Raw genomic sequence first — 60948 nt, 5'->3', positions numbered from 1 at the left:
TGAAACTCCTCGAAACCTTTTTCAAGGCTTCACTGCATTAGTGAAGTTTAAGTTGGAAACAATAACAGTGCATCTAATGCTACCGAACTACAGTTTACTATGGACTAAACGATCGCATAGCCTGATCATGTTGCAATAATATTGAACGCTCGTGTGCTTCCCTCGTGAGAGCAAATGCTACGCTGAAAAAGAAAGTCGCTGAGAAAGGAACAAGTATGATATGATTCACATGTGCTGCTTTATTGTGTTTGTCCAAGGCGCAAATACACTCAGTGACACACAAGTATACATCAAAAAGCAGAAAATAGAGCTTTAAAGCCCAACTGGGCCTCAAAACGTTACCTCATGCACATAGGTCATGCTCTGATTCGAAATAAATCTATTACCAGACGTCTTCCTTTCATAATAAGCCCACGTATATTAAAGCGACTTTGCATCTATCACTTAACGCAAGCCTTGAACGTACATCGTGATTCTATGCACATTTGTCTTTTTCGGAGTGCGAAGATTTCTGCCTTCACTGGTGTTTATTCGCAAGTGTTTAGCAGCAGACAAGATAATGAATAATAGTTGCTGATACCGTCTAAGAAAGCTAAACCACTGGCATCATGCCTTACGAAAACCGTAAACGAGCGGTTAGAAGCGAGGCAGTGCTCATTAAAGCAGTTAAGCTTAGGTCTGTCACCTATCTACAATTCAGGCGCTTTTTAATAGGTCGTTTTTCTGATGGCCCTTTTCAGCACAATATTCTAGTTCTATACACAGAATGGAGTCTTATTGCATAGGGAGGAAATGCAGATGCCATAAGCAGCCTCCATACTCATCTTGCCCTTGGTCCTGGTTTTAGTCATCACATGCCTTTGTTATTGTTAATACTTCAGAGTAACCATATTTTTTATAGCCTAATAATAAAGGCAAGAGTTTTTGATACGGCAGGTAAAGTTAGTTGGCATTGCAGAAAATTACCAGCGATATATTTAACTGTGATTTTTCATTTGTGCTGGTGTTTGGCGCATTTAGTGCGAACATACAGTAATATGGATTTATCTATCCCACTGTAAGCTTTACGATGTTTTTAATAGACAACAATTTTGATTGCACCTTGTATAGACGAAACTGATGGTCATCGTTCCCTGCTATTTTGTCATCGTCGAGCTCTGAAGAACGATACAATGCTTTCACTGAATGCGAGTAAACGCGATTCGGTGCAACCACTGTTAAAGACGGCTTCTGTGATCATAAATGTGTATGTTGAGTTATGTTTACTAGATCTTCTTTGCTGCGCGTTAAATAAAATCTCACGATATACCCAACGGCACGGAATGAAGCTAACAGGTTCGCATTACGATTCCCTTCTACTGCGTGGGACTCGTTCGGTCGGCCGTGCCGTGCATGCAAGAGGCAAGGCCAGCGGCCTTCGGAGAGACGGAAAGGGATGTCTGTAGCTTTAGCCCGTTTAGGCGGTCACTGGCCTTCGCAGGGTTGGAGCGGGCCATCTGCAACTTCGCCTAGTGTTTCGTTATTCGCTTTAAAAGTGCGAACCACATTGTCTGGAAGCCTTCTTGCATCTTCATTTTCTTCCTATGCTCATCTGGTGCCCCTTATGTAAGTGCTCTAGAAGGCACCATCTCCCATTTTTAACATGTATAACGCACTGCATCACTCCCTAACTCCGATCAGATGTAGAACTATTTCAATGATTCTGTAAAGAAAGTTTGATCAGAGCGCGAAAGGTTGGCGCAATATAAAACCATCTGTCCGTGTGTCAAATAATTATTCATAGGCAGGTCTCTAACTTCTGCTGACGTTTGTATTACATGCAAGTAGAGCGCTGTGGGATATTTGTAGTCATTGTAATGCATGCGGTGCCTTCCTAGTGGTCTCACTTGCAAGCGTGGGACGCAGCTATGAAAATGCAGCCACTGCAAAGCTCTTGTCGGATGGCCATCATTCCCGAGAAAACTGCACTTTAGGAACAGCAGTATGCTGTAGCTGGGTTTCGTATAGCATAGACTTAAAGCCAGCGAACAAATAAGCTTAGCGCTTTCAATTTTTTCATCGCGGACTTATCACGCGCTCAAAGCAACGTCATATATGCTTATAGAACTGAATGAATGACGGGCCTTACTCAATAAAATTGTAGCGATAGTATCGAACAAACATTAGTTATATGTTTGTGCGCTCCAAAAATGTCTAGAAGCTAGGGAGCTAGAAAATGTCTAGGGTAGGGTAGCGTTTGCCATCGAGTTCAATGATTCAGCTGTTACCCGCGGGTCTGATCATCATGCGAACCTCTGGGTAAGAGTAATGATACAGACGGATCGTGCTACCTCGCACGCTCCACTCAATGCCATCGGCGTAGCTGTCGTGTGGGCCATTCAGGTTCAGGCCGTTCAGGTGCGCTCCATAGCAACGACTAAACCACCAGCCTCCGTGGTACGTGGCTGCACAGTTTGTGGGACCTACTGGATCGTTGTCGCGGTCGAAGGTGGAAAAGCTGTGGCCGTTAGCTTCCCCCATGGCGTCCCAACCTGCAAACGACCACATTGCGGGCAGGATGGAATTGCAGATTAGCACATTATCTTATCTTTTGGAAAGCGCATAATATCAAAGTCTATTTGTCACAGTTGAATTTGGATAGGATTGAAGTTTTATTTTTTATTCAGTTAGACTCAGAAAGTTTCCAAAACTCTCTGCCCGATACCTTTAGTACAAAATCCATATTCTAACCACTCTAACCTGACGCTGGAAAGATTAGGCAGACAACATATTTCGTCTGGCCTTTTGTATTTCCAGTGTCCCTATTTGTTTCGGCAATATGCAACCGAGTGCAAAATGGCACAAAGGTCAACATACAGCTTGCGTCTTCCACATATCATTGCAAACTGCTTCACCCAGTCTTCACGCAGTATTCCATCATCTTATTTGTCGGAGAGAATTCATCTTGTCTTTACAATTTGTGTCCTCCGAAATAGATGGAGGCCAAGATTTCGCCATTCAATTAGAAAAAACCCGTTTTCACAGTGGTGCATACAAAGACATTTCAAGAATGACCGTTGCATCCATTCTTCTATTTTATCTGCAATCAAAACCCCTCATCTCTGTAAATTTTGAGCGTTTTTAGTCAAGCTTAATAATGAAGTGAAATATTGCGAAACCAAAGTTGACGTTTCTAATTCGAATATGGCCTAATTTTGCTGCTCTTCGACTATGCCGAAAACAGTTTACGTGTAAGGTTGACTGCACCTTCTGGTCCCAAATGCTTCCCCAAATGAAGCTTGAAGAGGGCCTCCTCGTTGTCCACCTTGATGCTCTCGTAGTCGACCGACACGTTGTCTTCTGTGCTGTTGCTCAGCACAATCCGAAGAGTCATCTCTTCATTGCCAGACGTCAGAGCGTGCAGAGCATGGTTGCCTATGATGAAAAAAAAAACGGTTACAGCTAAGATCGATCACTAGCTGTATATTTTTATGTTCTTCTCATCGAAAGCTTTTTAACGACGATGACATTGTAGCGTAAAGTTCAAATTTTAATCCCAGTTAACTAATTAAAGGTAACTATTACGGCCTTTATTTAGCGTACTGCAATTGTATTCTATATATAAGTTATCCAAAGTATATAACTTGATGATGTGGCATAAAATTATTTTTTTTTACAAATAACACACTGGCTGTAAGGTATTTCATGGCCTTGTATTTTAAGACCCTGATCAATTGGGCCGTTGAAAATCAACAGACCCGACTTAAATGCGCTAAAACTGAAGCCTAGAGCATCCCCTTCGTCTCCGCAATACTTGACTTGAGTTTGCAATTCTTCCAGACTCTCAGCTAGCAGCACAATATCATCTGCATACATCAAACTCTTCATAAACTATTCTAAGATTGCGAGCATGACTTGATGTTGTAGCAATAATTTTGTTTTGTCTCATCATGTGTTGTTGTAATTCTTAATAGCCACAAAACCAGCCATGAACAGAGCCAAAGGGTGACATTCTGACAACGGTAACGCTATTTACTTATTTTCACCATAATCATTTCCTGCCTTTAGTGACGGCATGTTACCTTTAAGTTGCGTTCAGAGACACCTCTCAATAGCAATCGCAGTTTAACTCGCTGTGAGGCAACCAGTGAGGAAAAAGAAGTTGCGGGGCCCTACCGTTGAGAAGACGGAATTACGCGCCAGAGACGTTGATAGAAACGGAATCGCTTATTATCCTCCTGCGAAACGTTTTGCTCTAGCATATGTAGTGCAATAAATATCGATTACTAAACACTGCCTCCTAGTCTTTCTCTCGCCCCATTCACTGGGGCAGCAGAGAAAAACCAAAAGGGAACAAACCGATACCGCACACCACCTAAAAATGCGTCACCGAGGCATTCCGACTCATTTAAGTGCTTTCTTTGCCGCTCCCTCAACCACCACGGCTTTGATTGATTGATTGATTGATTGATTGATTGATTGATTGATTGATTGATTGATTGATTGATTGATTGATTGATTGATTGATTGATTGATTGATTGATTGAAACAACGTTTATTCCACATTTTTAATGCGCCAAAGGCGCTACGGTGGCAGTACATGCGCAATCGAAAAGCTAGCTCGACTCGTCGCTGTCTTCTGCAGGACGTGCATCCCGTTCTCTTTGCCACTGCCATTCAAAAGCCAATAACAGGCCCTTCTCAGTGAAGTCTTGAGTGCCCAATAAAATTCAGCGCACGATGGAAGAAAGATAGTCCAATGGCACCACGAGAACTATAGTTGCGTATGACGCGGCATTCAGAAGCAGCATCTGTACTGGGAGCTTTTTCTTGTCCCTCCTTTTTCTGGTGCTTCTATGGACAAGTTTAGCACATGCGCTTGATTTCGACAAATATTCTAAGGTCAGTTGCTTGAAAATACTTTTTAATGTGTGCATTAATAGTCTCTGGAACCGGAAAGCCTCCGCAGAAGGTGTCTACAAGGAGATAGAATTACCCAAGAACTACCCCATCGACCCCCGAAGCTTTATTTGACCAAACTTTTGAAAGAAAATTCGGGGCAATGTATGGCCAACTCAGTGGTGGCCAAATGTAGATTACCCACCCCCAAACTTTGACCTCGTCAGAATTTAACTAAAACTTGTACCTAACCTAATTTCGGTATGGCCAATCCAGTGGCAAACTGCAAATTTTGGATCCCTTGGATGCTCAACATTGGATCCCCTGGATGCCCAAAATTTGACCTCGTCAGAATTTCACCACAAATGCTGTCTAACCTAACTCGAAAATAACCAGTTCAATGGTGACCTCCGCATCAGGATAGGTCACCTCAGACCTCACGTATGCCTGAAATTTTAGGTCACCAGAACATAATAAAAAAATCTGCCTAAAATAATTAGACATTAGTCTATAGAACGTTCAGAAGGAGCCTCTAAATTTAGGCGGACCACACCCAAAGTGTGTACACCCCCGCAACACCAGAATAGAAATTTTAGTTTGTCAGCGTTTTGCCAAATTGGTGCCTAACATAAATTTAGTGTGGTCAACTCAGTGGTACTTCCATATTAAGGTGGGCCACCCCCCTTCATTTGCCCACCTAACCCAGAAATTCGACTTCGTAGAAATTTGACAACATTTTGTGTTCAACCTGATTTCTCTGTGGCCAACTCAGTGTTGACTTCCAAATTTAAGTGACCCACCCTCGAAGTTTGGCATGCTTGAGCCTTCTCTGCACGTGGAAGGCTATCTGCACTCTTGGATTTTGTTGATGCTGATGCATTTCTTTATAGCACTACCCTCTATCCATGCAATATTTCTGCTTGAGGAAGCAAGTGTAGCCGCGCAATTTAAGTCGGTAGCTGCTGTTTTTTCAGAACCTGGCTCGATGTGTGTAGAGATTTTAGGTTCATGAGAAATCCGGTTTATGTAGCGGTGCTGTTTTATATCTCTCAAGTTAGTTCCAATGTTGAATCCACAAAGCTGGATAGGCATTCAGAGCTGTGAGCACAGAGAAGCAGCGCTTTGCACAAGCTCCCACCTGTATCCTGTTATGGTACTAGTTGAAGGGTGTAATAAATGATTTCGGAATATTTTGCGCGATGTTATTCCCAGAGGAAGCTATCAAGCCCTATTTCCTACTTCATTCTGTTTATCATTTTTATTATAAGACAGTAACGCCAAGCATTATACACCAGTCGATGTAGTCGTTAGTGTAAAGTGGCATCCATTTAAACCAGAATACCTGAAACAGAAGCTAAAATACAAATACGCTATAAGCGAAAACAGGAACACAACTAGACCGTTTGCGTGTGGTGCTCAAGCATGTGCTGTGTGGGCTATCGGCGAGCACAAGCCGTCGGTAAGCTGCTCCGTAGCAGGTCGGTTTTGTGTTGCCACGTGCTGCATGATGCCGCATAAAAACCGTAAAAAATGGGCTGGGACATAATGACATTCCTTAATATGCGGCGGTTTGAACCAAGATCGTCCTTCATACTTCACGCCCTTGCAAGGACAACAGTCTCATTGGCCTTACCAAGTTTACCGATTTAACGCTATCCAGTCCCGTTTTCTGTTTCCTGAATCGCACCGCGTCCTCAGTGTACCACAATAAATTTTAATAAGTGTGATCCTCTATCGTCCGAGATAGCGCATTGATATAGGATTAAAAGCAATTCGTTGTGGCGAGTTTTGACGCACCAGCCTATACAGTATAGTTTCGTAAAACTGCTTCTGCTGCCTAAATGCGTAACGCACAAACAATAAATAAACTTGGCAACATGGTTGCCAAGCGTGATGGCTTTTCGCTATGTTTTCTGGCCATTTCCGTCTACGAGACCCCTGCAAAAAGCTGCAACATCCGTAGCCGGCATTTCAGCCTCGTAAACAGCATTTCTTGCCCATTTAGCGCGTAAGTGCGCATTTCTTGCATCACCCAAGTGCCGAAATTTTCAAGAAGCAAAATAAACCACGTATGCATAGTTGCAGTGAGACACAACGCGCGACACGGTCCCACACATTGCCACGTCTATCAACCGACCTAGCAGCGCAAAATAAGCGACTGCTGTTACTGCATTTTATCATGGGACGGCTCTGTAAATGTCAAGACAAGCCAAATTGCATTATAGAAGCACAGCCGACGCCCGCTGCTAGGCGGCGAGCGCCACGTGTCTTCTGCTGCACCACATTCCGTGTTCTTCTGCGTTCAGAACTTAGTTTACTTGCGTATAAAGCAGTATTGAAGCCTCCACCTGCTCGTCATGTGTTTAACGAAAACAGGCATGTCCTACCAAGGTAGTGCGTTTTAAAGCGGACTGAGGTAGAAAAGTTTCAGTCAGCGTGCCGCTGTTCCATGGGAGCGCCAGGCGAATTGTCGAAGATAATGGACACGTGAACACGTGTTGCCCCTGGCGAGTGTGGACTCTTCCAGGCTGAGCAGCTCTCTGGGCTCCTGCACTGCGTGCATTTGGAGCTCCCCTGTTGCTCCCACCATGGTCCAGATGAAGAATGTGCGCGAAAGTCTAAACTCGCCGATCGTCGCCCTTTCTGTTTGTTTATTTTTTTTTGCCTGATTTGTTCGGGCTTTCTGACCTTGTAATTTTGTTTTTATTTATTTTGCTCCTCTTTGCTGTCTTCTTCTTCGTGGCTTCTTCGTGGTACCGCTCCCAAAGTGCCGTATATTATGACTGGCATGCTCGAATTTTCCACCTTTCATTTTTGCATTGGCCCATCCCTCTTTTATATAAGCATTTTGTGCTCAATTTTGACGGTCTCCTTCTCTCTTCTCATTTGTACTCTTTTCCTCAACTGTTTTCCTTTTTTTTCTGCTCTGCTGTTTTTTATTCAATTGTTTCTTTCTCTACTAGCTTACCAACAAGCTTCCTTTATTTCATGTCTGTGTACTGTACACATTGCACTCCGTCTTCTCGTATGTATGTACTTCATTTTTTCTTCTCAGTCATTCCTTGTAATTCTATTCCTGCTCTTATTCGAGTTCGCTATTTGTTCCTTAATTTTCTGTTTTGCAGCTCTGCCTGACACCCTCCGCATGCCTACGTTCTTCTCTTTGGGCTCTCTTGTGGACTCGAACTGGAATATATGTGTTTGTTCTCCTTGAACAATGTCTTTGGACTTAGCTATGGTTTACTTTAACCCTTTCCTTCTGTTATTTTCCTTTCAGTTGGCTTTAAGACCGGTAAAACGTTTCTGATGCGGGCTCCCTTCAGCTTTCTTTTTCTTGTTTTTTTGTTGTTGTTTTCTGAGTGGTCAAATTAAATATGTCGCAGCGAAAACGGCAAGATTAAATAAATTGCAGGAAAATTATCGGCTCACGTATTTTGACTTGTACGTGGCATATACGATTTGTGGCATCTTCTTAAGCCTTTAAGCCTTTTCAGCCTCCCATTCAGCTGAGAACCCAGCTGTCCTGCCGGGGACGGAAGGCGAAATTCGATAAGTTTTGACGTCACAGGTGGAGCGATGGAATCGAAAATTAGATATACTACACTGAAAAAAAAATATTGTCAGGGTGAGTTGAGCAGGAATGAAAAGAATTGAATACGATCTAAATAACGGTGGTGGCTTAAAAGCGGTAAAGAGGAACCTAGGAATAGGCATAAATCAGATTAATGAACTCAGAAAGAAGGCGGCAAATGTCGTTGCAGAATCAATGAGGGAGTCAGAGTATTTAGGCGAAGTGATCACGACAGTAACGACAGCGGCATTAGTGCATACCAATCACGACTTTTGAGGTTAGACAAGAGAGAAGTGAAGAAAGCATCCGAAGCAATAAGAAGTGTAAAAACAACTCATTGCGATCAGGTAACAGCTATTTCTTCAACGAGGCTTGAGAGGTCGTGTCAGAAAAGTGGCCACCCTATAAAATAAAGCATCGCGACTTAGACATATCACAATCTTGGTAGAACGTTAAAATTATGTCCATCAATAAGAAATTGCAACTCGAGGACTTGAAACATTACATTTTCATCATATCATTTTTTTTCCCTTAAGGACCCATAGGCGGTTCAATACATAAGAAGGGAGCAAAAAAACGAAATCACAAACAAGAGGAACATTTGGAGTATAGCAGTGAAGGCAAACATATAATTGTTAAAAGAGCATTATAAAACGAAAGAGTGAACAATCATAGATGCATTGAGGCCATCGCGCCATATGAAGAAGAGGAAAATGGGAACACTGTTTCGCATATAAAGAGCTGTTAGCTTAATACCCGATAGGAACAATGTATTTACTAAGGTGTTCGCTAATTGAACCAAAGCAGCCCTCGACTTCGTTCAACCATAGGATCGACAGACACATATTCAAGACATATCCACGCCATCAAACAGATGATAGAAAACTGCTCAGAGCGTCTCTAGCGTGTATCTATATATAGCATCGGTAGAATACGCGAAACATTTGACTCATTGCAAATCTGGTCAGTCATGCAGGCTTTTACAAATCAATTTGTTGATGGCCATATGTAAAATTTACTGGAAGACATATGCAAAGGCCGCACGGCAAGCAAATCACCCGCAGAGAGGATAAAGAAATCCTCCTAAAGAAGGAGATTAGGCAAAGAAACATGTTTGTTTTATCCTTCATGTGTCCATTTTCTGTCTCTGCTTCCTTATCCTCAGTTGACGAGCGGAAGTATCCACAAATCTATATTGGAAACAGCTACCCTAAGCGGCCTTTGAACTTTTTTTATTCTTTGAACTCTGTAAAATATTCATACCTCTTCTAATACTTTCTATTTTAGGGGTAGGCATAGTCAGCAATCCATAACAAAACTCCTCACTTTCTCTCTCATCCTATAACACAAGAAACGGGATTGCACATATTAATCGCCCAAATTCGTGTTTCCCAAAAGGTATCCGCGAAGGAATTTTCGGTGCCAACGCACGAAAAAAAAATAAAGGTCGTGCGATAGCGCTTTCTTGGCTAGAAACAGTTTTGCAGGGTGAAAAGAGCGCCGGTTAAAAAAGGACAGTTTCTCGAAGCAAAGAGAAATAGCGTGCGCTAAATTGAGGAAGGGCGAACGGCCACGGTGTTTGTTGATGCCGGTATTGGTGAAGCTGTAGCTCTGGCTGCCCTGCTGAACGGAGCTGTGTTCGACGAGCGAGCGACGCGACGATGAGAGGCGACATGCATAACGGCGCCGAAGGCGCAATGCCTCTTTCTTACTTTATTGCCTCATCTTTGTCGCCAGCAAAAGTGTCACGCTTTTGCGGCGGCTCTGATGGGTCGAGACGGGATGACGTCATGGAGGTTTCGACCAATCACAGAGCACCACCACAGTATGCGCGAATGCGTGCCTTATATGGCCATATGCCAATCAATTATCAATTACTAATTAATGACTCTATTCATTTACTTTAAAATACTAAATACTGATCAATTACTAATTAGCAATTAAAGACTAATGATATACTTCTTAATTACTATGTACTAAACATTGATTATTTACTAAGTACTCATTCTTGATTATATAATTATTAATTACTAATACTTACAGTTAATTACCTCATTACTAATTATATCGTGCATCGGGCAAAATCAACCAGACAACAGTAAACGTGCGAAGATACAAGGAGCACGATCTCGTCGCTGCCAAGCAGAATTCACTGAATGAATGCACTCGCAGAATGTGAAAGAGTAATCGCTCGCTTTACTAGTAGCAGCATGCATCGCTACATGTGCAACAGTCGCGTAACAGAATGCAGCACTCAGGCTCTCGCCTTTCATCACTTTAGAGTGCAAAGTCTCCTAGAAATTATTTTGCCTGTCCTCCGCAGGCCGTGGTGCACTGGCGCAATAAGTGCATTTTAAGAAGCTAGTTTAGCCTTCCCTAAATGACGATTCCGCGACCTGGACCTGTAACAGCGGCAGACGTCTGCACTAGTCTCCCTCCCCCCCCCCCCCCCCCCTCCTCCTGTCTCTTCGGTTTCTTTGGCCCGTAAGAGGTCCCGACATATTCATGGCTGATAAGCCCTGCTCTAAGTTTAGAGTATATAATAATAACCTTCCAATAGAAGGATCCCCATCTTCTGACCTAGAAGAAAACCCAGGATCTTCAAGTAGAGTCATGTGTATTGTTGCCACTTCAAAGCCTTCCACGGCTCATCTGACGGTATCCTTCTGTTCATTTCTGCTAAACCTTTCCTGCAGAAAATCGGCATACTGTACGGCATGCCGCTTGCCCCCGCCTCTCCATCCCACCTTCCCAGAAGAATTCACTGTTTACGCAAAAGAAACAACTTTGGTGTTGCCGGTCAATAGTGGTAATTCCTTCTTGCCTACAAATTAAACTATACCGTCGCGTCCCCATAGACACCACGGAGGGCCGGAGAGCCACATGCTTTAATTAGCGCGTGGACCAAGTCCTGGGTATAGGATTCGTTCTCTTCTAGCATCCCGGTTTTGGTTCTAGTCGTGGTCTTCTCAGGCGAGTTCTCCTGTCAAGCTGCCTCGTTCGCTCAAAAATGGATCATAAATGAATGCTGGCAAACTTACCAATCCAGTACTCTGCTGATGGGTCGCCAAACCCGTTAGCGTACTCTGTCCAATTTCGGCGGAAGTAGAACACTTTGTTTCTAAACTGCCCTCTCTTTTGGATCACCTGCAGGCAAAAGAAACACCTAAGCATCTCTAAACATACCGCATGTGTGGAGTAAACCATGCAACTCATGAGGCCGTTCTATGCCTATAAGGCAAAACGAATGTCCTTTGGCTTTCTGTTGCAATTGAATATTTTTTTCTTTTTTTAGCCCGCAGAGCTAATGTTTGGTTTAAAACCGCAGTAACGCCTGCGACGAGATTGTTTAAACACGCCAAGCAACCAGGAATTTCCCAGTTTTAAACACAAATCCCAGGCTACTTCAGCTTTTCACTTAATGAGCTTCAGCTTTTCACTTAATGAAAGTCACTTACTGTACCGCAGAGTGGTGAAAAGAGAATACTTTAGGAAAAGGGCCTCACCGTCCAACCGCCACCGTCGGTGTCCATATCGCAGTACACGCTCTGTCCTGACGGCCCTGATGCTTTGTGGAACACGGTGTAGACGCCACTCCTGCGCTGCCCAGCGTACAACAGGTTCGTACAGTGCCTGGGCCGAACGCTGCCTGAAATGAATTTCAAGAAATAGAGCTTGCACAGAGAGCTTGAAACATTAAAATAGATGTCACCTCAAAAATAAAATTGTTGAATCTGCCACGCTGAAATAAATAACAGCTGCGACCCCCCTCCCATCTCTGGGTCTAGAGGTTTCTACCCAGTAACGCTTGTTTGCGTAGGCACTCTGTTTTTGTAATCTCGGTACAATGTTTTCCCACTTCAATAACTGCTTTTTGTTCCTGCTTTCTGTCATTTGCTGTTCTGTGAAATTGCTATAACTGTAGCTTCTTACCCTTCTCCCTGTCTCTAAGCCCCGCGTAGGTCAACCTCCAAAGAGCTAAGCAACCCCTGAAAGTGTCTTTTTAATGTAACACGTTTGATCTTTTTACCACAAATAATTGCGCAAGCATTAGTTTGGCTTCCTTCCTGTTTTGCCTATTTCCTTAGCTTTCCTCTTGATACCGCTTTCTTAAACTCTGCGATACCTTTTAGCGAGCGTCTTGTTACTGCGTCAAACGAAGCAGAGCCGAACACGTCCATTCAATAAAATGAAGTCTTTGTCTAAGCAAGTAACTTATACTCACAAAGAAGTTCTCGTTGTATTGTGTTGCGTTGTGTTATGTTGTAACTCGTTTACTTTCATTTGTAGACTTTTGGCGACTAGAGGTGAGACGCAGACCTCAACGTACATTTTGTAACAGAGACGCTCAGTAAAGATGGCATAATGCTTACCTTTAATTTCTGCAAGTAGTTTGTTAAGCTCCCGCACACGTTCCTCCGCCTGTTCAATGGGTAGTCTAGACACAGTAGCTGACTGTACAACAATAGCGGCAACGGCTGCCACCACGTAGATGCAGAGAAGCCAGCGTTCCATAGTGAGTGCTGGTATTGTTTGGTCTTGGTATTGCTAGGTACGTCTTGATATTGCTTGAGGTCTGTAAGCAATCGGAGTACATATACCCGTCACCAAAATTTTAATATCATTTTGCTTTATAATATTGGTCGCACTACCAATGACAAATGCCTCCCTTACTAATTCAAAAGCGGTAGTTGTACCGGTACCAGGAATCGTTCGGGCCCTAGAGATGGTCATAAAAGTTAAGCGGTGGCAAGAAAAATAGACTGACGTCATCAGGTGGGCCTTACTTGCACGCAGCAAGCCTAACATTCATGATGCCTCAGTGCATACCTCAAGAGCCGTTCGCGTCCGAGGTCACCACAAATTGAGAAAATCCTGCATGCCGTTCGTGTATAGGTACTCTCAACAGGCCAAAAAGCATGTGACCCAAGATCTCCTGCATCCGTATCGCTCTTGTGTATAAATATGTTGTCGTACAACAAACCGAGTGACGTAACAGAATATTTTGTCGCGTGTAACCTGTACCCGTTGTACAACTGTGCGGCCGTCTTGAGACTGAAATTTGTACCAGCGACATATGCACCTCCAAATGCATGCTTCGGAAGGGAGGTTTCGGGGTATATACCGCTTCTTGAAGTCACATGCAGCATTCCAGTATATGCGGCATATACACTCACATAAAAAGGCACACATTAGCAGAAAGAACATTAATACATATGGGAAACATCACTTGAGTTAATTTTACGTGTGGCAATGTACTGCTTTATAGTCATACCCGTCATACACGTTTGTTTAATTGTCTGCCAAGTTTATTCTTCAAGAGCTTACTGCAAAGAGCTTACGACACTAAAACGTTGAGACGACTCAACGTTGAAGAGCAGCTTGCTGACGAACCAATTATAAACACTTATGTGGGTTTTGACGAAGTTTTCCACAGCTACGGCGATAGCTACATTTGCAGTCCTTGTAATGGGAATGCTTTTAGCGCCTCATGAGCGCTGTAACTAGATTGTGCCACCAAAGCGTGTGCGCAGTAGTAAAGATCAAAAGTCGAATTCAAAGGTAAAAAGGTCAAAGTCAAACAACTGTCAAGGTCAAAGGTCAAAAGGAAGGATATATTAACAGATTGGCTGTCTCCACAGCAACGGAAGACATGTCACAGTGCTCAGCGGACTACATGAGACTGTCACAGGTAAGACTCAGTAATCATGGATCAAGACAACTACACTGTTGTCACAAAGTTTGTCTCAAAAGAAACCTATGAAATAACAGCTACAACAGAACTACACCTAAATGCTCTCTCAATGTCGCTGTTAACGGGTCCGATGTGTCTCCTTGAGCTTTTTTGTGACGCGTTTCATACAAAACCAATTTTAACTTTTAGTGATCGAACACTCGTATCACGCTATATCTCTATACTTTTTAGTGACATGCGGCGTTTGAGATGTTACAATGTGACATATCTTTACAGAGACAAATTGTCGGCGCACCAAGAGCCAGGCAGAAGCTAGTGACCTTGATAGAACTTTGAAAAAGAATGAAACACGTCGACCGCAATTTTCTAAAAATTTGCTTTTGGAGGCATTACAGGTTGAAGCAAGAAACACTGGTCGAGTGTTCGGGAAACTGACACTGCCCACAGCGGGATACATATCTAATCATTTCGAGCATCCGCGGCCAACAGACCCGCTCCTGTATGATAGAAGGTTAGAAGTGTCCAGAAGGTGGGTCACCATATAAAAAGCACTAAACATAGGGAGGAAGTCCTTCGGGGACTGGCAGCGGGACCCGAAGGCCGATGGCTGAGCAGGGTTTGTTCTGTGATATAGGATCCTGCATGTAAAACACGCTCACAGTAGTAGGAACCTGAGCATTATTCAGAGATATCTTCCGAGCTAAGAGGAGGCTTTCGCTACACAACAAGAGAGGCCAACGGTCAGCTTACCTAAACTCACTTGTGCACGTCAGACTTCGCTACTTCAAGCGACGAGACGCATTCTCAGCAGCGTACCAGGGCCTCGAGTGGAATGGGGGGCATCCTTAAAGCTTTTATAGTGTCGCTTGCTATCTGATAAAGTATCAAATTATCAGTAATGCACCGGCACTTGAACACCCTCAAATGGAAAACACTTCATTTCGCTATCTCAGCTAGGGGTATGTGAAATGTGAGGTTGGTGTCTCTTACTGTGAAGCCATTGCTTACTCGCGACACAGTGTCGCGATAGGACAACAAAACTAGACGCATATGTTGCCATTGAAATCTAACACTGCTTCGAAACGATGTACAAACAAAGGGGGTACACGCAATGACGCAATAGCCTGGAGGCATAGAGTTTCTTACTCGTACCTAGAGGGAAAACTGAGGGCGCTGCACTGCAGTCACCATGTGTGCGCTAAGAACCATGTGCCGGTATGCTACTTGGGACAGTCGCATTTTTTTTTCGGCAACTCAGAGTGTCATTACTAAACTGTCTCCTCTGCTTTAACATCATCTCGAGGCGCGAAAGTAGAGTGCGAAAGCCATAGTAGCGCAGGCGCAAAAGCAGACAACAGCAAGAAAAGGGTCTGTGTTCCTAAATGCCACTAAAAAACTTCCTAAAGTGATAGATCGACAATATACGCAGTTTGAAATAATTTTTTCTCTCTAATGTGCGCCTATTAGATGCAAAGTAGTGGTTTCCGTTGCTGCTCAATATTTATCTGACAGGAGAGAGAGCTATCGCTTATTTTGGACAATTTCACGTCATGATGATGTCCTGTCCGATCATGACCGATGACTTCACCTATTACTTCCTGAACAGCTTTCAGGCCTGCGCCCAAAATTTTGACGTCAAGTCCGGCAGGCTGACACTTGCAGAAGCCACATCGCCAGCGACATGATTTAAGCCCCTGCTGCTCTTTCTTTCACGCTCCCTGCGTCGCGCGGGCCGGTTGGTTGCTGCGGCGTGGTCGCGCCTGTCGTCTCTCGTCGTTTTGCTGCAATTTTGCTTAAGTGTGTGATGTTGCGTGGATACTAAAATGCCGAATAAGTGTTGTGTGTCGGGGTTCACCAGCAATTACGATGCGAGCAGGAAGATACAAGTGTTTTCTTTCCCAAAAAACGACGACAGTTTCAAGAAGTGATTACGCGCCATTACAAGGAAGGACTTCGTGCCCACTTCGTCCACTAACGTAAGTAATTTTTATGGTACTGTTATATGCTCCTGGTAGCTTTTACTTAATCAGCACTATTATTATGATACTTCCGATGCCAAGATAGACTTATTGTGGCCGCATTTCTTTATTGCAAACAGGGCTACCATAAATATTTTATTAAGTGGATTTCTAGATGTTTACAAAACATTTGTACGTTCGTGCAGGTTTGCGCCGATTATTTCGATGCTTCATGCATCGAGACGACGACATCGTACACGAATCCAAGAACAGGATGTTCTTACAGTTCGATTGCCAGTACCGCGGATGCGTCGTGTATCGGTGCCTACCGTATTTCTCAACTGCCCTTCGTACCTTTCCGCACCACACAACAGCAAGAGAGAAGCACCTAACGCTAAAAGGAGCCGACTAGAATCTTCCCAACTTGCCCGTGCGGAGAAAAGATCACTGGCGTCATATGAAGCGGAGCAGGAGAGAGGCCAATTTTCGTCACTCAAAGAACTAAAGGCGCGCCTACAAGTGGTCTCAATGTCAGTGCAGTAGACTGTGATTCATAAAGAAAAATTCACGATGATTTTAACATCACCAACGATCGTGAAAATTGGTTGAAGGCGTCATTGACAGTGTTGGAAAACCTCCAAGGATCCGCGATCGAGAAAGGTGGTCGCGCTGTTGTACCAGACTTGGTTCGTAAAGTAAGCTCATTGTTGGAAATTTTGAACAACCTGTGCATGCTGTCTGGCGAGCGTTGTAGTTCTCGCCGCCTGTCGCTTGCACTAAACTTTTTCTAGACAAGTTAGAAGCAAGCACTAATGAAAACAAGAAAGGGCTGTGAAATGTTTAAAGGAACAGCTAACACTACTCTCTGCAGAGCGTATTCAGTGCATCACACAGTTAATCGTGTTTGCATGAATTCTCCACACAATATCGCCGCATGCCTACAAGTATTTGAGAAGAACAAGTACACTAGCCTTGCTCCATTCGAGCACTATTAGGAAAGTGTACTCAGCTTTACAAATGTGCCCAGAAATTGATTCTTGTGATGCAACTTTTCTTCAGTACGTTTCCCAGATATTTAAACATCTGCAACCACATGAAACGACTGTGACGTTGATGCTTGACGAATTCATATCAAGCCTTGTTTTGATTATAAGGGGGGCAGCATATGTGGTGCTGCAGTGACCTGCAGCGAGGCAGCCACATCTGTACACGTGTTTATGATGCAAAGTCTGCTGAGCTCATTCAAGGAGGTAGCACACAATCTTCCGGTAAAAATCATACAGGGTGACCAACTTCATGCTATACTGAAGAAGGTGATCGCACGCTTGGAAGAGAACGGGTACAGGGTCACAGCCGTTGTTTGTGACAGTAAGTTTCTAAACAGAAAAGCAATGAAGATGTTTCTGCCAACGTCAGTGCTTCGCCATTTTTATCCACATCCGGCAGATCCAGATCGGCCATTATTTTGTGTGGTAGCTGCTGTACATCTTTTGAAGTGTATCAGAAACAATTGGCTGGATCATGAAAATGCGGGGGCTTGCTTTTTCTACCCACGCTTTGAGCTTTCAACCCATGATGTTCGTCCTGAATGCAAAATAACTGCCTCATTTAATATTTTGGGAGATTTGCATAAAGAGGAGTCATCTGTACCGATAAAGTCTGGGTATGGCTTGACATCCAAATAACTTATTCCGAGCAATTTCGAATGGCAATATGTGAAGCTGGTACTGTAGATTTTTAATCCGCACTTAATTAGCCACAGCCCTGGCAGCTCACAGTGGTGAAGCTGATTTTTAACATGCGGCAGCAGCAGCAGATTTCATAAAAATCAATCTTCGCTGGTAGAGTATTGCCAACGTAAAAGCGCGAATTAAAGGCTTCCATCATCGTAATGATTGCGAAGAACACTAGTCTTGCAGTACAGATGACCCAAAAGTAGTTTTTCTGAATGGTTTCATTACCTGGCTTGATGTCTGGGAATTTTATGCGCATGACACTGCGTCCTTACCATGGACACATTCAGTGTCCTAAGGCTATCTGCTCAATCCTTACTAGCATTGGCAAAGTACAGCTTAAGTGAACTTCATTTTAAGTACGCCCTACTAGGGAAAGTTCAAACGGATCCTTTCGAGAGTAGCTTTAGAAAGTACTGGTAAATGGCTGGTGGGCAGTACCACATATCTGTTTGAAAGCTTTGTGAGATAGAGGGCAGGATTCGTCTTCAAAATGTCCTGCCAAAGATGAGCACTGATGACTCCAGAAACATCGAAGACAGAAACAGTATCAGAGATGTAGGAAAATCCTTTAGTGTTCAAGTGGGGGGCACTGACCTTGATGCACATAGAGAACGAATGACAGTCATTGGTTATGTTGGCGTGTATTGTGCGCATGCTAAAATGAAAGTTTTGAAGTGTGAAACTTCCCGTGGACACATGGTTTTTGCCGGAAGTTAGACGGAAATGGAAGTAGACACCCATTCCTTAATCGCACAACTTGACCAAGGTGGACTCAAATTTCCCTCTGCCCTAGTGATTACAATAGTCATGTACACAGAGGTTGCAGTTACTAAGCTTGTGAAAACAGTGCCTGCACACAATTTCTCCATGGGCCCAACTAAAGGACTGTCGTCCGGCAACTGACGCTCTACTCTTACCGAGGCTTGAGGACATAGATGCATGTGAAAATAGGCATGCCTGCGAGCTCCTTGTGACACTTTTTGTAAACTGTGCAGCAAACATATTGCTTAACAACTTATGGGAACAAAGGAATGATCAACTTGATATTATAAAAAAACAGAAGACAAAAAACAGAGAAGTCCAAGTCTTTCTTGAAAAGTAATTTTCCATAACTTGTACACCGCACATTTAATTATTTTAAATTGCACTTCAGGTATTTTATTGCAGTTTCCTCATGTGATTTCTTTGGCGAACTTCTGCCTGTTGTAGTGCAATGAGCCTTCTTTTGTTTGCCTCATGCATGTTTTCTAGCCCAGAGTTTAACAGACGGTTCTTTGTTTTTAATCTAAAATTTTATAGTATTTTGGCAATTAAGTACAATGCTGTTTTTTCTTACTGAGCTCAACCTCAGACAGTGCCTACTGTGGTAGATGAATGACTTGTCACACCTTTTGTCTGAATGTGCTCTTCTTGTGCAGTGTCTATTATTGTATTATTGTTGCATTTTCTATTACGTATTATTGTATTAGAATCTATATTATTTTGCAGTGCAGTTTGTGCAGTGGATTCCTTGCGCATTCTTCTACCTGCAACAGTGAAATGAGTGGTTCTTTCTGTCACCTATTTATTATAACCTAGTCCACAGCTTAGTCACAAGTGTGTTTAATGTAGAGTGGTTTCTTCGCTTGTCTTTGACTCTACAAAGTAATATACTGTGTTTTATGCCATTGAAGTGCGGCCATCTACTCTGAAAAATGTATGAAATAATATTTTCGTCTAACCTAGAGTAAAGATGCGAGTATGGTTTCGTTTTCTTCCTCTTGGCATTGCAATGGGCTATGTTCTGCTTCCTCTCATTCATCTGAGACTCGTACCGTGCCACAGGGCCTACTTTAATATACAGATGACTGTTTTTGGCATTGTAACTGTGTGTACCTCTTATCGCAGCAACAACTTGTTTCCGCTGTCAGTTGTTTACGATTTTATAGCACGCAGTATAAAAAGCAACATTCGTCTACATTACTGCACAATATCGTTTTCTGTCGGTCATGTATTTTGGCCGCGAACGATGTGTAGTCGTAAATATCTGTGAATATCCATACGGACAGAGTCTGCATTGATAAATAAATATGTATAATTCTGCTTCGAATCCTAATTATTTGTCTTTACCCTGATAAATCGCGCGGACCTGGCGGTCGACGAGCCTGTCTGTGGCATAAGTTACCGCAAGGCGAGCGCGCGGCAATCGCTCGCGCCCCTCGGCCGGTGCGCAGTGACGTCATTGAAATCGCGTCACGTGACGCGCAGGCCTGAAAGCTGTTCAGGAGGTAATGGTTCACCAGGCGGTTCACGCATATACGACGCTAAACCCGCCCGGCGCTCGATCAAGGCGTTTCTGTGCGCCCTTAATTTGCGCTTCCTCACACACAACGCCAGCTAACCTTTGAGAAAGAAAATCGTGCTATAGCGGGAATCAAACTCCTAACCTTTCGATCACCAACCGAGAGTGTTACAGACTAAGCGACGCCGGGTTCTTTCTTCTGCATGATATTTATTTCACTCTTTTAAACGTGGAAAAGAGCTGTATACATTATTTACAAAGTAATCAACCTGTGACGACGTATCTTAGTTCTCTTTGTCTAACGTTATGTCAACGCGGTTGCTATGGAAACCGCGGCCGCTGACGTCATGGCGCATTCTATCAAATCCATGCCGTCATAGGAGAAGGCGGGCGCGCGATGGGAAAAAAATCTACCAAGGTCGTGTGCATCGAATTCGCTTAAAGTCCCTCCGACTTGTGTCAGAATGTCCCGTAAATGAGAACTCCACGCGGGAGGAGCGACGTGTTACATCCAGTCCCACACTTGAATCGGCACTGCAACGAACGCATGCCAATTAAAGCCAAGTTGAAACCGCTATAGGCTCATGAATGTGCGCCCGTGCGTGCGTGTGTGCGTCCGTCGGCAAAAAGTGTTACCTATATGAAAACCTTTATAAGCCTCTAATGTCAGACTTTTATTATTATTAATATTATTATTATTATTATTCCTTAGTATTTATATTTCAGTGTGTGTGTGTACTTACCCTGATATTTTATTGCCTTTACTTTTCGCCGCCGATTTTGCCGGGCCTAGTCCTGCAAGCCTCCTCTTGGCTTTGACATGCCCGAGTCTTTATGTATCCCAATGTGTTGTGGCAATAAATTATTATTAATATTATTAGTAGTAGTAGTAGTAGTAGTATTAGTATTATTATCTTTTCCCGGAAATCCAGGCAGCAAAATTAGAGCAAGAGGGCATTTTTGTGAGTTTATATGTAATTTTGGCGCGTAAATTGCTACTTTTCTCAAAAGGCTGCTGCGCATTACGGCCAGAAATGTAGATTTTCGAAGAACAACTGAAATTCGTTGCGGTATGAAACAGCACTGGCCAACAGGACTTGGTGCACGCCTTAAGCGACCCTCCTAATAAAATGTGGAAAGAGTGCCAACCTTACTGTATAATGGACTTTCTTTTAAATTCAGGCCTTTAGTATATGCATACTAGTGAAGGCGTAGGCACAGAGCGGTTCACACCACCAGCTTGATCTTTATAATATCGTCTAAGAGTTAAAAGCCAACTCGCGACTGCTGCATTACTCAATTCAAAGAACCCGACAGCCTCCGTCCGGCCGGTCTCCGCTGCCCATTAGGCTGGTGTATGAACGTACGTTGTACCACCTGCGTTTTTAAAAAGTGCGCTATTAACAAGCCAAGCGTTATGTATCAATACGTTACTTGTATCTCTTGTATATTTGTCGCCTGTAACCACTCGACGCTAAAGTTGCCAAGTTTCTTCCAGGTGATTCTATGCGGGTTTAGTGGAAAGGTCCCGCGCTTTATTACCAGTAAGTTTAGCGTTGGCTTCGTAGTCGGTAAGAATGCGAGGCACGACAGTTTCCTCATTTCCTGAGTTAGTAGTACGTATGTGTATGTCGCGAGCGTGGAGAAAGCACGTAGTCGCACGCTCATCAGCCTGGTGCAATCAAGGTGACGCCAGGAAATGCGCAACTTACGGCGCTCGCTTTATCGTGAAAGTGTTCCTCGCGGTACGAAGAAAGACACGAAATGCTAAGTGATAGCGGAAATACTGCCCCTCGTCATGAGTCATCATGCTGGTGGCAGCGTTAGTATAGACAGCCGCTCAGGTGACACTTTGGTTCAGCAGTTGCATCCGCTATTTGCGCGCCCCTTATACTCTACTGGGTGTTCCAACGAACACGTCAGCCATTTTTATAATTTAGTAGTTCTAGATTATCTAGCATATAATCTGCGCCCCAGCAGACTTTTTTACTACAAAATTGCTTCTAATTACAGAGCCTTGAACCATAATTCACAAATATTTTCTTTAATTAGCCCTTAGTGGCTAGTGCCAATCGGGAGTTCGAAGCTGTGTACAAGATGTGTACAAGACTGTGTGCAAGACGATATGCCATATCAGGTTCTCGAAAGCAAACAAATCCGGAACCGCTTATGCGATGTTGCTCTGAAAAAGAGCGACCACTCTGTTGGTAATGGCTCCCTCCTTCTGTCCTCCAAGCGACGAAGCAAGCGAGAGTTATTCACGTGGCGGAATAGCGCCTGCGGGTTCTTTTCGGCGTCAACATGGCATCCAATAATGTGCCGTTTCGACCAAGGTTCTGCGCGCATAATGCACTCCGTGTCGGTTTTGCATACCGAAGCATGCACCGAAGTTCTTTTCGTCGCATGGATCTGCAAATAAAGTTGTTTTTGTTGTTGATGTCGTTGTTTTTGTTGTTAAAAACGGATATAAGATCGCGTTGTCCGTGGCTTCCGACTCCGCATGGCACTAGCCACCCAAATACGTCAACTGAAACTGCAATTAGCGAGGTCTAACTTTTATATAGCTGTGCAATAAAGAGCTTTTACAGTGAATTACAAATTACAGTGAATTGCAAATGGGTGCTTGTTACTAAAGTGTTTTTATTATTGTAACTTCGGACTCCTCATATTTAGTCTTTTTTTTTTTCTTTCAAAGCTTGCCGCTAAAACAGTCAGTGTTGGTGAGATATTTTGGGGAATCCCCCAAGGTGGAGTAGATTTGTAATAAGGGAGTATCTACCCATTGACATCCACCCAAGCGCAGAAACACGGCTACAAAGGAAAAAAGTCGGTATGCTATAACGGGTTCTGCTTTCAGACCTCGCATGTTTCCTTCAAGTAGTATAGCAAAAACGTCAAAAGTAACAATATCTCCCCGCCACACGCGACCCAGGGCCACTTGGTATGTGTTAGGACTGAAGAAAGGCGGTATCCGCTCATCACAGTATGCCGCGCTGGTAGGCTGGACTGCATGCGCTTTTCTGCTTCAAGGTTTCGAGTTAGCACGTGAAAAATCTCCATACTCTGTATTCCATCAATATACCGGAAATGTCGTTATAGAGAATCCAAACACTGCCATCGAAGGATGCAGTTTTGTTAGGGGTACTTGGACTCACGACAATCGGCTGGAACAGTCTGCCTACAGGCGGGTACATGCAGCATTAGCGATGCCACTGAGAGCGCGCAGAATCTTCTACCTCATCTTGACAAGTTCATCATGACCTTTACAGTGCGTATATCCGCAATTTTAAGCACTCAGTTATATCATTATTGAGGAGGATAACTACCAGTACTATTAAAGAAGCGAATTATTGATTTACTTTATTCAAAAGCGCAAATGATATGCTTAGGCTTTTTCCCTAGTGAGCAGCTATAGTCACAGTACTCCTGCGGAGAAGGCACTCGTCTAACTAAATCTGTCCTTATTATTCCAAACAGAGCTAAGTACATCGTCCTATATATCTATAGAGCTTTCGAACAAAAATGCAGCTGTGAAAAAGATGTTATTTTTTTGTACACTCAATTGTTTATGCTAATTCTTTGACGGATTATGATTCATGATGTTTAATGCTGTTCATTTTAGATCTCCGGAGGATCAGCTATATTATCCACACTCACACACACACACAAACTGATATATATATTGAGCACTGTATGCTTGTTTAGAAAATTCCCACTTCCAGTTTCGATACTTCCACTTTTCCGTGCCTCAAAATGAAAGCGCTGACCTCTCCAACTTTACCAGTGCAAATTTCCGAAAATTCATTCACCCAATTTGCCCGAAAATAAACTCCGAGCAAACTCTTCTATATATTATTCTGGAATTATTTTTTCACTAAGAACATGTCGTTAGCCCGAAGATACACTAGCGATGACGTAAACTGGGAAGATAAGTTCCATCAAAATAAGTGCCGCAAGCTTATGCTTAGTTTGATCAAATTTGTAAGGTCGGCCCAGGAAGGTACCCGTTTACCGTCGAGTGCAGGTCTTACTATGACGTCGTTCTCGCATTCTGTGGGTTCAAGGCCTCGGAAAGTAAATTTCTGCGCTCACATCCTCCAGAGTAGTCCCCTTAGTCGTGGTATTCTGTGTTTTTTCGGCTAATTTCCCTTGGACGATTTATGAAAAACCATCTCCGGTTCGGTTTTTTATATAAAGTTGCCTGTCTCTAAAAATATGAAGCTCTACATCATTATATTAGAGTTCTTATAATTGTTTTGTAATTGAAGTATCATAATTTTTTGTTCTCCTAATTAGTTGATTTTACTTTTCTAGTAATTACAGGTTCACTTTTCTCCATGTTGTACGCCACGTGTGATCAACATGAAATTTCAGTTTTGCGGCTTTAGCTTTCAATTCTACTTTGTAGTAAAAAACACTAGTTCACTTTCTATTCTTAGTGAACTTTCGGGACCCCCCTTTTACATCGCGTGGAAAACAGGTGGATGCGATGAGTGCGTGCATTTGACCTACCAATTCTGCTGTAAAATTTACACAAAAGCCTTTTCATTGTGACAGCTTCATACAGGATATGTCTCTTGTCCTACCTTAAAGATTAGTTTACCCATTTTGATTCAAACTTATCGTGATGCGTTATCTGCCCGTCATCGTTACAATGAGGCATCACTGCTACCTACGTTTCCTTCCTCAAGGACGTCTACCGACCCAATGGTCTTCCTCGGTCACTATCAATTCTTGTCATAAAATTTCGCACTTGCCTAGGGTAGCGAGCCTTGGGCTTCGTGGTAGATCAGTAACTACCCCCACTTAGCACGTACTGAGCTCTGCAGGCTTCTGCTTCAAATCACAGTAGGGTTGCCAACGTCCCGGATTTTGAAGGACTGGCCCTCATTCTTATATGTAAACGCGTGTCTCTACTTGTCCTTGTCGAGACAGCGATGTGTCCCGGACTGAAGACAAAACAGTTCCACAGCTCATAACGTGAGGCGACGAAAATGACTCACGCTTCCGGTTCGCTCACAGCTCTAACAGCAAGCGCGCTGAGGCCGCTACATGTGCGCGCTCCAGAAGCATAGGGCAGGGTGTATGGCGCAAATACGGTAGGTGTACCTGAAACACAGCGCCATCCCAGGAACCCGCAGCAATAATACAGCAATATGGCTCTAGCGTTATCGTTTCTCCATCTTTCATTTTCACGGTGACAAACAATTGTAATGGTAAAGCGTGGGCTTCCACTGTTTCTCAAGGCAGAGCTATGGGTGAAGCAGAAATTCTGCATGAAGTGCAAGATCTTTTATGAATAGGATCGCCTTCTGGAAGCTGGCAAGATCGTTACTGGAAGCTCTCAGAAGTCAGTTGAAGTAGAGTTCTAAGAGATCGCAACAGTAAAGACGACGGGTTGTGAGCAAGAAAATAAAAATTAACTGTTTAACAAAGCTACATCCTCGCCCCCGTTATCTCCGCCCTCCCTCTATTTCCGACTCCCTGCATTGAAGAGTTGGCAGCTTTAAGTCCTATCGCTCGTCAGTATATGTACTTTATTTTGTTCACTTCCGGGGGCCGAGATCGTTAGAGGCAGCCAACAGCTATGTCCCAAGCCCATTGCATGTACCTTTCCATGCCAGGCGCTTCGCGTCACTGCCTTTTCCCGCAACTAATCTATACGCAGATTAGCCCACCCTCGCCACAAAGCAGGCTTTCAAGCAGCGAAGAGACAGGCAACGGGGAAAGGCTCTTTATTTGTTCACAAGGTTCATTCCAAAGGTACTGCAGATTGCTAGCAATACAGAGTGATAATGTTACACCTCGACGCTCCACATGAATAAGCGCCGAGTATGCGAATTCGATGCAGGGTGAAGGCGGTGGGAAAAGAATCTCTCAGTCCCAACAGTCACGAGTGGGGGTGAATGGCACCTGGCGTTCATATAATTGATGTTGATGCCGTTGGTTATATGACTGAGCCGGAATGGATTCAATGTGATGTGAGGGTAGATTCAGTGCGGTACAAGCTCTTGTATTTAATGTAACAAATTACTTGCAATGACACGTTGTCCCGCACCCATAGTGTAAAACTATCCTCTTTAAGGGATACTGATGAAGATGGAGTAACTGATCACGTGTTTGAAAACGGTTATTCCTTGCAATGGGATTGTAATATGTTCCGCTCCTCAACAGTGTTGCTTCACGTTATGTGCCCTGCTTAGGAGTGCTGTAACGGCCTAATATCAGACGTATATAATCTAAGGGACATCATATAGCAATATGTATTACTACTAGATCTGCGTGACAAACGTTGACAATAAGTAATCTTCTAGTTACTAAAGCCTCAATCAGTTTAGGAATTTGCATAGTCTATTAGGATACCAAAGCGCCTAAAGAAGATTAATTCGCCTCTGTATCTGAGAACCAGCTGGACGGATCATCATGTGGACGCTGGGATAGGAGTAGTGGTACAGGCGACCCGGGGCTCCTTGCTCACTCCACTCGATGCCATCTGCGAAGCTGCTGTGCTGACCGTTGAGGTTAAGGCCGTTCAGGTTGGACACGTGGCACCTGTTGTACCACCAGGCTCCGCGGTACGTGATGGCACAGTTTTCAGGTGCTGGTGCGTTGTCGTTGTCTCGGTCGAAAGTGCTGAAGCCGATTTGATTTCCGTCACTCAGCGAATCCCAGCCTGCCATGAAATAGTGTATTGAAGTTGAGAGACATGTACACGGGTAAATGGCGCAAGAAGGGTTGTTGTATTACAGTATAGGAACTTTGCACAAAGACGCCATGTGCAGTATTCATTTACCGCGTATACACACTATCTTTGCAATTCCCATGCAGAGTGACCGGTTTTATTGCAAACCCCAAATGCAGTGACATTATTGGACGCATCAAAACTTGTTTATCCTGCAACGCCCTAGAAGTGAAATCTCTGGTAAAGGTTACGGACAATAGGGATTTTGAAACAAATGGATGATCCCAGGCGAAACGTCCCAGGCCCAAGAGCGACCACCGTCATTTCTTTTTTAATGAAATTGGCCGTATTAGCTACTGTCCAAAAGGCCTTTATATAAAAGCATTTTTCTAGAGAGAAACAAAGTCATGGCTTACGCAAGCGCTAGTTTAAATCTTCGCGAAGATGCATTTTCTAAATCATTCTTGAAACAATTTACTACGACAGACATCGTTTTGAAACAGTTCGCTTCCATTGTTTTTATATGAGCCTCTGATTTCAACACAAAAATGTTTCTCATCTTCTTGAGTCTTTAAAGTTAAAAAAAAAACCAAATGTGGCATTTTAAGAACTCTTAAAGGGAAATCTTTGCTATCCTAGCAGCATCGCTATCGCCGTTTCCGCAATGACATTAGAAGAATGCGGCTAACCGCGTGACTCACCCGCTTGGCAGGTGCCCCTAACCATGTGACGCAGCTGGCTCGCCGCGTGCGGCAGGTCCACCTAAGCACGTGACTCGGGACTGGTTCGCTTGCGCGCGTTAGCTTCGTAGTGTGGTTGCGCCTAGCCACGTGAGAGGTTGAAGTTTTTGTTGGCGATAGCTAGTGTCAGCGTTGCGGGTTGTGCCGGCAATTGCTATACCGTAACGCCAATTAAATATTAATTAGAATCCGCCTGTCAGGCACATACAAACAATCGCATGTAATCGTTACCCATCATGACTGCTGCCATCATCTGGAGTCTAGATTTTGCAAGAAAACTAAAAAAAGCCATGAGGTTTCTGTTCTACAAGGCCGGTCTTCGCACGGGTAGGCACGTCCTGAAGGGATCTTTAGGGGACTCTTGTTTTCTCGAGAGAAGCGAAAAACATACTCCTTTCCGCACTGTACCATGGACAGCGTGCACGCATAGGTACAAGCAAGTCCATGCGAATGTAACATAATAAAGTGGCTTGTGACTTTAGTCCTCGAAAAATAAATATTATATTGCTATATTCCTTACCTATTGTGATAGAACAACTAAACATGGACATTAGAGTAAGCTTTCCTTCTTCGAAAAGTAGTCAGGCCAGAGATTTTTAGCACAATTTCCAATGCATCCGTTGTTTTTTGTTTTGTTTTTTTTTTTCAGAATTGGCCGCTGTGGTCGCTTTTGGGGTCTGGGACGTTTTACATGGAATGACCCACATGGTTCCTTTATGGGAAAACATCAATAACTGGAAGATTTAAAAAGAAGAAAACGTTTACACCAGAGTTACACTTAGAAAATTTTCATGATTTCGAAAATGCTAACACATTTAAAGGTTACACGCAGGGTAGATAAAGAAGAATTCTCAAAACTGTTGCCTTACTTCCTAGTGCAGCCTTACGATTAAACAAAGTTCAGGCTATTTTGCCGTTACCTTGTGTAAGTAAATTTGTCTGTAGTCATGTGTTCTGCATCTCTAGCAGGTTACAATTTCAGCATAATTTATAGATATTGATACGTGGCAAGAAGGTTAGTTCGAGAATGCAACGGCTGACGACTTGAGTGAATGTTCGGGTAGGCGCCAACCTTCTCGTAGTACCAGCTACCGTTGCTACAGCTTCGTCTTCCTTCCGTGTCACTACTGTCGATTGTCGTCTTCTTTAACGTCCAGCGACGCAGGCCATATATCTAACAATATACTGAAAAGGTAGTTTCTTCAAATCTGTTACTAATTCATGTAGCGCTGCTAGCTGACCAGAAAAGAAAATTATTCACATTTTTGCTATCTGTATCATAGATGAAAGACTAAACTTTAGAGGGTTAAAGATAACACAATTTGTATTGTAAGACATACTGTAACTACTCGCTTTGCAATGCGTAAAAATAGCCTACCACTGGGTTTTCTGGGCAAAAACCTGTCCTACGTGAAGCATACTGCAGACTTCCTTCCAAGGCATTTCTTACGCTTTTTTTTTTTCAAAGGGAGTGCAAGGACATATTTAAAAAAAACATGGCTGGTTAAAACTACATGAGAGAATCGTTATATCTTTGCGCTCGAGTATAAGGGGGCTCTTTCCGGGGGTTGAGCAGTAATATCATTTATCGCAATCTTCACAAGGAGCTCGATTAAGGCAACCAAAGGCATCCTCTCTTACTCTGTTCTGTATTATTATATATTACTTTTGTTTTCCGGATCAACCGTTTGCGCGACTCAAACTTTCGTGTTGCTTTACATGTTTAATGATATGCGACGTAAACTGTTATGTAGAGTACACTATAGAAAAGCAAAGGTAAGTAATCAGGAAAAAAAAATAAGAAAATGCAGAGAGCAATAATATTGCTATTTCGAGAGGTCATGAAAAATGTTGTGTAGAGTCCAACTATAGTACAAAGCATCGTGACATGATCGATAAAAAAATAACAACACTGCATAAAGTAATGATATTGATGTTGTGCAGAGGTAGCAACCGTCCAGCTCGTGCTTAGTTATTAAACGCATCAAACTAAATATGCACGGAACAAATTCCTCGCAAGCAGTGAAACTCGCCGCTCCCTATTTGTATCTTCTAGGCTTCGTGTAAGAGGCAGAGTGACTTATAAATATTTACTTTTACAATATGTATATCTTTGCTACCTCGCACGACGCCAGTATTCAAAATGTTTTCCTGTGCCACTCAGCGCACGTACCGGCTGGGCCTAGGTGCTTCCCAAGCTGCAACTTGAAGTTCTCCTCTTCGCTGCCGACCCGGAAGCTCTCGTAGTCGACAAAGACGGGGTCTCCCGTGGCGTTCCTCAGGACAACCCTCAGCTCCATGTTCTCCGGATCTGCTGTTAGGGCGTGTAGAGCCCTGTTACCTACGCGCGGTTAGAGAGATGATTTAGCGTACAGGATAATTCATGTAATCTAAAAAGCTGAATCACAAGTATTGCAATTTGAAAACGTAAGCACAATAAAGGCTCGTCCAACAGTCATGACCTGTTTTTTCCACAAACAGAAGCTGCCACTAAATCAACTTTATTGGTGAAACAAAGGGCTCAAATTTCGCTTCATAAGAAACTGGAACACCCACGCTAGAACTCTCCCTTTCAAACCCAATACCACAATGTCATTTTCCCAGCATCTTCATGTAACCATTACCTATATACATTGATATTAGGCACCTAAATATCTCCCAGAATGTCTCGCAATTGCGGTTTCCTCCCTTCTACAATGACCTCAGTGAGTCTCCTTAAATCTTCCTCAGTAAATATAAAATTGTTTTTACTTTTTTTGCCTGCCACGCCAAAGAGCTCGCCTGCGTTTCTGTGGCCCTACCTAGACCAATATCTTCCCGGGTAGCCTTTCTATGTATGTTAGTGATTGCAAGACCTTACTTTGTTGACAATCAATCGATCTTTCCACAAGACGCTTCCCAGCTCTTTTGTGATCTGGTTCTATTGAACGACTCAAGCATTTCTCACGATGTTCTCATTCAAACGCAGAACTATGCAGAAGCGCGCGCATGCGCGACTTGACAACGGCCTGGAGGCTCACTGAACCAAACTGAACCTCTTTCCAATGTATCCGTAAGCACGCGCAGCCAGAAACCGCGGCTTATTGGGCAAATAAATAGTGCTGGTTTCTTCTCAAGGCGATGGGTGTGCCATTGTGTCTGTACCCTAGAATTCTCGATTTGTTGCTAGCTGGCATAGGCTTTACGTAATAATAGAAATTGTGCAGCGCTGTTGCCTGAGTTAGACGCCTTTTACAAATCATCGCATTACTCCCACATCACAAGAGCGTCAATTCATTCTACGACAAAAAATTTTTCCTTGTCACATCGCTTCAGACCAAGCGTTCCTTTGCCTACTTGATCCCGGGAGCTGATATATGTGTCACTGGTTGCTGGAAACATTGGGACGATGTCTCATCATTTGTTGCGCAGCAGTAGAGCCGCATACCAGAGCCATGCGCTCGTGTAACCGCCGATAACAGAAATTTGTTTCCGCTCACATAAACGATGTTCCTGTAGGCAGTTAAACTGGCCGATCTGGTATGTACCAGCCAAGGTCAAAACCCAACTGCCCTCTTAGTTTATTCCGCTTTAAAATCTGCGAAGCAATGCATTCTGCAATCTTGCACGGCATCAAGACTGGCGATATTTCATCCTTGGGGTGTCGCCAATCACAATCACTACTAGTCTTGTTTATGGTACTTGCGCATAGCACTCCATTCAAAATTATTCAGGAATGCGCGTAAACGCTGAGTTTGTGCCTTTAAAATGACTGAAAGCTAATAATCATTTAGAACAGGCAGACAATTAACGTATTGCGAGGCGCTCATTTACGAGCGGAAATGGAAATTAATGTGCAGAAAAAGAATCACGCCCCAAACAACAGTTAGGGGAAGAAAACAGAAGTGCTCCCTCATAATGAACTCAGAAAACGCCAGCAGGTATTTTTAAATACCGGTATATTTTGAATTTGCATAAAACATAAACTATGAACACATTTAATATATTATCCGTTCTTGTTTCCTGCTGTATGCATAAGGTTTCCTTACATTCCTAATTTTGTACGCTCGTTCGGGACCAAGCACGTGATATTATTTAGACGAATGCCCTTGCAACAGCTACGAGCACCACGTTTGTTTAAATCATATGTAAAATCAATTTCTTCATCTAAAATGTATATGCTCTCTAGTGACTCACAGGACACCGCACAACTCTGCTTACAGTGGCCCAGAACCAGTGCGTGCGAAAGTGCAGGAAATTGTCTTCAACGATTCCGCGCGCCCGCCTCGGTAGCTAAGCACACTGATCCATTCAGGTGGATCAGAAAACACCCGGTACCTTTCTCTAAGGAGCAGCACACTCTCGATAAAGTTCTCGCGTACAGAACGCGTGTTGACATCTGCATGTTGCACTTGCATCCTTGTTTTCCACAGGCTGTGGAGGCCCAAGACCATGACTAAATCCAAAGGAATACCCTCACTCTCGACTGGATGGAACCGTATGCCATACGGATCTAACGGAAGGTCTTTCTTTAGTGTTCTCTGGAGAACATCCCAGTGAAAGACTGGGCCCCAGCAATCCAGAAAGACGTGCTCGATTGTCTCTGGTTTTTTGCAAAGGAGACAGTCTGTTGTCCAGGGAACGAATAAGCCTCTTTCATGTAACCAGGTTTTAACAGGTAATGTGTTGGAATGTAGCTTAAAGAAGAACGTTTTAACTGAAGGCCTAACTGGCATCTTTTTCACACGCTTTAAGACATCCTGTCCGGGGCCTCCACGGTGTGGTGCACGGTAAATCGGCAACGCTATCGTCACATCCAGAAGATCTTTGTACAGCTTCTTCTTACACACTTTGCTCAAGTATTCCATTGAAAAACGCGCATGCAACATTCTGAAGGACAAGACAACTTCGCGCATGTACCCTTTTAAAGCGCCACTCATATTCTCACCAGAACAGACAACGTATTCTGGAAGCATTTTACACAGTCGTACTTGCATTACCGTCCTCAAGAATTTGTCGTTTTGATCACGAAGTAAAAAAAAACGCGAGACAACCTGTCGCAAAAAGAGATGCACAAGGCCCAAGCCCCCGCCTTAACAGGAAGAAAGAGGTTGGTTCTGCAGCACTTTTCCCATGTTGATGCCCACATGAAAACGGCAAAGACACGATGAATTTTTTTAATGCTAACACGCGTCGCCGAAAGCGTACCATATCTTTGCCACAAGGAAAACATTGTACACATAAGCGCGTAAGAACATTGACAACGGCTTGCCCTGCCATGAATCAGCTTTCTCTCTCGCCCTCTCTGCTTGGCCAGCCCAGAAAGGGGTGGGATCTTGGTACTATTCAAGCGGCACGCCTAAATACTGGGTCGGTAATTTTGACCATTGCAAACGAGAAAAGTATTCAGGCGTAACATCCCAGTCTCCATGCCAGAAACCGGCACTTTTTTCCCAATTTACTTCAAAGCCTGTCTGTCAGCAGAATTTTTCAACAAGGACAGTAACTTCTTGAATGCTTTCTCTGCTTGAACAGAATACAGCGATATCATCTGCATATGCCAGCATTTTGACCTGTGCTGACTTTAGCATAAAACCAGTTATAAGTTCATTGTTTATGATAGACCGGCAGAGAGGCTCGAGGTAGGCGGCAAACAGCAGGGGTGACAAGGGGCAGCCTTGCCTCACTGACGACAGCCCACGAATGCTGTCAGTGAGCTCTCCATTCACAATTATCCGTGTCGTGCAGTTCGCATACGCCATTCGAACACCTTCCTCAATCACTCGCCCTATGTTTGAGTGTGCCAATACTTCGAACAAGGCATCGTGCGAAACGCGATCGAATGCTTTGGCGAGATCCGGCTGTATCATTGCCACCCGAGATCCAATCGCGTCACAACACTCCAAAACAGTTCGTACCACGTGCACATTAGTTGCGATGCTTCGACCTTTAATGCAGCACGTCTGGTGTGGCCCAACCAGACTCGGTATTACACTTTGAAGCCTTTTCGCAGGCACTTTCATGTATATTTTGTAATCCACGTTGGTGAGGCTTATCGGCCGATAAGAACCCACCAACAGGTGTTTTCCTGGCTCATCATACTTCGGAATCAAAACAATGTGCGAGGTAGAAAACGAAGTTGGAACCTGCTTACGCTCGTATGACTCGTCTAGCACTTTAAGCCAAATCTGGGCTGTGTAATCTTTAAATTCTTTGTAGAAAGCAGCGCCAAGCCCGTCAGGTCCTGGCGACTTTCCCATTGGAAGCTCGTCTATCGCACTTTCTATTTCTGTCAAACTTATGGGTCGTTCTAGACGCGTTTTAACATCATCATCGAGTTTTGGCATTTGGCGCAAAAATTCTGCCTGAAAGCCATTTTTGACTTCGCGTTTACGGCCAAGCAATTCATTGTAGTGTTCTATAAAGGCATTTTTGATAGTAGCAGGGTCACTAGTTACAGCACCTCGGTTGTCAATTTGCCGTATTTCCTTTTGATACGCGTTCCGTTTCTCATCTGACAGCGCTCGCTTAGTTGGCGTCTCCCACGCCCAAAATTTTTCAGACCTTGCTCTTATCACTGCTGCCTTATACTTTTCAGTGTCAGTGTTTTCAAGTTGTCGTTTCAAGGCTTTTATTTCTTGTGCATATCTTCCCGGCTGGATGCTATCCATGCTAAGCAAAAACTCAAGCTCCTCGTGCATTTCTTTCTCTTTTCTTTTTTCGTCATATCGAATTGCGCTTGCAGTTTTGATAGCTAAAAGCTTTACTCTCTGCTTTAGCTCCTCCCACTCAACTATATAGCTTTCGGCCTGCGTCGAAAGTAATTTATCGAGTTCTTTCGTTGTCTCTCTTACAAAACTGTCGTCCTCTAAAAGCTTCACGTTAAATTTCCACAGGTGCCAGTTAAATCGTGACCTCCGCTGTTTCCTGCCAAATGTTCCAATTACTAATCAATGGTCACTGAAGCTTACGGGCTTAACATCATACTCTGTGCACAATGAAGCCAGTTCAACAGAGACAAATTCGATCTAATCTGGCGTGGCTATCCCTTTGAAAATGCGTGTATTTACGGAGTGCGTCGTAAGAGAACAAATAGCCAACGTCTTCGAGATTACATTCATTAATTAAAGAGTGAAGCAGCTGAGCACTCTTATCCCTCATTGGCAAATTTTTTGCGCGGTCCTGAGCGAAACAAACACAGTTGAAGTATCCTATCAATATTACTACCTTGTCGCACCTAAGATGCATTTCGAGACTTTCGAAAAATGTTCTGCGCTCGCTCACCACGTTCGGAGCATAAACACAGACAACACGATAACTATAATTCAAAAACGAAAGTCAACAACAAGAAGGCGACCGCATTGGGAAGCCACAACGGAAGCAACGTTGATGCCTAAACTTTTACGAATAAATAAAACGCAGCCGCCCGACGCGTCGATGGAATGGCAGACGCATACGTCATACAAAGAAGGAAAGGACGACGCCATACGATCAGTTAGCTCTTCGCTTTCAATCTTAGTTTCTTGGATAGCGATTAGGTCAAGATCATATTCAAGAATTAGGCGTCGCAGCTGGCTTTGTCGTCTTCTTGCTCCCAAACCCCGGACATTTAAAGATGCTAGACGAAGTGTGACATCGAGATTAACCGCCATGTTTAGTAACAAAAGCCCCGCTAATAACAGTTCGTAGAGGGTAACAAAACACTAAACTCACAGTGCATAAAGCCTCCATGCAGCGTTCCCCAATCCAGTCTTTCGCAGGCGCCGTACAGATCACAGCCAGCACCGTCTTTACTGAAAGGATCAGTGTGCTCGATGAACTGGCTGTCCTCAAGAAATTTTAAACCTTTCGTGACAGCCGAAGTCTGGTTGTTGCGAGTTTTACCATTATTGTGGATCTTTTTTTGAATTGATGTGAACTCAAAACAGGCAATAAAGAAAAAAAAAGCCTCGGTAGCTAAGCAGTTAAGATGCTCGGCTACTGAACCGGAGTGCCAGAGTTCAAACCCGATCATGGCGTTCGTGTTTCAATGGAGGTGAAACGCAATTGTGCCCGTGTGCTGCGGGATGTCACCAAAAGTTGAAAATTTCCCGAAGCCCTCCACTACGCCATCTTTCTTCCTCTCTTTCTGCCTTCATTCTTACATTTCGCCTTTTACTTTCGTTGCGGTTTAGGTGTCCAAAGAGAGGTGTGATAGGTAATGAGACATCCCTTTTCTATAAATCAATTCCCGCCTTTTCGTACCAATCCAGTATTCCTTGGTGGGATCCCCGAAACCTGCCGTGTACTCCGTCCAGTTTCGGTAGAAGTAGTAGGCGTTGTTGCCGAACTGTCCACGCCTCTGAATCACCTGCGTTAAACACGATTAGGATGCGGTTACTACATTTTTTAATATAATAGATAGATGGATTTATAGAAAGGAAAGGCAGAGAGCTTGGCCAGAATAATTCAAATCTGGCCTGCTACTCTGCACTGGGGAAGGAGAAGGAGAGTAGAAAGAAGATCATGATGGGTGACGATCTGGGAGAAGGCCTATGAAATATGTATGCAGGCACAGTAGCTCGCTATACAAGTACGAAACAAGTCCGCTGACGCACAAAAAACGGCAAAGAGCAAGCACTGCCTGGACACCCTTCCTCTTGCCCTACCAAGCACAGCAGCAGTACCTCCGACAGAGGCCTCTTGTCCAAACATTTCCAAGGAGCGGCTGGCACACTTCTTTCGCGCGCATACACTTAAGCACACCAATAATATATGGTCCAGTCTCTGGGATGCCACAAGTTGAACATTGCGGTGAGTCCATCTGTCCAATTAAATATAGGTACTAAACATGTTCTGTGTCTGCACAAAACTTAAACTTAGAGTCAATAACACAAGCGCTCCTTTTTTCGGCGACGCATATATCGAGCAAATACAATCGGCAAAGATAAACGTTATCACTTGTACAACCGAGAACCGCCGTTTTACATACCGTTTATTCCATGGCATTTTTGCTGCTTTCAATTGAATCCCGGCCAAGGCGGCTACTTTTCGATGGCGGCAAAAAGTAAGACGCCCGTGTGCTGTGCGATGTCAGCGCACGTTAAAGAACCCCAGGTCGCCGACATTTCCGGAGCCCTCCACTACTGCGTCTCCCTTAGCTTGAGTCATTTCGGGAAGTTAAGCCACACCAACAAAACCAACCAAACATTTATTTACTTTAGCGTTTACAGCACCAGCGGATAGAACGATATCTCGATGAACCATGCAACCCAAGTCGACAACTTCAAACACACACTCTCCAACGAAATGCGCCTGCACTAAAGCACTGAAATGGGGCGCTCCTACAAATTACGCATGTATGAAAGAAGAGAAAAAATAGACAGAGAGAGAGAGAGAAGAACCATGATGCATTTGTACGCAAACACTCGCTGAAAAACTGCGCGGGCACCAGAAAAATAAAAATTTCACATTGGAGACGCCATACCGGCCGCTGCAAGCACCTGGGTCAGGCGATTTTCCTGGCTCGCAACAACACCATTCAGATCTGAGCGTTTTCGTCAAAATTTAAAAAGTAGTAATATTGAGTAAATATTCAAGCAGGCCGAGCATAAATACATTAGCCGGCCCATTATATACATCTTAACATTATATGTAAGGGGATATCGTGCTTGCTAGGCAAGTATGCGACGTTGCAGGGCATGCAGTCCTAAGTCATGTCCTTAGTACTCTCACCAACCTTCTCTTTCCTTTCCATGGCGACCTCTATTTTTCTTAGTAAAGAGACATCAACAAACCTCGACGAAAAAAAGAATATTTTATTTATTTATTATTGTATTTATCTATTTTGTTTATTTACTTATTTATTTTTACATTCTAAAAACTCGGCAACGCTATTGCTAGACTGGGGTACAATTACTAAAACAAAAACCTAGTATGAGCGATACCATTTGTTTACTGGATCACAAACTCCTGAGAACAACAAATGAAACTTAATAAAATTGTTATAGAGGAATGAAAGCTATTCCTGTTATCGTGCTACGAAGATTCCACAAAGAGATGCAAATATTGGTTACACAAATCGCTCAATATCGCTCACGTCGAACATAAAAAAAAATCCGAAGTAAAATTTTAATAAGCCAAAATACTAATTTTTATATTGACAAAGTGAGTTTTTTATGTTATTACGTATATTTGGACAGTCTTAGTCAATAGAATTGCATAAGTTGCCACTCCCTTGTTTCAGAACAACATTCACTTTTACAAAGACAGCGCGTAACATTCAAGAATGGTTAAAAACATTTAGGGTCACTGACCACTTGTCAAAAATAGTTAGTTGACGTTTCGAAACTCCTAGGGGTTCCTTGTTCCCAATGAACAACGGGCCGATTTTCATCGGTTCTTTAGTGTGAACAAGGAACCCGTAGGGATTCCGAAACGTCAACTATTTTTGACAAGTGGTCAGTGACCCCAGATTTTTTCAACCATACTACTACCTGACCAGACGGTGTTCCGTCAAATCTTGAATTACAATATTCAAGAATGATAGACAAGGGCAGAGTTGCCAGGTACTCGACAAGCACTCATTCTGATTAACTCACCGTCCACCCTCCACCGTCCGTGTCCATGTCGCAGTAGACAACCTGCCCCTCAAGGTCGTCAGCCCGGACGAAAATGTTGTATGGGCCGCTTTTTGTCTGACCCGCGTGCAGATGGTCTGTGCAGTGCCGGGGCCGTATGCTATCTGCAAAAGCCCATTAATCATAGGCAGTGTTCTTAATACTGGCACTTAAGAAACTCCTGCTCAAAATATATCCAGAGCCTTTCTATCCGGAAGGTTGGCAGGCTGTTGAGCACCCAGTCACCGCAGTGATGTGTAGAGCGTTTCATGATTGTATGCAGCTGCCTTTTTTTTTTTTTTGAGGAACACTTCACATTTTACCTAAATGCAACATTAAAAACCACCAACCTGCATGTTATGGTCTATTAATACCACCTAATTCTAATTCATAAAATATTAGCCCCTAAGGAAGTGTTATACTGGCATAACCGGTAAGAGTAGACTTTCTCATAAATTTGCAAGAACAATTATCTCGATAATATTACAAGCACTCAGCTGTGCCCTCGTATTGCTAATGCCATATTTCTGAAAGAACTATAGTTGTATATTCCCTTTCTATAATTTATTGCCTAATTTTTCTCAGCTAGTAGGCTAAATTTCTTGCAGCCTAACGGTGTCCTAAAAGGCCCGAAGATATAGTCAATCACTAGGACAGGGAGATGGAGCCAATATGATATATGTTGAATACGCTTTACAATAATACGAGGCATATTTGAAAAGTAAATGCAGATTGATTGTATTTAAATATTAGCGAATCCGAACAAAATTGCACGCATGCACCGGCATCCATTTTTTTTTCTAGCTCATCTTCCAGTTTCACTTCAGATAGTTTCAAAGTACCTCGGGCTGTATACTAGCATATTAACATGTTGGTTCTGCAGCAGTATACCAAGGTAAATTATTTAAATAATAATTGTGAAACAGAGAAACGTTGAGCAGGAATCACTCGGACCATACGATGGTCTGTTTTCACACACTATGAGAAAACGCGTCGAGAGTACATCCTCCCGCTAGTCTCTGAAAAGCAATGATAGAAAATGGTATGTGATTATGGTATACATTGCGTCCAAAGGAACCACGTTACATGACTTAAAAGATTGCTGTGTTGTTTTGATTTTCATGACGCATTAGGAACCAAGGCTATCATATGCAACTGCAAAAAGATCTTTGGTGAATCTTTGATTACGAACGTATGTTGCACGCATGCACCGGTATTCATTTTTTTTTTCGGAGCACTGAACTCATTGTTCTCATTCAGGATAATTCCAGCGAAAGTCAATGCACCCAGCAGTTGCAAAGAATATGTGATTAGATTTATTGTCATGATTGATTATTGCTTAGAATCCGTGCTTAGTTTATATGCCTGCCTAGAGTAATGAGTCAAGGGAAGGCTTGACAATTGTGTCGAGGCTCGCAAATACGCATGATGAAGAGAGTATTGGCAGGCCCATGCCGTATTTGGACCGCAGAAGTCAACAAATGAACGAACTGCGATTCGATCGAGGATTAACGATTAATTATATGGGTCATAAATTTGCACTTATTGGACGTACCACTATATACACAATTGCTTCAGAGAGGCTGCGATTTCACAAGTTCTGTGCCAGATGGTTAATAAAAATGCTTGACAACCAACACAAACTGTGAAGAATGTCACGTGTGAGAGCGCGTGTGAACCGATATCAAAATGAAGGAGATGAATGTCGTGCACTTAGAATAATGTCTTAATGGACAAAGGCTCGAGAATCGAAACATACGAGGAGCTCGAGACACATTTTGACAACTGGTTCAATTCAAAGGTGGCACAATCTCATACACAGGGATTAGAGGAGCTAGTGTAGCATTGTGAAGAGTGCTTACGCGTAAATGGCGATCATGAAGAACAGTTAAACAAGGCTGTAGATGAACAAATCTGTTCTTTAAAAACTCTGTTCACGAATATATATTTTCTAGTTCCCTAGGAGAACCAGCGCAATCACGGATTTTGGCACAGTCTGTACGAGGCGTCGCTCTCTCTTTCTCTTCGTGAACTTGAAGCGCGAAAGGGAATGTGGCCACGCGCGCGTCATGCGACTGATCTAGTCAGGAGGCGGTGCGGCTGCCCAGATGCAGCCAGTCAGAGAGCGGCGCGTATCATAGTTGCGGCCGTCATCGTGTAGGGTCATCCACTTCAAGATAACACGGTCACAGACGTTAAGGCGAAATTATGTCCGGTCTGTCCATACAATGAAGCTAGGTGGCAAATCCTTCGAAGCACCACCCCTGGGTCCTTCTATGCTTGCATCGCTTTCTTCGAACCTCGCCTGCGTCGGACGTAATGTTGCGTTTAGAGCAGTGACCGTGTTATACCTGGAAGTGGATCCCTCTGTACATGCACTTATTAGTTGTCACTCCCGTGTCCAGCCTGAGCAGCCGCGTGTCGATCGCGCGCCCTCAACATCGGCCTCGCTCCCCCTCACGTCCGTCACCCCTCAGCCTCCACAGACAGTAGACGTGTACCCGCCATATTGTCAAGCAGCTTGTGCTTATTTCCGCGCCTTAACTGGCGCCCGCCTTCAAGAGCACTTTTCTGCTCGTCGCTGTAAAAAAGCATAGAAATTTACAGCGGGGGTTGGCCACTCTAGCGCAATAACCTAAAGAGCCCTTACTTTTCAATTTCGCCTGTGTTTATAATCTCGATCATAGTTACGTGACCCTTGTGTCGGCATGTAGAATCCTCTTATCAGCGGTAATCCCGTGGACATGTAATTTTCCACGTTTAGACCCCTGTATTGAGCCCCCTGTATTTTTTCCTGTAGAATGCTAGTACCAATACGTCCGCCAGCGGTATGATTCAACATTCACAGCTTTTTTCAGTGTGGCGATGTTAAATACACTCAAGTGTTGCCATCTCGTTTAGTCTATGGCTTGAGGTTGTAATCCCAGCATCTTTCTTTTATAACTACAGCGTAGGAGCCTATCCCATCCAGTTTCAAAACGCCAATATAATATCGCGCCTGTCCGTTTACGCAACTGCTTCATTTATTTCAATAGTGTCTTGTTTTGATACATCTATTGTGGAAATATCGCGATAGTAAACATGGTTCCCGGAGATTGAATATGCTGACTCGCTTCATCGATAGTCGTCCGCCTGTTCTTGGAGAATATGCTTCTGTGTAAGCAGTAACGTGCTCAGCTGTCAGCATGCTGGCAGCTCGACTCTTAAGCATATTGTGCCGCTCGCAAGCATGCTAAAGCGATAAACAGATGTCTCTGCACATAACCTGCACTTATAAGTGAGTGTGAACAGGGTGTGCGTGTTCTTCCTGCTTCGGCATGCTTCAAGAGGGGTGGCCGTCTTGAATGTGTATCAGTGATATCATCTACTGTACTGCCAGCAAAACAATTAAGGCCCTCAACCTTATCTCGGGGTCAGATATAGCATGTCCAGTATGGAATGATACATGGAATGGCTATATTTTATATCGATATACTAAGGCTGCTTTCTTTATATCCATCGTAATACGGTGTGCAAATTACGGTCCCTTCTAAGATTGCGTACATATACCAAATGAAGATAACTGCATGGTCGTATTACCCGTGAAAGATGGGTGGTCGACATAACTCGAAACCACTCAGGATGCATACCATCGTTTATCACTCGTACTAGCAATTAGTTCGGCAGCAGAAAGCTAAAAATGTTTTCTCGCTATTTAGATCACGGGTCAGAATCCACCATTCCCGTGTCTTGAATACTACTGTCAGCGCGAAGTTTGAACCCTTAGTTCGTACCGCACCTGTTTGTGAGTCCGGCTATAAATGGCCTTCCCTCCATTCAATCTCCTAAATAATTATTGCAAAACAGCTCCCAAGGATCAATGCTCCAAATATTTCTAAAACTTGAAAATCTCCAGCAACGTTTCGTACCACACACATAGTTCTACGTATTTTTCACTATCGTGAAGCTGGAAAGGAAAGCGCCACAACTGACCGGTTTATTACTAAAAAAAAAAAAAAGAAACTTCAGCGTACACGCCGCTCTCGGGGGGCATCCAGGCGTAAAGCAAAAAATACAGCCAAGGATAAACTCCGCTTACATCGATTAAGACGTGCGAAAGCACTGTTTACTATGGTTTGGCATGATTTGGTTTGGGAGCTAAGAATTTAGAAAGTGGCACAGAGTCTGGCAACTTGTTAAAAGTCTTTAGTTGGTTAGGGTTTTGTGGAAAAGGAAGGCTTAGTATCTGCCGCACTTCTCGGTGGGCACTCACACTAATAATGAACGGAATACAATTGGATATGCATATGTTGTCAGTTGAAATACCTATCGCTAACTCACCTCCAACTTGACCAGCTGACATGTCCTAAATTGGAATCAAAACGGTATGACACTACCCTGAATGTTACACAAATAGCGGTTGCATCGTCAGTTTGGCATGGTTTGGCTTGGCAGCTAAGAATTTAGAGAGTGCACAGAGTCTGGAAATATGCTTAAGGTCTTCAGGTATTTCGAGTTTTGTGGAAATCAAAGGCTTAGTATCTGCCACACTTCTCGGTGGGCACTTACACTAACAATGAAGGGCATACAATTAGAGATACATATGTTGTCGGTTCAAATCCCTATCGCCAACTCACCTCCAACTTAAGTAGCTGATATGTCCTAAATTGAAATCAAAATGGTATGACCCTACCCTGAATGTTACACAAATAGCGGTTGCATCGTCATTTTGATACGGAATTACGTTATGTCTATTTTTTTCTACATTGTGCACACACTTTCGGCTGACACCACACATGAACCAGGTAAGGCTTCTGCCTTAAAATGTGAGCTTACTCTTGATGTCCGAGAGGATGGTCATGAGTTGCTTGACCCGTTCTTCGGCCTGCACAATGGAGGGCATCACTGCTGCACCAACCGTCGCACTCATCGCGCACATGACGAAGCAGAGGACGAGAACCTTACTCCAAGTCATTGTCTCAGAACGCCGGTACGTCTTTCGGAAGTAAGAACAACCCCTGCACATGAAAGAAACAGCTTAATATTAAAGCGACACCCGCAGTACTAATGATTCCTGACGTAATTAGTTTATGAGTGCAGATTATTAACGTATGAAGACGACGTAGTCTTCTTGCTCTGCAAAAAAAATAGCCCAAAAGAGCAAAAGACAATTACTGCGTGTCAATCACAAAATCAGAACGTTGACATGTGCGCCACTCCACGACACGTTGACGCATGAGTCCAGAACCGTCGAAAACTAAAAGATTATGTGAAAACTATACATTCTGGCTTAACCACAACGCGACTCGCCGAAGAGTGATTCCGTAGGAACTTCGTAGCTTTCCGCCACTAAATGCGAAAAAAATATTTAAAAAGTAAGACTCCTAATAATCTCGCGCTTATTGTTGCCGATAATGGTTGTGCACTATATTTTAGCACTCTAACTAAAACACTGTAAACATAGGCAACTCAAACGTGCTTAAGACTGTTACCATACATTTAGGGTTTTGCATAAACATGGCTACTACTAGGCTTTGTCAAGCGCACTGTGTTTGCCTATTGGGGGTGTAATTACGGTACAGTAGGTCATAGGTCATACGCTAAATTGGAGTATAGAGGCAAGTAACTAAGACTGAATTCGCGGAGTTATCCGCAAGAAACGACTTTGTGCTTTCCCTCGATGTACTGGGCATCGTATCGCTGACAATCACAATTTGTGAACAGCTCAGCTCCAGCCTGACAAGCGTATTTATCTTGTGGATACAACATCGCTGTTCTCACGCCTGAGATACTTGGACCAGGGTCGTAGCTTCCTCAACGTTCTTTGAATTTAGCAGGACAGAGCGCAGTCAAACTTCGTGTTTTTTTCTCTTCGTGCAACGAAGGGAAATCACTACCTTGCCAATAAGATTTGGAGAGCTAAGCAACAGGTTTGAGCGCGAACCTGTCGCTAGTTCGAGAAACTTTATTCTCGCATTTTATTCGTACGTTTAAGAAGTTTACCCTATGAGCTTTTCCAACGATACAACTGGACGGCAGTGTATATTTCAATGTGCGCCCGGTATTCGAATGGCTTTGATAGCTCCTCCTCAACTAAATGACAAGCGAACTGCATAACGAACGATAGCGGGAACAGTTTCAACGTTAAGACGGCTTAAAAACGCGGTAAAGAATAGACAACGCTGTCTAACCGAACATATTATTTCGAACAAAACTACCAAGCCAAGCGTTCGTAGTAACTTGCATTTGCCCGGACAAAGAACAAACACGGAAGAACAAACCTGCAATCATCTTCTGGAAACTGCAGTACTTAAGTTGCTACGTATTTTCCTTCGCTGACACATTTTGTACTAATTAAACTGCCTCCTATGTTTTTTTTTTTCTCAGCCAAATATGCGTTGCGCCATAATAGCAGTCGCTTCAATAATTGTGAACTGTGGCCACTACGCACCTGATGGTTGTCCACGTGATTCCAAGCCGTTGTAAGGTTGGTATAGATGATTTCCCGCGAGAACCTTGGCCGCGAAGGCTCAATACTTCTCACGTAGAGCGACGGCTGAGCACTGGCCGCCGACTGCTAACTTTCGCGCCACTAAACGCATTTCAGCCGGAGGGAGAGGAAATGGAAAGAAGGAAGATGACCATGCCGCTTGTGACGACCTTTGATGAACAAGGACGTTGCCCGATTGCGGGGTATACCACACATTACACTTCGACGCCGAAACGCACGCGTTGTTTCTGCGGTGGCACCGGTTGCACCAGAGAGGGCAATAGGAGCATCATTACACGCTTTGATCTGGCGCCGAATGCCGCAAGTCTACAGAAAAGGGAAGGGGAGACGATGATGCTGACTGAAAAACGGCGTAAAAAGGAAAATTGTAAGGAAAACACAAGGGGCTGAGGGGTGCCGCTTATGTCATTGCTGTTGTGCCCTAGCTGTTTAGCACTCACCCACGAGGGCGATTGGTCACACAAAGAAGGATTCAACGCTTGATATTGCCGGGCAGCTTTAGGCAGATGAAAAAAATCAAGAATGGCTACACCTTAAGCAACAATTTAATTATGATGTTTATATGTCGGCTCTAATGTGTTTGTCTTATTTATTCGCGTATTATTTTTTTATATTTCAGCAACCGTATAACCTCTACGGTGCACAGACAAGGCATTTCATGGCAGATGTTCATTGTTAGATCAAGTGATAGTTGTTGTGAGATAAGGACGGTTCTTGTGAGGAGAGTTAAATAAAAAATCAGGTTGGATGTTTTTAAAACTCAAAATTTATCAGCGAAGAGTAACTAACGACTATCGAAAAAATTATTGACGCCCCTTCTGTTTCGTTCTGTTTTCAGCTGTAAAAATAGTGCATTGCGAAAGATTGTCTAGCGCTAGTTGAATCCGTAAAGATTTTTCTCCTCTCTTGTCAGCAATACGCACTTCAGGGAACCCCAGCCTTGAGGTCCCTCTCCCAACGTTAGGGCTCCCCTTGTGACTACCAGTTTTGGTACCGTTAGGTCCAAGCACCACAACGATTCGCGTTCCGCCAGATTTGAGGGGTACTTAATGATTACATAATTTCAACCGGTAGGTTGCTCTGTTTCAAAACGTTAGGGAAATTTCTTTCTCTTCAAAACTGTTGTGCCTGTCATTTTACTTCAAATAATTATTCCTCCTTTTGCAGCTTTACACTTCCTTACATTTCCGCTTTGCGCCAATCTTTGATCGCCTGCGGCAATTTTCTGCTGCATACAGTCACATCTTAGCCAATTTCCTGTTGTGGGTTTCAAGAGGTGAACAACAAGAATAACCGCTCTTTGCTCAAGGGCAAAGTCATCACAGTGAAAGATGAACATAGCAAGTTCGTTGGAGAGACAGAGTTAGCACTTGATTACATCAGTATAAAGACGGCATTGACAGGAATGCGAAAGGTGGTGAAGAGCAGGATATTTATCAATTGTTACGACCATTATTTCATCTAACGTCAGCAATGAATCCCCGGCTGCTAGGCTGCGTCGCTTTCTGGAAGTGCGCTTCCTCGTGAAGCAGTTTGACCTGGCCGCTGTTTTCAACGAAAACAGCTTTCTAGAACAGTTTCTAAGGACAAAGATACAGCGCTTTCAAGAGAAGGCGGTGTGCGGCTGGTAAGATAAGTGCATGAACTGACTAGAAGTCAAGAGTGTACACGCGAAAGTGAATCTGGCCACATCACCTCGCACCTCGGCACGCCCCGGTCAATGCCATTGCATTTTCTCCGCGCCAGTAGAAATAATAACTTGTTTCCAGATCTAAAATTTACCCGCGTATATTACGAAAGATTTGCTACGCTGAAGGGCAGCCATCCCAATGCGAGTCCTGCAAAAAGACCACCTGCCTGTTCATATATAGGACATTTATATACTACTGAGACGGGATAACAGTCCAGTGTGTTTTTAAACTGCGAGGGTTGCTTTTTCTCCGGAAAAGTTTTTGACAGAAGGTGGGAGGGGGTGCCGGTTTTTCCTCAATCTTTTTCTGTCCCCGTTATAATATTGGTGTATAAACTTCACTCAGAACTCCAATTAAAATTTGTTCAAAGGACTATGCTAACGAACGTTTATGAATAAGCGATCACCATCTGCACTAGCTCTTCAAGAGGCGGAGAAAAAATTGAGCTAAGAAAGTAAAAACGAAGAAAGCAATCGACGACGCACTTGAGCGGAGGCAGAGGAAGAGGTCACCAATGGTGTCAATGTCGAAATGAGTAGGCGCTCAAGCGCAAATGCCCTGACAGATCCTGGAAACTTTATCCAACTTCTTAGCGTCACATTTCAACGTCTCGGCTGGAAAAACCCGAAGCTAAGCAATCTCGCCAGTCATTTGACACCACTCGCAAACCCGTTAGTTAAGCGCAACCACGTTCATAAGATCGTTGAAGCGACAGAACGCATCCGTCACCGCTGATTTATCGAGCAAGAGAAACTCGGAAAGACATCGACCAAGGCATCGTGTCGGGTTCCGAGCAAAGACGCTGGCAGACAAGTTCGTCGACGCTATCCAAAGTATCTCAAAAAGAAAAAGGGGCAAACCGGAATGTGTTTAGCTTCTAATATTCATTAACCGGTGTTAATATCACATTTTAACAGACAGCGACGCGAGTTGCAGTGTAAGAGCTCGCCTGAGTCACAACATATTTTCTCTCAGAACTCCAGGTCATGCCCTGGGGCAATAAATATCGTTACAAAAAAAAAGAACTCCAGGTCAGTTAAGATTGCCGACTATAGCTAATAAACCTAAAGATGCGGTTACATCGCAAATCGTCTAATATGCAACGTGCACTCTTGAACATTTAATAGGGTGACTTTTATTGCAAAGAAATTGTTTTTCTACCTGTTTCTAAAATTTTTCAACTCGCTTTCATGCTTATGTGGCGTCCAATTTCATTTTGTTTTTCTCTTATAACTTCCCTCAGCAAGTTGCGAATGCTATTTCATTTAGACATGTTACGGATTAAAAATTTACATCACTTGTAATCAGTGCTAATTTATCAGTTTATATATATATTACGTTTGTTTTTCATTTGCATTACTAGCAAATACAAAACAGTGCCCCGCCGGGGTGGTGCAGTGGTAAGACGCCCGACTACTGTGCCGGAGTTCCCGGGTTCGAACCCGACCGCGGCGGCTGCGTTTCGATGGAGGCGAAACGAAGAGGCGTCGTGTGCTGTGCGATGTCAGCGCACGTAAAAGATCCCCAGGTGGTCGAAATTACTCCGTAGCCCTCCACTACGCCTCCTCTTTCTCTCTTTCCACTTTCATTCCCACCCTCCTCCCTTCCCTTACGGCACGGTTCGGGTGTCCACAGAGCAAGTGTGACAGTTACTGCGCCTTTCCCTTCCTGTGAACCAATTTAACCAATTTAACTTTTCGACGCAAACGTAAAAAGGCAGTGTTCCCAGCCAATCTCGAATGCCCAAGTTAAACACGGCGTTTATGCTCTCATCTCAGTGCTCCGCTTACTCAGTAACCGCGAAACCTTACAGGACTATCACCCATATTACTACACAGCACAGCCCCCTCGTAAGGCTATCTATACTGCTCTTCCTTATAGTAAGCGATATTCAACTAGTTTCTTTATCATTCGTCCCATAACTTTGCCTTTGACGTCAAGTAGTCGAGTTTAATTAGTGTTGAGCTGCACCTTCTAATACCCGACTGATTTCAAGTTTCCGTGTTACATTAAATTCATCATGCCCGATCACTGAAAATCCGGCTCCGGCAGCCGGCGTATGGCCTTCTGAGCGAAAAATCACGAGCACTGCTCTGACAGGCGATATACCTTGCAGCTGACATGTCCACGCACAGACTGGACGTAGGGTTGCCTGAATTTACGTTTGGCAGGAGCTGCCAACTCGGGCCTCTATTTTCATATGGGAGGATGACATCATTACCAGTCCGGTGAGTTGTTCTAACTTTTATTTCTGTAGTCCTTGCGTGGATGACCATGAAGCCTGAAAAACGCACGGCATTCACTGAACCGTCGGTGTAAACGTACAAACGATTTACATGGTGCTCATATAAATATTCAAGAGTGACTTGTTTTAGTTCTGTCGGCGATATCTTGACCTTCTTCCTGATGCCTGCTATTGAAAGAAGCACGCGGGGTTGATGCAGGCTCCACAGTGGAGAGGACTATCTAGAGGCGGGTGCAAACTAGAACAACAGAATTTCTCGATATGCATTAAAACAGAATGGTAGAGGACCACGTCTAAGAGGAGCGATAAGTACGCAGGTGAGGCAGCCATTGCCAGGAGCTTTTCTGCAACTGCTCTTGAAGAGCGAACGCCTTCTGCGAGCGGTAGCAGCGGCTTCACCTTCGGACGAGCCATTTTCTCTACAACGGCAAGCTCAACTTTTATCCGCAGGTAATCTTACATCGATATGTCAAGGGGCCCATTGCAGATTGAAAGCGAAGGAACGTTTGCATAGCAGGACGTATACGTCATAAGTTTCGGCGCTACAAAACCAAATAGCCCCGTTACCATATGCAACATTCAAATGGCCCAGAATATGCACTTGTGGTATTGCAGGGGCTTTAGAATAAATTGCCGTATAAATAAAACGACCTTCGCACGTGGCAAGAGGTTGTCGCATTTAGACAAAATTCTATCCCAGTAAGATCTTCCGACATAAGATTTTGGGAGGATTACGGTGTCTTTTTTTCTACGGTATCACGAAAACAATTAGCCTGGCTTAGCTTTAGTTAAGCCCGGTAGGTTGCGAAAGCAATAATAGCAGGGCTAATATTACTTCGACAAATAGTTTTCACTGTTTAAAGCGTCCATTACATTCCATTCGGATTCGTCACCGGTTGAGGACGATTCAAGAGAAGCGCGACACGCTCATCTAGCTGATCTTGAGCGCGCCGTCGAAAGAGACGCTGTTCCCGTTCTTCACCTGTCTCTGTAGCCCGCTGTCGTTTCCTGGCTTCATCGAGGCGGCGTGACTTTCTGTTTATCAGGATGCATAGCGAGTGCCTCATCTGAGCAATCGTGAGCATTTATATACCCATCATTTTCCTCCTCCTCCTCCTCCTCTCAACTGCGAGAGAAGAGGTGACAGCAGTGCCTCCACTCTGTAGCAGCGCGGCTCCAGGTGCATCGCGCCCTGCCTACCGACCGCCGCCACCCGACGACTCGACTTAGTAGCCCATCTCTCGCAGCTGGTATGACGTCACAGCGACGTCATCATCTCATCCGCGGCGCGCCGTGCCTAGGACCGCCACCACCCGATGACTCGACTTGATAGCCCATCTCTCGCAGCTGGTATGACGTCACAGCCATCTGGGGTCATTAGAGGTCAAACGTGCTTACCGACCACGGCTACGCGAAGGGCTGAAAATGGGAGTAGTATTGCTTTCGCAATAAAAACGACCTACTGCCTTTTGTGGCAGCCTCGTCAATGTTGTATAGACAAGATCAGTAGAGTGCTCTTCGTTTGGCAGGATTACAGACTGACATGCTCCCACTTGAGTGACGTCCCACGCTAATTCCAGCGCAGCAGTAGAGTGCATGTCTCCAGCAACGACGTTTTTTTATGTACTTACTCGAACGCCTTTAATTTCTTTAGCTAGAAAAAGCTCAAGGTGCACAGAGACGGCTAATATATTAATCTACAGCACGGTGCTGGTTGTGTGCACGGAAAGAGAGGGATTGTGTGCACCGGCAATGGACATCCGTCTTCACCATGGACTTATTTGATGATAATCGTGCACTTGGCATTTTGGCTGAGCTAGGTCCCGTCTACTGATGTCCTCGCTGAAGTACCGAATGCTGTATTTTCTGTCAGTGTCACTTGGAACGCTGCAGCGCTTCTTCAAGGAGACCGAAGAGGACGCCGATAGGCAGGATGGATGCCCAGGTGGGTCCATGATCCATGGCACAGTTTTCGCTAGGCTCTTGTTTTGGAATATTATTCACTCACGTATGGCGTTGAAGCCACATTTGTAGAACTCACAGCTACGGTAAAAGTGAGAACATGGGAAGTGCGTCGCGAGAATTCATCCAGCCTACAGTAATATAAATATGAGTAAATAATCAGGATATGGGCATTTGATAGCACGCAGGCTCATAAAGTAACTGAAGCGCAGGTGACAAAAACATTACCGTGCAATAGCAGCTGAAGCTTGGAATGAAATCCCGAAGGCATATATGTAGATTCTGTCCATAGCGCAGTCAATTCAAAACGCATAACAACCGCCTTATACGGTTGCAAGAATATTTCAATTCCTCACAAGGCATAGCCATAAGAAAATGGGCGTCGCAGTTGTTTAGTTAGACATTATCTGTCCGTTGTGAACTAATTTCAAACGCACCTTCGCCTTTGCGCCTTATACCAAATGCGTCCGCGAAGTCTCCAAATTTACTTACGATATGTAACTAGAATTATAAAGTACTGGCAGACTCTCGGGATCCGCTTTTATGATGCGACAGTGTTAATGGTATTCATCTGAGGTTCCCCTGCCCATCGTCGTTAACGTGCTTGCTCCTTTCCACTTACTCTATCATTCATTGCACGCCCTGCCGCGGTGCCTCAGTGGTTACAGCGCTCGATTACTGAACACGCGTACTTACGTTCAGTAGCCCAGTGTCTGCCGCGGCGGTCACCTTTCGATGGAGGCAAAACGCGAAGGCGCCCGTGTGTTGTGCGATGTCAGTGCACAATAAAGAACCCCGCGGAGTCGAAACTTCCGGAGCCCTCCACTGTGGCGGCTCTCATAGTGTGAATTGTTTTGAGGCGTTAAACACCACAAATTGTACCACATCAGTATTCGCCTAAATTTCGCCTCTATTATCTCAAATATCTCCATTAGTGTAGAGCTGTTTTGTACCCCAATATATGAACAACCTCCAGGTACAAAGCCCCGCCTTAACGACGGATCTGAGAAGGCCTGAGTAGCGCGTCTTAGTCTGGATCGAAGGGTACAAGAGGTTTCGATCCCCAACGCACCCTCCTACTCAAAGGTGCAGTGCAACTCAAAGTAGCATCTCGTGCCAGCTCGGTCATATCATTGTGATCTCAAGACTTCGAGAAACCCACCAACCTTACAAATCGGTCATGTTCTCTGCCAGCTACTACCTCTCAGAGGCATTATCAGAATTTTATCTCACAATGCGGACGTCGATAACACGCGAGTTTCTGGGTAGCCTAGCTTACGCTGCAAATATTAATGGGGCACTGTGGAACATACTAAAAATAGTTTATTTACGAACGTGCTGTTCGATGCAGTAAAGTATTGCCAACTGGTTCTGAAAAGATCACTAATTGCCTCAATTCATTAGATTTTAATTCATTATCTCTATTCATTATGTACATTTAAGTTATCTCAAATCCTGAAGTAATACGGTTGATTTCCGAAGCCCCGTAAAAGGCGACGCTATATAAATTTTAGAACGAAGAAAAAGTCATTCTATGCAACTCTGCCGCACGAGGAAATCGGGAGTTGTTATGCGCCCAACTCCGAAACTTCAAGCATCAGTCGCGTAAGAAGCACGGCGCAAATGTGACGCTCAGTGATGTGTGGTTGGACTTGGTTATGGCGTGTGATTCGAGCAGTCAGCGCTTTTGTACAATGTCATACAAACCTATTGCTTCGCCACCGTGTCAAAGAAAGGAAGAGGATAGTAATCGCGAGATGCATGGTTCCTATGATGAGACAAATGAAATAAAACGACGCGCGCCTCAGTTTACACTGAAGTGACAGCGTACAGTCATGGAAACATTTCTTCAGTGAGCGGCAAGTCTGCACCTAACTGCCCTTTCCATTCAATTTCTGTTTTCTCAAGAAACCAAGCGCCTGGTTTTCTTGCGGTGCTGAGCTTTAGAGAGCAACTTTGCTTGTTTACTTTCCTTTCAAAACGCACAATTGCGCGGGGGAACACACGCTCTCCTTGTGGAATTCTGGACAGTTAGCGAACTGCTGCTTAAAACCTCTGACCTGAAGCTCCGGCTTCCACCTGGCCTACCCCGACGCGAAGAAACTTTTCTGTGCCTCCTGTGGGTTGGTGTAGCATTCCCAAACTCGTATTCTTTTATGATAGGCATGGCAATCAGTCCTACATGTTCAAACTGTGGGTGCGACGAGTCTATAGGCCACATTCTTTGTGAGTGCCCCATATAGAGTGGGGAAAGAAAGTGTCTATACCGTGCGCTGGAGCATCTAGATGGACGCCTATTGACTGAAATTCAGATTTTAGGTCCCTGGCCACGGCGATCGTCTGCGGTGAAGGCCTCCCAGGCACTGCTCCGCTTTATGAAAAGCACAGGCTTAATTGAAAGGCTATGAGTTTGCTCTTGTGTTACGGGATATGACTGTGACGGGATGTGACGTAACATGTCTCTGATGTGGCTGTACTAACTTCACCCATCCCTCTCTCACAACTTTTATATCCACTCACCCCTTTCCCCCAATGCAGGGTAGCAAACCGGTTTCTTTTACGGGTTAACCTCCCTGCCTTTCCTTCTCATCTTCCTCCTCCTCCTCCTTTCAAACCCTGACATGGCACTTTCATTTCAACGACTTTTCATTGTGTTAATGCAAGTTAATTACAGGGTTAAAATATAATACCCTTCCAACAGGGTTGTTTTTAACAGCAGATTATGTCGGCTACAGCCCAGAGGATGTTTTGAAAAGATGATCATTTCGTTTCAGTCAACTCTAATTAGACACTTTTGAAAGTGTTTGCTAGAACAGTTATCCGGTATCATCCCCCTCAACCTTAATACACCTAGGGCCACTGCAAAGCAGAGGGGTCTAGCCAGTACCTGCTTCCTATTTTTCTTTGTAGGCTTCTGCTGCGGGTGCTGTGGAGCGCTCGTCTCTTGCCTTCTACTGGCGCCTCTTTTCGGTGATACGCAGAAATGCAATGATGCTGCTAATTTGCCCCAGCTTTATCTTTTCTTCCGGTGGGGTTTTGGAGTGTATGGTAAGCAGAGCTCAGCTTACCTACTTTGTGCCCCTCGTGTGACAGACGCCGTAAGGATAGCTCAGCACTAATTTCGGCCACCTGGTGCTGTTCACATCCGCTGGCATCGCACGGCACGCGGAAGAATATGGCGTCTCGCTGCCTTCACAATAATGCCGTCACGGAATACTTTTGATCTCGCGAACTTACGCTGTAAAATCGGGCAACATATTCAATAATCTGCCTTGGCCAATCAACTGTCATCTCTACTAAAGCACACATTATATGAACCTACCTCCGCCCGTCACCTCTCGCTGAAATCTTCCCTAAATCATGAGCACAGTTATACTAGACCGATGATCAGCTCGTAACACCAATTGATTTGCAATTACACGTCCGCAAAGTTGTTAGTGTTCTGCATTTATTCCTCAAAGATGTGCAGAAAAAGTACCAACTTCGATACACTCGCTTCACTTCTGGCAATCGGGGCTACATTACGCCGTATTGTTTATTACAGATGGTCAATATATCCCCTTACGCCAGGCTGTAAGGTTGAGGTTGAAAGGCCAAAGAATTTGAAATATGCCGGAAGGCCAGTGTACAGGTCTGAAAAGGTCAAAGTCAGTACAAGAAAAAAAAAAGGCAGAAAGCACGAAAGCGACAGAATGCAGGTAGATATCCTCTGGCCACGATCTTGACCTGCCAAAGCTCCTGAATTCGCTACCGAATTTCAAGGAACTTCGCTTCGTACGCCATTGCCGGTCGTATCATCATCTGGACGCTGGGGAAGGAGTAGTGCAACTTCAAAGCGGGCGATCCTTGGAAGGCCCACTCAATGCCATCTCCGTAGCTGGCGTGCGGGCCATTCAGGTTGAGGCCGTTCAAGTTGGCCCTGTAGCAGGCCCTGTACCACCACGCACCGCGATACCTGACAGCGCAGTTTTCGACAGCTGCGTCGTGGTCTCGGTCGAATGTCGAGAAGAATATGTCGTGGGTATCGGCAAGCGCGTCCCAACCTGCATGTTATATGGGAGAATAGGTTGAGCGTTAGATAACAAATGTTCGAGTCCTGGCGGGAGCACACTATTTTCTCCCTAATGATTAAACAGAATGTGAGCACGCTCAGTCCACACATCCAATCCACAGCTTGTGGTGACATACATTGAAGATAAACTGAAGATGTGGCAGAGCAGGTTTTCGCCTTAAAGAGCACTCGTTCAATATTGCAGCGCGCATTCGAACGTTGTAGCTTCATACCTCGGGGCCATGAGCCTTTCGCTCGCTTTCTAGGCGTAACAAGGTCTCTGGGATTGAAGTTAATGAGAGTGTGGAAAAAAAAAATCTTATGCTTTTTTTTCTCAGCACGATACTTGCGCTTCCCCAAAATAGTTGGCCTCAGTTATAAAGGAAACACAAGTTCGTTTTGTAGCGCGACGCCAGCGCCGCTCCTCTGCTGAGAGCGAGCCTTTGATTTTACTGGGAAATGCGCTGCGGGCGCTGACCATCAGACAACAGCAGTAGCAGCAGTAGCACGCGTATGTACGCCCCGTTAAGTCCGAGTGAGAAGTGGGGAGGAGGCGGCACCGCACACACGCTCTCTCTCTCAGTCTCTCTTTCTCTCTCTCAGTGTATGTATTCGTCCCGATAGTTAAAAAGAATTTTTTTCAGTATGTTTAGTTCAAGAATGTTGGTCTCCTTGCCTATTAAGAAAATTGAGATGGAAGTGAACACGTTAATGATTCATTGAAAAAGTCGAAGCTCCCGCTTAAATTAAAAATGAACTTTTGGTAACCAGAAAGTATTTCTTGTGGCCTCAGAACTGATGCATTGATTTTACCAAAGCACTACAATGGGTGAAGTTAACTTATCTGTATATGTGTATTGGTTCAATTGTGAATCAGCACTTATCTTTATGCATCTTGGTCTTCTGTGAGTCGTCCCTTTCCGCTGTATTCTACCCAGTAGGAACTACATTATACAGCGTGAATAATTTTTCAACTTGCGGGCAAAGAGGTCCAAGCATTGGCTATTTCCCCGCTGGTGCGCGGGTTTACTTCGGTTTAATTTACATGAAGCTTCGTGTTTGCCGGCAGTGCAAGTTTCAGCTTTGCAAGAGAGTCTTCCGTCTCGAACGAAGAGCTCTCACTTTTCATGAGATGCTCAAGCCTACTATGAAACAAACAATTTAAAGATAGCGTAGACTATTACCGCTCTCTTAAAAGGGATGTTAACTTCCCAAACTTTCCTTAGTAAATACCAACCTTGTTTGCATATCTGCCCAATAATCCCAAACTGGGAACGCACCCAAAGCAAAAATAAATGCTAGAATTTGTTTGAAAGTTTCTTGACACCATTCCGTGTGTATTTGCATCATAGTTATTTATGCGTGTGTTTCACATGGATTGGTCTGACACCACTTCACTGAACACTATGCTTGCGCGACCAGTTGTACGTGTGTAACGCCGATATTCTCTTCTCACAAAACTGCAATCTAAAGATGGCGTGAGAACCAAAGTATATGAGACCAGTTTCTTCAGAGCTAGCTTCTGAGCCTAGCTTCTAGCCTACCTTAATTTCTATTAGCTTAAATGCTCCGCTGCCTTGAGAATAATCCAATGGACGATACTTCAATAAACGGAGAACGCATGCCGCTTAACTTCCAAGGCTTTTCAAGGTATAGAACACCAGTGCCAAATGTGAATGTTTTTCATACACCGTTAACTTCCGGCCATGAGAGAACACCCTTTCTCCTAAATGGACGCCATATCAAACGAAATAAGGCGTGCATCTTATATTCGACAGCGCTGAACATCGATCAAGCACGCCATCGAGTGCTTCGTTTCGCAGTGCTTTCAGATCGTTCGGTATTTCGAGTGTACAACAAAATTACTAGCTAATACCAACAACGCAACATATGCAATGTGATTACTTACTTCTCAAGTGCAAAATACGTGCAGTCGTGTATCGGCGCTGTCTACCGTATATGCTTCAAAAAGTACACGTTATCAAGGAGCTTCATAACGTTATTCAAGTTCGCGTTATTGAATAGAAGAATCACGCAAGCAGATCGTTCTTAAGAAAATTAAATAGGTGGATGAGTTTAGGAAGCTTCCGCAAGCTTCCTAAACTCAGCTGTATTCAGCTTGCGTAGGACTGGGACAATTTGAGAATTACGAGAGAGGGCTTTGCCCTGCACTAAGCCTATTTGAGGAGATAATGTTAAAGCATATATGATTGAAAATGCGATTGCACTCGTAATGATCACGATGTCTGGCGTCTCTTCTGGATGCCCCAGTATCTTGAATATGGACGGGCAGCAGATATGAACATGTCCGCACTGACTGCCTAGCCCATCACCTGCGTCTATAGAGAGTCGAGACGCACATAAAAATATTTCGATCCAACCAGCAGGGCGTACCTATTGCTAGAGCTAAAGCTCTTAAAAGAGCTGTTTGGATAAAGTATTCAGAAATACCTCTTAGCGCACAAAAAATGCAGATATGGTAGTGTGTCTTGTGTGTGTCTCCTATAGTGTGTTTTCTGCGTGCTAGGTAATAGTTCTGAATACAATATATCTATTTGTTACAAACAACGCCGCGGTCCAGAGCCTAGTGCCCGCACCGTACGTTGTGCACGTTGGAGCTTCCCGTATTTTCCAGTGCATTGCCCAATGAGTCTTCTTCACTCCGTGTTAATGAAACGTTTCCCGCTTGTCCAACATCCTTGTCACCTTTAATCCCTCGATGATGTCCCATATAACGTCGGGACAATGCACCATGTCGATTGAACCCATTGTCATTCCGAAAACTTTACTTCTTTTGTGATGAAACAGTTCTATATAAGCAGCCCCAAGCAACCACATATAAAGCAGTTTCAAGTGGTGTACACATACCTTGTACCATTCACATCTCCCGCAGATATGGTGCCAGGCTATTCCATCTCTATCGAAAAATGGCATCTTACCCAACTGTTAAGCACACCAACTGGAACCCTCATTTCTTACCGACCGAGTTGTCGCAACACACGGCCATATATGAATCCCTCCGCACCCAGTATATCTGATCATCCACATGCAATCATGTGACCACTCATTTAACGATCACAGGTTCATGGTATTGTGACCGGTCACTCGCAATAACGTTTTATTGCTGAATTTAGCGTGTCATGCAGGAGGGCGTTTCCTGTACTCTACGTGTACAGCCAAGTGGCACGATGTTCTTCCCATCTCCATAAAGTACTAATATTGATTGGTGCATACTGTGATGCTATCGTTGTAATACTTACCAAGTGGGCGAAGGAACCTTCCCATCTTCATCTTAAAGCGGTGCGCCTCATTTTCAACCTTAAAGCTGTCGTAGTCGATAACGATGGTGTCATTACCCTTCAAAATTACTCTTAACTGCATTCTTTCCGGCAACGACGTCAGAGCGTGCAGCGCCCTGTTTCCTGCAAAATTCAAAAGATAAATTTACTCTGAGGAAATTTTTCAGAAAATGGTGACTATGGGATAGAAATGAAACGGCGATGCTTAGAACCTGATTTTCGGTAACTGCCCCCTATCACCACTGACAAAACGACATTCGCTTGAGCTACTTCAGACTACTTAAATGCGAAAGCATCATTTTAGGGGAACGCATCTCTATTTTCACGTCAAGCTTCGTTCTTCCATGTGCGTTCCCCGCTCACGTCTCCGTACTTGTGAGGACGTCCGCGTGCAGCTGGGGCAGCCGCAGTATATATGGACGCTTCCCCTTTTATCCGGCGGAAGACATGTCACTATGCCCGCATTAGTTTCATTGCCCAAGTGATGACACTTTCTCGCCGCGGCCACATCTATTCAGAACACTGCAGCAAGCTTGTCCTCAAGGCCAAACTTGCTGGAGCGCCAAGGCCAACGGTCGCTGTCTCTGGACGCAGCGCCATTTGATCATCGTGTAAGGCGCTTCGGTCTTGCTGCAACTCGCGCGCTTCGATCGGTCGCTTGCCTCATGTTACCTATTTGCTCTGTCGCTGTGTGTACTATGCGTGATGACGGTGGGATTCAATGCGAAACAACTACTATACACGGCAAGACACCGCCGAGAATGCTATGGCTTGTATGGAAACGAGGCTGACATCTTCCAACACTGTCGGGTATAAATCAACGTGCAGTAACCTCAGCACACATTTTCTTGCACGCAATTTACCAAAACAAAAAGCTTACCGTAAGACTAAATTAGCAATGTCTCAAGATACACGTAACCTTAATTCGGTGGCTCAACATTATCGATGCCTCTGGCTTGTTTGGTCGAGTCAAATATCAAAAATTCATTTCGCTTCTGGTGAGTATATTGATACTCACAGGTGAAATGTCATCCTGGAAGGCCAGCTAATATATTTCGCCCTTCAATGAGCATTCCATTGACGTCAGCAGTAGCGTGGTTTAACGAACCACGTGATTTCACACGTCTACATTGCTTAACTATGGTAAACCCTTATCGCTTTTATGGGACCATCTCGGCCTGAACTACAACAATTGTCGTCGACGGAATGTCTTCAAATGGTGTTAGTAATGCTTTCGAAATAATTTGTTATAGCTACGTCTGTCGGCCTAGCTCATTGATTAGGGAGATCTGAATGTTACTGACTGCTTGAAACTCAAGACATAACGGTGGCCACCTGACGGATTTTTCCGCGGCAACCACCCTCAGGTGGCGCATTGCTTTGTGCGCGGTAGCCACCATGCTAGCCATCTTTTGGGCAGACGCCTTCACACATCTTCGTCCCTTCCCATGGAAGTCAAAACGGGAATTTCCCGCACTTCGCGTGCCATCAGACAAAAGTTTCAGTTAATCTACATTTCATTCAGTGCACAAAGAATCAAAATGGTTGGCTAGGTGCGTAACGCCATAACACCACGTTACCTATCTTAGTCAATCAGGTATTTTTGTAACAGAGGCAAGGCGCTTCTCGGAATACGGGCTCTAATACTCTCAAGTTAATACACCGCTAACTACTACGTGCTTGAACTTAATTTAAGCTAGCCACAATAACGCTACGGATGTACGTCAAAGAGTGAGGGCGTCATTCCTCCCGTGTTTAGCAACTTTTCAGTTGCGTGAGTAGACACACACCCCAATCTCTCCCTTCACGTTCTTGCAAATCATGCTGTTACTTTTCTTTGTGCCAGTCGCAGGACAAATTATTGCTCTGGTACTGCAAGTCAGGAGGGAAAGCAGAAAACTTCGTCGGCGCCATCAGACAGGCAGGCATAGATGAAACTCGACGATTGCCTCTAGTTCTAATAATTCAGCATTAAAAAGTTTTCGAGAGGCCCTGTCGGGGCTTCTTTCCCCTGTTGTAAAATAACGAGAAAAAGTGAGCTGCCCACTTTCAATTATATAGATGTCGGTGTCAATACTTTTTCAATCACGAGAATTTCATAACCTTATACCTCTGTCTTCCTTTTGTTTCCTAAAACAGCACAGTGACCCGTTGTGTCTAATTATCCTGCCATATAATCTATGGCAAGAGCACAACAAATATGGCGCCCAACTACATCATACCGATCCAGTATTCCTTGGCTGGATCACCGAAGCCCTTGGCGTACTCGGTCCAGTTCCGGTAGAAGTAATAGACACTGTTGCCGTACTGGCCCCTCTTCTGGATTACCTGGGCCGCAGAGAAAGGGTACACATTTCTAGGCGATAAATTTGAACCTCCCATTTATTTTCATTGCTGAAGCAGCTGTAATTTACGGATTTTGCGACGGCGAGAAGACATTCACAATTTTCACACTATTACGTTGTCGCGTGGTACCTATCTGCTCGCAGGAACAACACGAAGGCGAGATAAAAAGAACGATGATGTTCAGAACTTCCTTGAGTTGGTCTCTAATTCACACTCTCATTCCTTTAAACTGCGTTGTAGATGTCCTGACACCACAGAATCACAATTGGAAAACAACAGCATTTTGAGAGAGCAGCGTAAATTTGGGGCTTTCCTTGGGGTTTTCTCAAGAACGTTTAATTAAGGCCGTGCTTCATAAGCACGAGCACTTGAGCTACGCGTCTATGTCGACTATTTCCAGCAGCCAATCGAATTTCATTTTACTGCAGTATATTGCATGAATTAGATATTGCAAAATAATTTGCCATGAATATAATTTCTTAACTTGTCGAATGTTTTCGAATATTTAGCGCTTGACTCGAATACGACCCACTCTACTTTTTTTAAAACAGACATCGCTCTTCAATCTGAGGCGATCACCATTCCAGGTCTAAAGACTCTGCGCAGTGGCAATCCTCGAATGTGTGATGTTTTTTTGTAAGGCTCATTCATGGCTTCTAAGGCTGGAGATAGCAGAAGGGCTCCTCCAAGTTTTAACATATCTACCGTGATATGCCCGTGTATATAGATTGAATCTAGTATTACTA

At 44.0% G+C, this 60948-nt stretch overlaps 3 protein-coding genes and 1 pseudogene across 4 annotated transcripts in view; 1 reads left to right on the top strand and 3 right to left on the bottom strand.

Annotated features, from left to right (window-relative positions):
• Window positions 1-219: 219 nt before the first annotated feature.
• LOC146195926 (techylectin-5A-like) lies at window positions 220-14966 on the bottom strand. Its single transcript, XM_084597963.1, has 6 exons — window positions 14895-14966; window positions 12823-13025; window positions 11956-12098; window positions 11491-11596; window positions 3247-3414; window positions 220-2531 (listed from the first exon to the last, which is right to left on the bottom strand). Exons 2-6 carry the CDS (start codon window positions 12962-12964, stop codon window positions 2257-2259), a joined length of 834 nt encoding a protein of 277 aa, XP_084454089.1. The 5' UTR covers window positions 12965-13025; window positions 14895-14966; the 3' UTR covers window positions 220-2256.
• Window positions 14967-15869: 903 nt separating this feature from the next.
• LOC146195925 (uncharacterized) lies at window positions 15870-19927 on the top strand (annotated as a pseudogene). The gene is made up of 2 exons (XR_014706054.1): window positions 15870-16120; window positions 16309-19927. The product of XR_014706054.1 is annotated as an uncharacterized LOC146195925 (transcript).
• A 5912-nt stretch (window positions 19928-25839) lies between these two features.
• LOC146195924 (techylectin-5A-like) lies at window positions 25840-44743 on the bottom strand. The gene is made up of 6 exons (XM_084597961.1): window positions 44549-44743; window positions 42934-43115; window positions 38101-38243; window positions 35765-35870; window positions 29715-29882; window positions 25840-26792 (listed from the first exon to the last, which is right to left on the bottom strand). Exons 2-6 carry the CDS (start codon window positions 43070-43072, stop codon window positions 26491-26493), a joined length of 858 nt encoding a protein of 285 aa, XP_084454087.1. The 5' UTR covers window positions 43073-43115; window positions 44549-44743; the 3' UTR covers window positions 25840-26490.
• Window positions 44744-46971: 2228 nt separating this feature from the next.
• The window catches only part of LOC146195923 (techylectin-5A-like), a 14186-nt gene continuing 209 nt past the window's right edge, over window positions 46972-60948 (bottom strand). Inside the window, exons 2-5 of the mRNA XM_084596879.1 lie at window positions 60079-60184; window positions 57818-57979; window positions 54287-54549; window positions 46972-47052 (exon numbers count right to left, since the gene is read on the bottom strand). Coding sequence (XP_084453005.1) covers window positions 46972-47052; window positions 54287-54549; window positions 57818-57979; window positions 60079-60184 — 612 coding nt within the window. The remainder of the gene's footprint in view (window positions 47053-54286; window positions 54550-57817; window positions 57980-60078; window positions 60185-60948) is intronic.

This window comes from Amblyomma maculatum, chromosome 3, assembly GCF_055883805.1.
Source record: "Amblyomma maculatum isolate TAMU_Amacu chromosome 3, ASM5588380v1, whole genome shotgun sequence".
NCBI classification, from domain to species: domain Eukaryota; kingdom Metazoa; phylum Arthropoda; class Arachnida; order Ixodida; family Ixodidae; genus Amblyomma; species Amblyomma maculatum.
This window is presented reverse-complemented; position numbering and strand designations above follow the sequence as displayed.

What these genes read in the sequence shown, in the direction of transcription:
- LOC146195926 (XM_084597963.1), bottom strand. Translation starts at nt 12,964, where the DNA reads ATGGAACGCTGGCTTCTCTGCATCTACGTGGTGGCAGCCGTTGCCGCT. An exon ending in ACTACTTGCAGAAATTAAAG is followed by an intron (nt 12,099 to 12,822) that starts GTAAGCATTATG and finishes AATTCATTTCAG; the next exon opens with GCAGCGTTCGGCCCAGGCAC. An exon ending in GAAGCATTTGGGACCAGAAG is followed by an intron (nt 2,532 to 3,246) that starts GTGCAGTCAACC and finishes GGTCGTTTGCAG; the next exon opens with GTTGGGACGCCATGGGGGAA.
- LOC146195924 (XM_084597961.1), bottom strand. Translation starts at nt 43,072, where the DNA reads ATGACTTGGAGTAAGGTTCTCGTCCTCTGCTTCGTCATGTGCGCGATG. An exon ending in CGGACGGTGGAGGGTGGACG is followed by an intron (nt 35,871 to 38,100) that starts GTGAGTTAATCA and finishes TGTTTAACGCAG; the next exon opens with GTGATTCAGAGGCGTGGACA. An exon ending in GAAGCACCTAGGCCCAGCCG is followed by an intron (nt 26,793 to 29,714) that starts GTACGTGCGCTG and finishes ATTTCATGGCAG; the next exon opens with GCTGGGATTCGCTGAGTGAC.